Consider the following 72,089-nt stretch of genomic DNA (forward strand, 5'->3'; position numbering starts at 1 on the left):
CGGGTTTCTGGTGCGCACATGCCCCTGGCCAGCTCCTCCTCTTTGTTGCAGCCCAGACAAGCACTTGCTTGCATGTGAAGGACACGCACGCGCAAAGTGGTGCCGAAAATGTTCCAGGCTTTGAAACATTATTGCAGATTTTACACTTGCCTTTTTTCCTCCGGCTTATGAGAAAAGAATCAAGATTTTCCTCTTCAATCAGCCTTTTGAGCTGGCTGGAGATTATTTGTATAAACATATTTTATGTGAATAAATTGTTGGGGTTTTTATTTATTTATTTATTTAGCCTACCAATCAGCTTCAAAATACCAGGATAGAAAATCAGCATGTACAAACAAAGAAATATTAGGTTATAAATACATCACTTTTTTCTGATGGAAGACTTCTATAATATGTTGTGTTCCTGAGAAGTTCACTTTATTATAAAACAAAATATTTTCAGCTAAACACCAACCCAGTTGCAAAGGCAACTTTGTCGTTTTTTTATATGAAATTTTTAAGTAGATCCCTTTAAGACAGCATTTCTTACACAGTGAATTATGTAAGTTTTGAGAAACTGAAATAAGTCAGTTTAATATTCCTGCTACTCTGTATTGGGATAAAGTATTGTACACATAACAGCAACTTTAAAAATTATTCAATAATTGGCCTTTATATTATTAATTCAAGGTTTCATTATGTAAATACACTTAGCAGTAGATCCTACTGAAATTGAGACAGCATATTTACGTGCATTCTACCTTAAGTCTTAATTCAAATATGTCCTCCACAACAATCGTGTACATTTTGAAAAATAAAATACATACAAAATACTTTTCAGTTTGCAAATAACATTTTACAATTGAATAATAATATATAATACATGTTATTTTAACAAGTCTAGATTGTCAGTTTCAATGTAACAAATTAAATATATTTAGCATTTGGAAAAGCATAGTTTTAAGAGTGACTTCTGTTAGCTAAAGCAAGAGTTCTTATATATTGAAGAAATCACTAAAAATATGAACTTGAAATATCACATACATTTTAGGCCATCATGTATTTTATGACATTCAAAATATGACTGTAGGCCAGATAATGCTATCAATGCTATGCTACAGAATTAGGTTTGAAGAATAAATTCTGGCAGTTATTACCAGATTTTAAGCAATTCCTTTAGGAATTAAAAGAGAATTCTGGAGTTATTCAGCTCTGGTTACCAAGTGAAGGCACTACAGTTAAGTTGACTAATTCTGTGATCAAATTCAAATAAAAAAATTAAGGGAAAAAGCAAAGCTACAAAGTTACTCAGACCTCCTGGAAATTATTTCTGAAATACCGCCAGAATGCTTTTTTAGAGAGTTACAAGTAATAATTATTTAAATGCTTATTTTCTGTTACATAATGCTATCTGGCATTCTTCTCAGGGGAGAATCCTTCCTGAATATCATTCACTCATTTCCCAGTTGCAAGGCCAAAATTTGCATGTAAATTCCTAGAAAACTTTCACCTCAAGTAAATGGCTCCACAGATGCATTAAGTTTCTATTTTCCAAACACTTCTGCAAATAAGTTCCCTCTTTTCAGAATCAACAGTAACAGTTGATATATGTATATAACTATATCTATGCAATACATGATAACCTGTAAGCTCTTGGAATCAGGACCAATGCATAGCACAGATGAATATCTTTCTTTCCCACCTAGAAGTTACATAGTCATAAGCAGAGACAAGATCAAAGAAAAATGGTTTAACACCTTCAGTTGTACATTCATATGAATCATACACAGAGTAATCCTAGTCCTGCAAAATCTAAAATAAAACTGAACCTTAGGTTCAGTACACCACTTTTCTACAAAGTAATAGTTGGTTGTGACTATGACTTCATTCTCTGCAATCAAAAGAAATAAAGGTATAAGTCAACCAATTAAGATACAAGTCAACCCAAATCAAAGATAAATTAGTTCAGCTTTAGTTTCTCTGATTACAGTTGTCCAATGCAGTGGAAAATTCATCATCTACTATTTTTTTTTATTGCTTAACTCAATGTTATAGAAGTACCACATCTTAAAAGCCACTTTTTATAATTTATTGCCCTATTTAAATTAGCCATGATTGTCCAATGGCTAATACCTTTATTTTTAACAGTTTTTCAGGAGATACGATCAAAGGGACTGCAAACCAATTTCTGTTCATTTCAGTAAGAGTATACAAATTTTTAGTTTTGGCAAGGTAACTTTATAGAGAGAATACTTCGTAATGTAAGCAAAACAAAAAAATCCTGCCTCAGAGGCACTACTTTTGAAGAATATGTTCTAAATAAATGTATTTATTTTCTATATTTTCCCCTTAAGAGATAATAAACTACAGGCTCTCGTGTGTTTCCAGAATTGTTATTCTATTAGTAGAATATGCTGTGTCCTGGAGGCAAAGAAATAAAGGATATAAATAGTCACGGTATGCATATGCGAGGCAGGAAAGTACTTCTACCGATGCCCTCCGTACTTGGCTACCCAGTCAGTTCTTCCATGCACAGGTTGCGCTGGTGGTGGGTGAGTTAAAATGTTCATGCCTTTTGTGGCGGGGCTGTAAGTAGGTCCTGGCAATTGGGCACGAGAAGCTTTGGTTTTCCAAGCATATTCTGAAAACAAAATTTATTATTTATTTATTAATTAATTAATAGAATTTATATGCCGCCCAATCCCGAAGGACTCCGGGCGGCTTACAAAAAGAAGAGAAAGAAAGAAATTATAAAAAAGACAGATTTAAAAGCACAACACATGCATTCATTCTAATCGGGGCTGGACCTCAACAGTGAGGTCAACAGCCCCAGGCCTGCCAGAATAGCCAGGTCTTAACAGCTTTCCTGAAGGCCATGAGAGTGGGTAAGGTCCGGATCTCTGGGGGTAGCTCATTCCAAAGAGTTGGAGCAGCCACAGAGAAGGCTCTCCTCCGGGGAGCCGCCAGCCGACATTGTCTGGCTGACGGCATCTGAAGGAGGCCCAATCTGTGGGATCTCACCGGCCGCTGGGAGGTATGTGGCAGTAGGCGGTCTCGCAGGTACGCTGGCCCTAAGCTATGTAGGGCTTTAAAGGTAATAAACAACACCTTGAATTGCATCCAGAGACCAATTGGTAGCCAGTGCAGCTCGCGGAGGATAGGTGTAATGTGGGTGTACCTCGGTACACCCAATATCGCTCGCGCAGCCACATTCTGGACTAGCTGCAGTCCCCGAACGCTTTTCAAGGGTAGCCCCACGTAGAGCGCGTTGCAATAATCTAGCCTTGAGGCTAGATTACAAAACCAATGCAAGCAAATCCACTGACTGTACATCCTGCTAATACTTATTTCCCTCTTAAACAGAATCGAGCTAAAATTGATAGTATACACTTCCAAGTAAGGAACTCTATACAATAGATAAAACTATGCTATGTTCCAAAAGGGTTAGAACATACTGATAAGAAAGGAAAAGAAATGTGTTTATTGTTGAAGAATGTTATTGTTTTTACAGTCACAGTAATCCTTTGTTACTATAGCTGTAACAGATTATGGAGCTCAGAAAGACAGCCAAACAGAAACAAGGGATAAAGATTCTATATACTGATTCTATATACTGACCAGCGGCAGAAACTTCAGAAATAGCAGCATGATCAGGAATTAAATATATAATATGCTTTCAAACACAGATGTGTGACAGAAAAAGTGGTAAAAGTCATCTGTTAATGACGCAGATGTCCAGAGAAAAACTTATATGTATGAACAAAGAGTTTGAATTGTATTCTGATTGCATTTCGGAAAATCAGTCTTAAGAATTCATTTTGTATTTCAAAATGATGATCATTAGTACACCATGGAGATTATTGAAGTGCTGAGCCACTAATGGGTTTATTTTATAAATTCAACAGTACAGAAATGGGTGTTCTTTACATAAAACGTCAGTTGACTACTTCACTTGGAATGGGGGAATTAAGTTCTATTAAGTTTCCTTCAATATGCATAGTAAACTTAATGTGTTTTTTCCGATTTACCAAAGCAATAGCAATAGCAGTTCGACTTATATACCGCTTCATAGGGCTTTCAGCCCTCTCTAAGCGGTTTACAGAGTCAGCATATCGCCCCCAACAATCCGGGTCCTCATTTTACCCACCTCGGAAGGATGGAAGGCTGAGTCAACCCTGAGCCGGTGAGATTTGAACAGCCGAACTGCAGAATTGCAGAACTGCAGTCAGCTGAAGTAGCCTGCAGTGCTGCATTTAACCACTGCGCCACCTCGGCTCCGAGGTGAGTAAAAAAGGTCAGGTCTTGTTATCTCACATTGCTGTTCCAAGGTTCCCTACCTCAAGACTGCTCTGCCTACACCCTTGGTCCATGTTCTCTTGCTAAAAATCCACTTCCACAGCCCTTATATCCAGGTGGAGGTAACGAGCCACCTGCAACAGCGAGTCAGTAAAAGACAGATTTTTTCTAACAAAATTGTCACTTTCTAAAACATAGGGGTTTCGGCTTGGGTTTTGACCTGCACCTTATTCCTTTGATATTTAAGGTGTTTTTTTTTCCCCCAAGATAGAAAAAAAAAATCCAATTAAATTCATACTATCCAGAACAGAAGAACATAAAATAGTTTAGGGATGAAATGGTGCAGGCACTACAGCAAATAGGCAAGACTATAGTGAGAATTCCAGCCTTGTTCGTTGACTCTAACTGAACTGCTATGTCTGCCCATCTATCTTCTGTCTCGTTAGTTTTAATAGAAGGAATTTTTAGAAAACGGAGCTAAAGTTTAAATATACCTATAGTTGTAGATTCTCCGGTATTTGCTCTGCCTGCTTTTTGCTCAGAAGTAAATCAAACATTGTGCAGGGACGGTCGTGAGCCTTGGTTTCTGCTATAAAGCAGAATGAGTCCCGGGCGCGGAGTGTGCTGAGCTGCAGGGTGGCTCACACCTTCCACACCCCAGAATTATCTCCTGGGGGGGGGGGTGTTACTGGAGCTCTTCCCAAGCTCAGCAGCTCTCCCACTTCCTCTTCACCCGAGGAAAGGGTTATCAATCTGTCAGACGGCTGATATATGCTGTCCAGACAGTGTAACGCGATCTCGGGGCTGGAGCTTCTCAAAAGAGCCGCTCTTCAGGCTGCACGGAGCCACCGGAAGTCCTATGTCTGCCCATCTAATAAGGGTCAATTAATTGTCATGCAACTCTAAACCAAATATTGTATTATTCATGAATCACAGAGTAACAAATTTACTAAAACACAACTTAATACAATGTAATGTACAATGCAATGTATGTCTGCCATATTAACATTTGGGATATATTTAAGAGGGAGCATTGGAAGTATTTTGGAATTTGCCAGTAGCAAAATAAATGATTGCTATATTTATCCGAAAAGAAAGATGAGCCCTCCCAATGAAGAGCAGTCAGGAAAAAAATATTACAATACAGACAAAGGTTGTAGCAATAGCAATAGCAGTTAGACTTATATACCGCTTCATAGGGCTTTCAGCCCTCTCTAAGCGGTTTACCGAGTCAGCATATTGCCCCCAACAACAATCCGGGTCCTCATTTTACCCACCTCGGAAGGATGGAAGGCTGAGTCAACCTTGAACCGGTGAGATTTGAACAGCCGAACTGCAGAACTGCAGTCAGCTGAAGTAGCCTGCAGTGCTGCATTTAACCACTGCGCCACCTCAGCTCATTGTACAATATCCACTTTCCCCCAGCTAGTTAATCCTAGCTAAAATATCCCCCTTTCTGAATAAATGCATGCATGTAATGCACTATGGTGTGTGTGTATTGCTAAATGTATGCATTTATATTTCCTAAGGGGCCACATTTAATAAAGGAAATAAAACTGAGCTCCAAATTTAACAAAATAGGCCTGTTTGTGATGCTCATTTTTTCATACAATGGTTCCCAGTCAGCAGAAGTTCGTTCACAGATGTATTTTAACTGGATGCTAAAGACAGGTCAAAATGAAAGCGGGTTTTTTTCTATGGATTTGGAAAGAAACAAATCTTGTTCTGGAAAGGGAAGGTTAATTAAATTTTGGATGATGATGATGATGGCTGATAGGAGTCTCCAATTAAACCTTGTTTAACATAAATTTAATTTAATATATTATATCCCGAGTATAACTCAGCAAATCTACCTACCTAGACACCAACCCAAATCCTTTCCAAAGAGCATAACAGATGAAGAAATTAAAGCTATGTAACTTCGTTTATTTCAACACAATGTAAGTAAGATCATTTTGTACCTGCAACTGATGGACCAAGAGGTGCCAATTGTATCCTCTGACCTGCTGAACCAACCTCTTTTTTGTGAAATGAAGGGATATATCCTCCAGGAGCATTGTAAGCAGCACCAATAAAGCCAGTATTTCCTACAGATTGATGAACAAAATTAAAATTCACGAGGGAGCTAGATAGCAAAACCATCCTTACAAATATCTTGAGTGAACAAGTAAATAAATAAATAAATATTATAGTGCTATTCATAAAGAGGACTCTCTATGGTACTCTTTACTCATATATAATTAATTGGGTAATATATACACATTATGTAGTATGTAATTTTCTCAAGAAAGCTTTACAACAAGAAGACATGTGCAGATTGTCCTTTTTTGCATGGAGATGGTCCTCCGGTTTCTAAACTGGTGCCTTAACCAAAAGACCAAATTGGTCCTCAAAACCTTAAGTTATCATAAGATGGAATATTAATCAATCAATGAAATAAGGAAAAGTCCCTGACATAAAACATAAGGTTCAAAATTCTTCACCCTGAGTTAAGTTTTCCTCCTACCATAGGTGGAGCATAGAAAGCCAATTATAGCATAGTTTTAAAAAATTCTATCTCCATTCTTCCAGTGTTGGCTCCCATTATTATGTCTTACCAAACATCGTTAGCATATGAAGATAAGCTTTTGGCAGATTCCTGCAAACAGGATTTTTGTTGTGCTAATCCAATCAAACTGATTTAATCAGATAATCCTTGACTTACACCATTTGTTTAGTGACAGTTTGAAATTATGACAGAGCTGAAAAAACCCAGTCCTCACATTTATGATGGTCTTCAGACTTACGACTTTTGTACCACCCCAATCTAGATGGCGATACTAAAAAGCAGAGACATCACCCTGCCAACAAAAATGTGTGTAGTCAAGGCTATGGTTTCCCCAGTTGCAATGTATGGCTGTGAAAGTTGGACGATAGGAAAGATTGAGCGCTAAAGAATTGAGGCCTTTGAACTATGGTGCTGGAGAAGACTCCTGCGAGTCCCTTGGACTGCAAGGTGATCAAACCAGTCAGTCCTAGAGGAGATCAACCCTGACAGCTCTTTAGAAGGCCAGATCCTGAAAATGACATTTAAATACTTCGATCACCTAATCAGAAGGAAGGACCCACTGGAGAAGAGCCTAATGCTGGGAAAGATGGAGGGCAAAAGAAGAAGGGGACGACAGAGAATGAGGTGGCTGGATGGAGTCACCAAAGCAGTAGGCATGAGCTTAAATGGACTCCAGAGGATGGTAGAGGACAAGAAGGCCTAGAGGAATGTTGTCCCTGGGGTAGCGATGGGTCAGACACGACTTCGCAATTAACAATAACCACCCCTATGGTCACATGATCACAATTCAGATGCTTGACAACCAGCTTGCATTTACAACCCATTATAGTGCCTTGCTGTTCTGTAATCACAATTTTCAACCTTCCCAGCTGGTTTCCAACAAGTAAACTCAATGGGGAAAGCAAAATTTGCTTAATGATGGTGTGATAGACTTAAAAATCATGGTGATTTGTTTAATAAAAAATCGTAAATTACATTTTTCAGTGCCCTTGTAACTTTGAACGGTCATTAAATGAACTGGTGCCGTCGGCCCTACCTAGATCGGGGGGCCCTCACAACAGTCACTCGAGCCCTTGTGATCTCCAGACTGGAATACTGCAATGGGCTCTACATGGGGCTGCCCCTGAAGTGCATCCGGCGACTACAGCTAGTCCAAAATGCAGCCGCGCGAGTGATAGTGGGCGCACCTCGGTTCGCCCACGTTACACCTGTCCTCCGTGAGCTGCACTGGCTACCTGTTGGTCTCCGGGTGCGCTTCAGGATACTAATGACCACCTTTAAAGCACTCCATGGTAGTGGATCTGGGTACTTGAGAGACCGCCTTCTGCCGATTACCTCCCTAAACCGACCAATTAGATCGCACAGACTAGGCCTCCTCCGAATTCCATCAGCCGGTCAATGCCGACTGGCGTCCACACGGAGGAGAGCCTTCTCTGCTGCTGCCCCGACCCTATGGAACGAGCTCCCCATGGAGATCCGCACCCTCACCACGATCCAGACCTTCCGCGCAGCCCTCAAGATCTGGCTCTCCCAGCAGGCCTGGGAATAGGTTTCCAATCACCCGCCCGAGTGTTTGATTGCTGAATGAAAGTTGTGTTTTATCATTTTTCTTTTGTTCACTAATTGTTTGTTTTGACCTTGCACTTCCCCTCCCCTGTGGTTGTAAGCCGCCCTGAGTCCCCTCAGGGAAAAGGGCGGCATATAAATCCCAATAAACCTCTAAACCTCTAAACTGTTGTAAGTCGAGGATTACCTGCATCTTTTTTTCTGCATAGCACATGACAGCAAACCAGCAAGAAATAAATGTCTTCATTAAAAGCTTACAAGTCTTTCTTTACAATTAAATCCAAATGTCCTGTACATTACTCATAACAATATGATCCTCTGCACCATTCACAAGTTTGATGCAATTCATCTTTCAAAGTCATAAACCTTACTGGAATGTAGCAGCCCAAGTGGAAGCAGAAATGATACTCCATTCCAAGAACTAAAATTCTCCATAATTAAAATATATTGCAGGAATGGACACCAATAATAAAACTACCTGATGTATTGTACTTAATGCAAAACAGTATGATTAAAATATCATAATGCTTATGTAAAAGAAACCTTTTTTCACAAGGAAGATTTTCTATGTACATAAAACTGCTAAACTGAAGGAATGTTAAAGTATTATAGATTTTGTAACCTGAGAAGTTAATTGTCATTATGCTTTGTTAAAAACAGAACAGATCTGAAAGGAAATAAATCATGTTATAGGTAAATGCCATTCGTTACCTTTGGGATCCTCTAATTTTTCATTCACTCTTTCTTTGCATGAGAGTTTTTCAATTGGTTTAATTAATTTTTCTTCTTCAGAGAAGGCAATAAAACAGATGAAAGACAAGGATGAAAATAAATGGTTTAGAAAAACAGAACTGGATGAAATGAATGGAAGAATAAGAATGAGAAGTAATAAAAAGGAACAAATCTGAAAATGAAGTGTAAACAAGCTTTGCAGATTAGTAATTTCCTACCTACAGACCAGATCTATTTTAAAAACAGCAACGCTAGACCCATATTTTATTATAATTCCAAATAAGATACATGCATTTTAGATTAGTAGAAATAGAAATAACTATTATGAGAAGGTATTACTTTTAATAATCCAGAAAAAAGACTATTATAGAATTTTGAAATGGGTTTGTGATTCAAAAAGAGTGCTTCAAGATTTTGGAGGAATGTGAACACGGAACCCGTCCACATCTTATTAAAGAAACATTATCAAAGTCTAGAACCATGCAATGGCTGCTGAGGAGCTTCTGATGCAGTTGTGTGATCCCAGGATACCTGCGAGACCCCCTACTGACACCGGTAGCCTCCCATCATCCAGTGCGATCCCACAGAGTTGGCCTCCTCAAGGTGCCGTCGGCCAGACAGTGTCGGCTAGCGACCCCCAGGGGGAGAGCTTCTCTGTGGGAGCCCCTTCCCTCTGGAATGAGCTGCCCCCGGAGCTTCGTATAATCCCCGACCTCCGGTCCTTCCGACGCGCCCTACAAAGTTGGCTTTTTCAGCAAGCCAGCCTGGCCTGAACAAAATAAAATAAATGATTGATTATTGTTAATTTTAATCAAAAAATTTTTAAATGTTATTGTTAATCTTAATTGGGTTTGTTTTTTGGATATTCTATCTAATTTTTTTAAAACTTCTGTAATATGTGTTCTTTTTTTTAATGTTGCTAGCCGCCCTGAGTCCTTGGGAGAAGGGCGGCATATAAATCCAATAAACCAACCAACCAACCCGAAATGACTTGCTTAAATGCCAAAGGGGCAGGTGCTCTGTTCACATTATTTGCTGCTCTGAAGAACCTTTCCTAAGTCAGATCAAGAATTGAGATGGGCAACTGTTTAAATAAATAACCCTATCAGAATATATAATTTACCCCAAGAGTGACGAATTCTGTCCGACTCCCAAATTCTTTGCAATGTTATGCAAAGACTATGAATTCAGTTTTTGTACTGTACAATTTTTGAACGCAGAAATCTTCCAGCCGTAGCCTTTTATTTTAAGTCATCCAGAAATTGATGGCCTCTCCTTAGCCCCCCCATGAGCATTCATTAAAAAATATAACAATATTAGGTGGTACTATCCAATACTTCATTGTGAAGCATTCCCGGCTTTTGTGGAATGAAGGGAAAGAAAGAAAGAACAGTAAAGTAGGAATTGAGATGGTGTATCAAGAAGACAGAAAGGAATGGAAGGAAAGTTAGGTGGGAATATTGTTTTGAGCTCTTTACACCTGCTGTTGTTCTGTGGGAGTGATGATATATAGCAATGATGGCGAACCTATGGCACGTGTGCCACAGGTGGCATGCAGAGCCATTTGTCAGGGCACACGAGGCGCTGCCCTGTCAGCTGGCCAGTGCGTTCACCCTTTTTAAAAGCCATTTTTCGCCCTCCCCAGGCTCCAGAGGCTTTATAGGAGGCTGGGGAGGGCGAAAAGAGCCTCCCCACACCCCCCCCCCGGAGGCTTCATGAGCGTCCCTGAAGCCTCCGGAGTACAAAAAAACGGCCCTACGGGCAAACCGGAACTTCAGGAACGGGCTTCCTGTTTGCTCAGAGAGTCATTTTGATTGCTCCAGAGGCTTCAGGGAAGGCTTCTGAAGGTCCCTGAAGCCTCAAAACGACCCTCTGAGAAAACCGGAAGTGACTTCCACTTTGCTCGGAGAGTTGTTTTAACTGCTCTGGAGGCTTCAGCGAAGCCTCCGGAGGGCTTCCGGGGGGGGCGGGGGCGGGGGAGGCTGTTGTTGCCCTCCCCAGGCTCCTATAAAGCCTCTGGAGCCTGGGGAGGGCGAAAAAAGCATGCAAAAATTGGGGAGCTCCTGTAGTGCGCGCATGCGCACTGGGGTGTGTGTCACACATTGCATTATGGGTGCAGCACGCCCGCACACGATCCCCCCCTGCACTCCCCCCACTTATGGCACGCGAGCCAAAAAAGGTTCGCCATCGCTGATATATAGATTTGGTTTAATGAGATATTGATAGTCTCTGGTCCATTTTAGGCAGCAGCTAGAGGGTTTTAATCAACTAATTAAGGTCATAAAGTTGAGCTTCTTAAAACTTGCCCTTAGCACCTTTTAGGTAAGTATTATGCTGGGGAGAAGGAAGAGATGGCCTGTTTAAGCAATCTCTCTGCCTTGCCAGGGAGACAAACATGTGTCAGGCACACGGAACCCACATTAACTGCTGAATGCAACAGCAGGAACCAGTGAACTTCACAGCATCTCCCTCTTTCTGTCACATGGCTTGCTTAAAGACTATGTCACTTAGTGTACATGTCACCCGAACCAATTGCAATCAGTCACTAAACGAGGACTGCCTATATGAATGTAGTGCGTTTTAATTTGGAAACGTCTACATTCTTCTCTAACCTGGTTTCAAACCAATGAAAGAAGTATGGAAATAAATTTGTTACATGAACATGGTATATCAGCAATTTTCATTGGCTAGAAAAGAAAAATCCTTCCAGGCTGTGCTCAACATTACATGTAATATACACTCTTCTTGACTACAGTAAAATGAAATTGGTAATGTGGGGGTGGGAGTGGGGGGAATAACAGTGTCACAACTATGACTTAAATCCAGTTAATCTATTTATGCCATCTAGCAAGAGTTACACAGCCTAATTATCTAAACACATAAGTGGTGGGTTCCGGCTCCCATCACAACTGGTATGCTGCAACGGGGCCGGGCATCCACCTTGGGCACACGCACTGCACATGCATGCGCACCCACCGCCCTGTGATGCCCCAGTTGCTCGATGGAGGTCGCACAGGCACCGTACACTGTGCGTGCGTGCAGAAATGGCCCGGTTGCCTTAAAAGCAGGTAAGGAATGAGGGCGGGCAGGTGGGCCCACCAAACACCATTCCAGTACGGTGGCCGCTGCTCCCAGCTCCAACCGGTACACCCGTACCGGGCTGTACCGCCCGGAACCTACCACTGATTCTCTCTCTTACTTATACCCATTTGGACACATCACACCTTCATGTGGGAGAAATAATATCTTGTGAACCTCAATATCTATTTTTTTTTACTACTGAAAAGCTGAAATGTCATCAAATATAGAAACAACCTCTGGTTGCATATATGTTGTGATCATCTTTATGTGAAATCAAACACCTATTCAAAACTGGGAAAGGACATTATGCATGAAAATAATTATGGAAATAACAATAAATTTTATAAAATATATTAAAAACAATATAGGATGTGTAATACTACAATACTTTAATTACCTGCATTAACCTGATTGAAAGAGAGCCCTCCAATTGGTGCTATTGATTTTGAAAACAAAGGATTGTTGCAAGTACCATGGATTCTTTCTTTAGTGGCCGCTCCTGAGGAAACATTCTTAGGATTTACACCTTTAAAAAAATCATCATGCTAAAGGTTAATATCTATCAATCGCTCAGGAAGTCGCAATATAATAGCTTCATCAATACTTTTTTTCCAGTTCTGAATCTAAAATTAGTTTCAATAGGAAATTGAAACTGATTTTAGATTCAGAATTGAAAAAAGGTAATCCTTAAAGAAAGTCATAAATAATTTAAGTTACAGGTAGTCCTTGCTTAATGACTCTAATTGAGGCTAGAATTTCTGCCACTAAGTGAAGCAGTCATTAGGCAAAACATATGACCACATTGCTTAGCAACAGCAATTCTGGTAGTTTCAGCTGTGATCATTAGGCAATCGTTAGATGAAATCCTCATGCTTCTCTTATACTGTACGAACTGCCAGCTTCATCTTGCTGCCTTCTTCCCAGCCATTACTATAGCATACAAACAAACTTCCAAAACAACTTAGGTAAATCAAAAAATCTGGTAGCCCAAGAAGAAAAAACAGGAGTCATCTATAACAGCAGCTCCTAACAATTTGGGCATCAGGGATCGGTTCCATGGAGAGGTTTTTCTGCAGACTGAAGTGGATGTGGTTTGTGTGCTGCCTGCATCTCGTAGATGAGGCTTTGCTTGTTTGCACAGCCCAGTTTCTGGCATGCCACGGCCCAGTGCCGGTCCACCGACTGGGGGTTGCAGACCCTTGATCTATAATATACAGTTTAACTACTGTTAGCAGTCACTATGTAAGACAGGCAGGCAGAAGACTAGTAGAGCATGAACTCCAATTAGTAGTCAGAAAACACAATGAGGACTCCTTAATAGCACAACACGTTGACAGCCTCAATTTCAACTAGGAAACTGAGCAAAAATACCTGGCACTCATAGACAATCAGCCACCAATAGATACCTAGAGATAAATTGTATTTGAAAGAGACAATAACAAAAGCTGAGAAGACGACAAAAAGACCAAAACATATCCTCTCCAGGAGCCTACACCCAGAGAAGCAAGGATAACATCAGACAAACCACCAAGCAGAAAGCAATTCCCTAATCAGGGAACTTCCAAGTAGAAAACCACATTCTCCCTGGCAAGGCAAGTTACTGTATATAAACAGGGAGCAAACACCACCAACAAACATCAAAAGAAACCACCAAGCTCAGAGAGCACCTAGCACTCCACTTCGAACTGGAATGCGATGCATATGATTGGGGTATGGAGGCTTGGAACTCTGCCGATTCTTATGAAAAGTCTTCAAACTTTTCAATGAAACTTAAAAAGAAAATGGAAAACAAACCGTGACCCGACAAATCTGCGCCGATGAAACCGCACCGCGACGAAAAAAGCAACATAGTGGGGACGCGAAAACAAGGTTAGGGGTTAGGGTTATAACGTTGTTTTCGCAGCGCGGAATGTTGTTTGTTTCGTCGTGGCACGGTTTCGTCGGCGCGCATTTGTCGAGCGCGCATTTGTCGGTGAACCAAACAAACCACCTCCTGAAGGGACTGATCTCAATTACTGTTAGTTCAGGGGCTAGCTGCTTCCTCAGCCCCCATAAACACAAACATACCAGAACATGTTCACACAGTTCAGATTTTAATCCGAAAAAGACAAGAGAAGATAACTTCACAGACCCTAGATTGCAGATGAAATTATGAAAATCTAGGCCAGTTACTTGTTGTGGCCCAGCAGGAGCCGTTGGAGCTGCCGCCAGACTCTGACAGCGAGGGGTCTTATGAGTTGGCCTTGGAGGAGGTGGAGGACCCTGGACAGGGCGTTGACTCTGAGCAGGGCGCGGAGAGACTGGTTGGCCAACAGGTGGCGGCAGAGCATTGGATCAAAGGGAATGTTCATGAAAACATTTGGGAGTTGTATCAGGATGCATGCAGACGCAGGTCTTCTCAGCGTAAAGGACAACGGAGTAACTACAGGAGGTGATTACGAACAGCTGATGCTGACCAAAATCCCCTCCTGCTGATAAAAGAGACTGCTGGTGCCACGCCCTGGTTGCAGAAGTCAACGTTCCGTTCTCGTGATTGTTCTCGTCCGCGTTCACAAACTGGGAGAAGCCAACGTGAATAAGTGGTTTGAGATAAGAGAAGCCGGGTTTGCATTTTGGTGTGAGTTATAGGACTTTCTGCCAAACTTATCTTTGTTTATTTGGGCTTGCAGCCAACAAAAGCTTGGACTGATTAAAAGAAACCTTTTTAGTTACGTGGCTTTTGGCTTTCATTTCCGGACGGAGAAGGGGGATCAGAACAGTTACTACTGGCTTAAGTCTTGTCCTTACCCTGCTTCACCCAGCTCTGAAAGAGAAAATGAAAACAGCAAAGGCAAAAGTCCTACCTGAGAGAAAAAAAACTACTCTCCTGATGGGCTCCGTGACACCTGATTTTCTTGGGCTTTGTTATTTTTGACCGTTAATCATCTGGCCAGATCAGCTAACTGTTCGTTTATTATTTCAGTGTTCAGACATTTTAAAGTGGATTTTTTTTCATATTCGCTTTAGCAGTATATTGCATGGAATGAGATTACTGAATGAAACAACACTTAAGTAAAAAAAAGCAGCAAAAATGAAATAAACAAGCATATATGCACATCCACACACACACACACATTTCATTAACTCTGATAATGGGTTAAATAATTGCCTCTTACCAGGAACGTATCTTGATTGTTTCAAATAGTACTGTTTTGCCGAAGTAGTTGATATTCCAGAGTCGTTTCTCTTCAGAACTTTATTTTCTCCTGACCTGCCAGAGGTAGGAGACTTAGACTCGGGAACGCTGGAAATAAAGATAACGGAACATCACAAATGAATTCCTAGCCTAGAAAAACAAAGATTTCTTATGATCTTAGGACCCCTGTATTTTAATTCAGCAAAGAGTTGAATAGTACTTAGCCAGAAATGACATGTGGGGATAGGAAAATATATGAAAGCAAATCTTTTTCCAAACAAACTCATCATGATTTAAAAACACAGCGTTTTTACTGTGCCATACAGTAACAAACACGGATCCGTTCTAACCCTGTGGAGAATTATTGTGATGTATGTGAATATCACTATAGATAGCTATTGTGGCCCAGCAGGAGCCGTTAGAGCTGCCACCGACAGCGAGGGGCCCTATGAGTCAGCTCTGGAGGATGTGGAGGACTCTGGACAGGGTTCCGACTCCGAGCAGGGCGCAGAGAGGCTGGTTGGCCATCAGGAGGCGCCTGAGCAGGGAGGAGACAAGGGAGTGTGATCCTGATGTCATGCATTGGAGCAGTGGGGAAGAGCCAAGGGAGTTGTTCCTGAATGCCCGGCAACGAAGAGCTAATAGGCGTAAGGAACAGTTGTGCAGTTACAGGAGATAATTGCACTCAGCTGGTGGTCATTAGGCTCCTCTCAAGACTATAAAAGGAATGATTGTGCACACGTCCTTTTGCAGGAGTCAACGTATTCACTTGAGCTGGAGAACTCTTGGGGCTAGCTTGGCAGGCTGGACTGCTGCCAAGGTTAGTCTCTGCTGGATTGCTGCCAAGGCTTGGACTGTGCTGGATTGCTGCCAACGTCTTGTCTGTGCTGGCTTGCTGCCAAGGCTTGGACTGTGCTGGCTTGCTGCCAAGGTCCTGTCTGTGTATTAATAAATCCTTGTCTTTGTCTCGGCGTGCTTGGGTGTAGGATTAAGGGGGGGGGGGTCAGAACAGATAGCCCTTCACTTATATTCACAATTGGTCTTGGAATCTCAGTTGCTGAACAAAGCGATCATTAAGCCAGATGCCACATGACTGCTTCATCCAACAACTATAATCCAAGCTCTCCCTCTTGCAGTCATTAAACAGAGTGCCAGCCAAGGAAAAGGCTTGGGCCTCTCAGTCATAGTGGAACAAGAAGAGGATGTGGGTTTCCCAATATACCTGGGAGTCCAGGCCCTTTCTCCACGCCACCAGGGAGAAAGATCACGAGAACAACGGCATTTGCTAGTGTTTTTGCCTGGTTTGAGGCCTGTTCCTCCAGCGCATTTCCTCTTATTTTAAGTCTGTCATAAACAGTTGTCAAACAACTGGTTATAAATCGAGGACTACCTATATTTATATGCCCTTGGACTTTCCTGCTTTTGTTTAAGGTGCTGTCTTAATAAAAAGAGTAATCACTAATCCAGTGCCAATTCACCTGTCCCAGAGTTTAGCAGGGATTGCCAGCCACAACCATGCAGTTATGTCTTTAACAATGCTTATTTGTACTAAAAATTACGGGTCATTACACTGGTTCACACAATTGGTTACCTGAAAATATATTATGCATGAGTTGGTTTGCAACTGCACTGCCCCAGGAAAAAGCTGTTGGATATGTTTGTAATTAAACTATAGCTGACAATAGTTTTCTTAAAGCCACCATTATAAATATTTAGTCTTCAAAATGTCATAATATCTTTTTCAGTTTCCTCTGGAAACACAAAGCATTAATTACTGAAGGTCTACTTACAAATCTGTCCAGTTATCTTTGGATATGCCTAAATAATACCATTACTTCAGTGCAGTGTACTTTTCCAGATATAGTTATATATACACCATATTTTTCGGAGTATAAGACACACCGGAATATAAGACGCATCAAGGTTTTCAAGAGGGAAATTTTAAAAAAAGTAGGTAGGTAGATAAAAGGATAGAGAGGGAGAGAAATACAGTAGGCAGGCAGGGAGAGAGTGAGTAGGTAGGTAGGAAGGTAGATAGAGGGATGGAGAGAGAGAGAGAAATACAGTAGATAGGTAGGGAGAGAGAGGAGGGAGGGAGGTTAGTCCAAGAAAAACAAATTACCGAAGTGTAAATTATTATTGCAAGTCAGTTGCAAACCAGATCATCAATTATAGTTACATTTGAGGTGATAATTAATTATTTGCCCAAGTACCTTTGTAAAAATAAAAAAAGATGAAAGCAAATGTCTATAATTATTTTCATATTCTGGTTAAGTCTGTTTCTTAGCCTAACTACAGCCACTTTAAGAGGCTGGCATCATGTTTGCATTCCAGAAGGATTTCACAATCAATCCTACATGTTGGGAAAATATAAGCTACATAGAAAATAGCGTAAGATACAAATATTTAGCATTTATCAGGGCCTGATGGAGAGACTATATATATATTAATCACAAATAACCCCCCCCCACACACACACACAAAAAGTAATATCTTACCTAAAAAGTGATTCTTTTGTTTTCTTTTCATTTAACACCACAATGCTAGGCTTCTTAAAATAAGAAATTCCAAATTCTGTATCATCAAAATCATCCCAACTATCCAATGTCTTTAACATAGTTTGACCCCACCGGCGTCGATAATTTTTCATACCCATTGCACCATTTGAGGGTCCTATGGCTATGTGTTTCTGTTTTGATTACAAAAAAAAGAAGTTATTTCTGATATATTTTAGAAGTTTACATTACTATGTTGAACTGGAAAACCTGCAATATGTCTTGGGTGTGTGTTGGATGTGTGTGTGTGTGTGTGTGTGTGTGTGTGTTCGAAGGAGCTCTGAGTACAGAAATAAAATAAATTCTGTTTTCTTCTCATAGTAAAAAAATATAAAATACAATACTTTGCAAATACTAGAAGAGAGAATTATAATAAATGATTATAATCATACATGCCTGTGAAAGAATACAAATGCCAGGAACATTTGCTCCGGCCTAATTAACCTAGGATTGGATATGGAATGTATAGAAAAAAAAGAGCATAGCTACAAAAAGAGCATTAACAATAGGAAAAAAAGTATGTAAGAGAGATAAAGAGACGTAGTTAGAGGAAAAAAGAACAGGGAAAACATGTGGTATGCAGAAACAGCATAAACTACAGACGGAGAAGATTTTTTTTTAAAAAAAATGAGAAAAAGCAAGGAAAAAATTATAATAGTTCATGGAAGATAATGGAGGGGGAGTGCAGAAAACTGATTTATGAAGACAGGGTTAAAGAAATAATAAATAGTAACCCAAAATGTGCTTGAACATTAACATGTGATGAAATACTTTTGAATTCAGAGAATATATATGTAAAACTACCTCTCAAAGTGGTTTGAACCGAGCACTTCTGGAGCAATTATAGAACTTGGTCATAAGTTGTTTCTGAGTGCAACTTACTGATATTGAGTTTTTACTGATGGCTGGAAAGAATGTCTGAGGCTGTTGCTGTACTGACGGTTGCTGATTCACTGCATTCTGAGGCAGCTGGATTGACTGGAGGGGATGTTGGTTATTCTTGGGCAGACACTGTAGCTTATCAGTTACATCTAGCGAAGACTGAGATTCTGGCCCAGATACAGCTTCTAATTTTGGTATATGTTCAAGTTTGGGCAGAGATGGTTTCCGTTCTGTTAACTTGGGATATGGCTGTTTCTGATTGATGAATTGTGGAGGTGGTCCTAAAACCTGGCCCACTTGAAAGTAAGGAAACTTCAATGCCTAAGGAAAAAAAACAACACTAATAAGTATAAGGCAGCTAAAAGTATGCAACTAAAGGTCTCGCCAAATAGACGCTTGAAAAAATATATATAGAAGGTTGTTGTGGCCCGGCAGGGTTCCTATTTTTCTACTTGCATTTTTACATACTTTTGAGCTGCTAGGTTGGCAGAAGCTGGGACAAGTAACGGGAGCTTACTCCGTTATGCGGCGCTAGGGATTTGAAATGCCAAACTGCTGACCTTCTGATCGACAAACTCAGCATCTTAAGTCACTGAGCCACCGCATCTCTTTCTACTTCCATATAACTTGTTAAATATAATTCTTTTCCAGTTCATCATTCCTGCCCCCATTTGGCTGAATAATCAATAAGGAAAGACACAGACATAATTTTTTGAAAAGTATCAATTCATAGTCATTTCAACACCAAGAATGACAGATTCCTTGTCTGATTTGATTAACTTCCTGATTTGTCTAAAGCAGGATAGAAAACATGTAGCCTTCCATGTTGTTATATTTAATCAAACTTCAAATTGCAATATGTTTTATAGTTTATCTTATGAAATGATAGGTTTTCCTTCCTTTTTAAGATACTTGGTTAAAGAACATTGCAAAAGTATTCTGTGCAAGTGCTTCTAACAAAACCATTTTTGATTTTGATGAAGTGCTTGTAAATGACTCATGAGTTTATGAGGTTCGTTTTCTTTTGCAATAGCTTTTATTAATTGTATAAGCAAAATTGCCATATTGTTAATACCACAGCCCTGCATACCTGACTCGCTGTAGGTCGTTTCTTTGGATCCCAGTTTAACATTTCATTCATGAGAAACAATGCCTCACTGCTGGCATTTGGAATGAGAGTCTTTAGATTTATTGAAACACACTGAGGGAATCGAAAATTCATTGCAGCAGCAAGCTGGTAACCTTCTGGCCAATCACTCTGTAAAGTAGGATAATAAGAGTAGCCTTTAAAACTACAATAAGTCATTTTTATTATTGATTGTCGAATGCCTGCAACGATTATTTTTTGTTAATTTGTTTAACTAAAATCCAGACCGGTTCACAGGCAGTTCTCAAGTACAGATTGCAATTGCAACTGGCAACTCTTGTCACTTAAGTGACATGATCACAAAATGTAATGATATACGAGAATGACCTTGAGGGACAAGGGGAAAATATGTTGCTTAGGAAACTGTTGTGGCCCAGCAGGAGCCGTTGGAGCTGCCACCAGACTCCGACAGTGAGGGGCTCTCTTGAGTCGGCTCTGGAAGATGTGGAGGACCCTGGACAGGGTTCCGACTCCGAGCAGGGCGCAGAGAGGCTGGTTGGCCACCAGGAGGCGCCTGAGCCTTGGACCAGTGGGGAGGAGACAAGGGAGAGTGAGCTGGACGCCAGTAGTGAGTTGTTCCTGGATGCATGCCATCGAAGAGCTAATACGCGTCAGGAACATTTACGCAATTACAGGAGGTAATTGCACTCAGCTGGTGGTCATTAGGTTCCTCTCCAGACTATAAAAAGGCTACTTGTGCACATGCCTCTCTTTGCAGAAGTCAACACAGAATCGAATGTCGGAGAACTTTGTATGAGCTTGGCAGGCTGGATTGCTGCCTTATCTGTGTTTATTGCTGCCCAAGCTTGTCTGTTCCGGCTTGCTGCCAAGGACCTGTTTGTCTGTTAATTAAATGCTGTAATTTATCTCTGGCTCGGAGTGTGCTTTGGTGTGGAACGAGGGGGGGGGTCAGAACAGGAAACTATCAGGCAAAACATGGGCAAGCCCCAAGTGGCTTAACAGTTAGAGGAAGAAACTTAGGAAGGATCTGCCCTAATTGATCTGGTGGTTAAAAGTGATGGCAGGAGATCTGTACCTTCAGACTTCAAAAGTTATGTTAATGTAGCCTAACAATAAAATAGAATGAGTTAATTTAGTTGTGTTTCCTTTCTGGTTTACTTGAAAAGTCTGACATCAATCTTCCAAGTCTCAAGGTACACTTTTCCCACTTGTGGCTTCCTTCTGGCTTCCCCAATGACTCTGCTTGTTGGAAACTGGCGGCGTAGGTCACAAATGGTGATCCCAAGATCGTGGGATACTGCAACTGTCATATATGCCTTCTGATTGCCAAGTGCAACCACTTAACTGCCGGAATACTATGATACCAACTTCAAGGACCAGTTGTAAATCTTTTCCAGTGATGTCATTAACCCTGAATAGTCTCTGACTATTACCTTGTGTTATATACTGGAAAGTTAATTATAAAGAGTGATGATGTCAATCCCCACAATGAAAGAACGGCTGGACAAGTTACAGAGCTAGCACAGATGACAAAATTGATTGTTTTAATTAGAAAAAAGCATGTCTCCAGCTTTGTTTCTCCCTAGAAATTGCTTCTGAACCTGACTTGGAGTGGCTTCTCCTGGTGTGAGGGTGTTCAAAGGTGTACGACTGGCAGAAGAGCATGGCATGAGCTCACAGGGACATGGGGTGGTTGCTGTAAGGTGAGAGAGAGTATGTGAGTGGCGGGGGAGGTATGGCATGAGCAAAGTGTGGCTTGTGGTGGGTATGCATGGAGATGGAAGACTTACCTGAATAACTTAAAACAACTTTCCCTGCTGGTTTCCCCATTGACTTGCTTGTGCGAGCAGCAGAGAACATTGCAATTTGCAAACATACGACCATGGGGTGCTGAAACTACTATAAGTAAAAGCCAGGCCCCCAAGTGCTGAGATCATGATCACATGACCAGGGCTGCTGGGGCAGCCGAAACCTTAATAATCGATCTTAACCACCACTCCTTAAGCACCATAATTTCAAATGGTTGGTAAATGAGTGGTCATTAACCAAGAGCTACCTGTCATTTTAATTTTATTTGTACCAATTGTAATAATACGCATTTTCAAGATACTTTACCTTCTTTGGTGTTCCTAACACCTGGCAAATTTTGAAAATTTCATCAACTTCACTTGTTCCTGGAAAAAGTGGTCTGAGTGTATATAATTCAGCCATTATGCTACCAACAGCCCAAAGGTCAATAGGGGAACTATAAATAGAAGATCTCAATAAAACTTCAGGTGCGCGATACCTGAAAAAGATGAAAAGAAATAACTGATAACTAGTTAAGAGGCTTATAAGTGAAATCCCCATTAAAATTCACACTTACCATCTGGTAGAAACATAATCTGTGTATGGAGGCTGAGATCTTAGTTCTCTAGCCAATCCAAAATCAGCAATTTTAACAAGTTCTGGACCCATACAAAGAAGGTTTTCAGGTTTCATATCTCGATGAAAAAATCCTGTAAACATGAATGTAGAATAAATAGATAACAATGGAGTGGATTTCAAATTCTACTAATAATAGGATTCTTTATTTTAAACTACACGGATTGCCGTACAAATCTGCTTTTAAATTTTATTTTCAAACTGCACTAAATACAAACTTCAAAAATTTATCAATCAGGTATAACTGGGAGCTAACCTATTTCACTGATCTGGTACTAACAGGATCAAACTACATTTAAGTCACTGGGTCAACTGCATTTGATCCGGTTATCAAAACTTTAAAAGAGATGTTTGTTGATTTATAGAATGAAATTAAAAATAGTATATGTTTAATGAACTAAACAAATAACTACATCAGATTTTTTCATGATTAAAATACATTTAGCCTAAGCATTATTCAGCCTACATTTAATGTAAACTTCTTCATGCCCCTTTAAATATTGCCAAAATTGTTTCTTTTAAAAACATATCCTTCCCAGGCAACAATAATCTTTGAAATTTGTTCTCCCCTTTACAGTCTCAATTAAATCTTTCAATAATATCACAACTGGTATTAGAAATCAGGAATCTGATTCTTTGAAATAGATTACAGCAAGACCAATATAGGAGTAGCATAGATCTGATGACAAAAGGATCATAAAATATTATAATATAAAGAATAAAACTGAGAGAAAAATGTCAGGTAGCTAACATTTTAAGTTCTAACAAATCAAAAGTTTCTCATAATAAATTTATACTATTCCAAATCTATACACTCTGCTACTAAAGGAGTATCTTCTATAGATTTCTACAATACTGCACCTAGCTCTCTATCATTTCTCTTGGTGCAGAACAGTGTAAAATGTACTGCCAGCATTCTAATAAAACAAATGGACAGGAAAATTTGTACCCTCTAATAAAATTTAGGCAGCCAAACATTATGATATATACAAAGGCATAGAATACGTACTTTATTCAACTTAATACCATCTCTTGGACACTACACAGTACACACTATGAAATATGACAGCCCATTAAATGTCAATAATCGCAAATGTGAACAAAGTGAATTAGGATTAGTGTGGTTTTAGAATAAGCACTGGCCATCAAAAACCTGATTAACACTTACAAAAAAATGTCCTAGGTCATACTTCCATTTGAAGTGACTTTTTGTGCCCAAGTAAAGCACTATTCTGGATGGAATCCTATGCAAAGAAATTGTAACATTTACAACCCACAATTGATTAATATAGTTACTGGGATTTAGGTTCCGGAACATTTGATTCTCAAAGTAATTTCATTTTTTTCTGAAGTAATTTATTTAGCAATTATTTTAAACTTTTTATCACTGGAATATTGGTACTATATATCACATGTCTATTATGTCTACTGTTTATAAAGTGTACATTAGTCTATTCACCCCAAATCTACACAGTAGCAGCAATATAGACTACTCACCATGTTTATGGATAAAAGCTAACCCTTGTAATATTTGATACATAATGTTCCTGATGACAGACTCGGGAAAGAGTTTATTTCTGTAATATAACAGATGAACAAGGTGAAGATAAACAGGATTCTTTTCAAATACAAACAAATATGCTTTACTATTTCGTTTATTTATCCAATGACTTAACCACTTTTTAAAAAATAAAAATCATTGTAACAGATAAGTGACCTTAAAGAATTCAAGATTCAATTTTTTTAAAAAAAAACTTTATATTTAATACAAAATGCTAAGAACCAGGAGTAGTTCTTAGTTGGAAAAAGGAGACAAGTGCATTATTTCCTCTTTCAAAATCCTTCATAAATTCAGCACATTAGAAAAATGTTTCAATCCTTGGATTTTATTATTCTTACGGCTTATGATGAAATAGCAATCAAGTATGTGGCTTATTTGGGGAGAAATCATAAAGAGGTTTAAGGGTAAAAATTTGACATTTTTAAAGAAAAAAATACCATTCAAAAGGCAATATTTTGCTATCAAATACCAACAATATAATCTGAGAACAGCATAGGTTCCAGGGGGTTTTCACTTTTGGCTTACTGTATAATATGAATTATGGTTTAGCAGGTTCCACCACAAAACCGCGGAGGACAAAATCGCGCTCGACGAAAGTGCGCATTTGACGTCATCACAGCGCGACGAAAACATCGCGCTGTGATCGAAAAATGTAAAAATAAAGCGAAAACCTTACCCTAACCCCCCCAAACCTAACCCTAAACCTAACCCTTAACCTAACCCTAAACCTAACGCTAACCCTTAACCTAAAGCTAAACGTAACCCTAACGCTCTAAACCTAACCCTAACCCTTAACCTAACCCTAACCCTAACCCTTACCTTTATGTGAATCGGCTTGCTTTAATTTTAATTTTATTTCAATTTTTAATTTTTTTCGTCGCGCTGTGATGACGTCAAATGCGCGCTTTCGTCGAGCGCGATTTTGTCCTCCGCGGTTTTGACGGGTCACGGGTTTAGCAACCATTATAACTAACTTGGAGAGTCAGTTTGATATAGTAATTAAGGTGCTGGTCTAGAAACCTGGCAAATAGACCCACCTTAAGAATGAAAGGTCAGATAACTTTGGGCCAATCAATATTTCTCCGGACAATTCATTCATAGGGTTGTTGTTGTGAGGCAAATATGTAAGAAAGGAATATTATCTATGTCCGCTATCTTATTAATTAAAAAATACAGGTGTTTTTTTTTAAAAAAATCTAATAAATAAACATCAAAAATTATACTTTATTAAACTATTGTGTATGTTTTGTGATGCATAAAGAATTATTAAAGAATGTGAAAACAGCAAATTGGTTCTAAACATACCTGTCTTTCATTAGCTGATACAGATTTTCTTTCATATATTCAAACACAAAATACAGATGGTCATTTTCTCGAATAACTTCTTTCAGCTTTATTACATTGGCATGATTAAGTTTTTTCAGAGACTACAATTCAAGACAACAAATAGTTTTAATGGGGGAGGTTAATTCAAACTTGAATAGAAGCATTTACCACTTATAAAGACATACAGATTTTATTTCCATTATGATTTAGGATGCAAACTAAACCTAATGTGTAGATCTTTAACATTTACAAAGTATATTGCATAAAAACTATATATTAGTTAAATTTCTCTGGATGCCTTTCCTTCTTCTTTTACCTAGTCTATAGAAGAGCCTAATGCTGGGAATGATTGAGGGCAAAGAAGAAGAGGATGACAGAGAATGAGGTGGCTGGATGGAGTCACTGAAGCAGTCAGCGTAAGCTTAAATGGACTCCAGGGGATGGTAGAGGACAGGAAGGCCTGGAAGAATGCTGTCCATGGGGTCGTGATAGGTCGGACACAACTTCGCAACTAACAACAACATACAATCCAGATAAAAGTATTGCTCACAAAAACCTACACTTGAGAAGGCTGAAAGGGGGCAAGGAGATTCCATTTTAGCACACACAAATCAAATTGCATAAACTATTCTCCATTTTTTATAAAGCAAACCAAACAGAACAAAAGCCAAATTATTAGCCTTTATTCAGCAAATAACTTTCTTCAAAGGTACTTTAAGAAGTCTTCAATCTGTAAATGACTTTTATCAATACCAATTAGCCAAGTTCTTAACAATTCATTTTCTTTCTTTCTACATATTAGAGAAGAATATTAATTAGAATAACAAATCTGGAGTATTTGCACTGAACATAACATATCAGGTCTAAATATGTTATTAAAATTATCATACTACCCTAATTACCTTAACTTCCCTCAGATTCATACATTCATCCCAAGAATAGAACTTCCTTTTCATTCTGAAATAAAAGTTAAAAGAAAACTTTAAAATAAGAGACTCATACCCCCTAAAATTTTATAAAACTTGTTAAAATATAATGAGTTTTAAAAGATTATTACACAGGGTCTTACTTTAAAAAAAATCCAGCAGGAGAAACACCCCTCTGTTTTTGAGAGGTTCCTTTTTTTAAAAGTCCAGAATTGAATAAAAAGCTTCACCCAGGACCATTTTCACAGTTACTGTTTGCAATATCTAAAATCTCTCTTAATTCATCAACATTTGCTATACAAATTTGTGTAGCATCTCAACAAATTCAACAGCTAGTGAAGATTTATTATCTTCTATCAGTGTCACAAGGAGGGAATTCAATTTTTTTTTCAAATGGAGGGGGAGGGAATGGGGACAGAATAACAACCACTATTTCTTCCTTATTTCCATTCTGCTAGCCGAAACCTGGCAGAACAATAAATAACCTGAAATATCAAAATGTTTTAAGGTAACAGGTTGAAGTATCCTCTGAGTTAGGCTTATCTCTTGCTGACCTTATGAAGAAATGCTGCCATAAAGTAAGATGACTAGTTTAGCTAACCAGCGTATGTAAGAGAGTGTAATTGTCAGTTTTACAAGCCATATTAACACGGGATTTGGGGTTTTCTGGAACACTCACAGTAATTCAGAAAAGAAAGGCATAGGCAACAAAATGGGGGAAAAGATATGACAGCACATCCCTATAATTTGATCACACGGAGATCTCAGAAGTTGATATGTATAGGACTGTGCCGTTAAGTGTTAGATGAACATGAGGATATAATGACACATACCTTTTGATGGCCACCAGCTCCCCTGATTCATTGCTCTTCCCCATCAGAACGCTGCCATAGGTTCCGTCCCCAAGTTGCTTCAGAGTTGTATAACGATTCATTTTGCAAAAAGTAAGGTAGCCAAATGCTTAAAAATTCCTGAGTGTTTCTTTATTCAGAATGGTGCTGTTATATGAGTAAGTGAACTGTCATAGTAGTTGCTTAAGTCATCAGTCTTCTTTCAATATTATAACCACTCTATCCAGAAATAATATAGTAGCAAATGGAGAAAAGCTGCCATCCTTACATGGATCCTTCATAACAAAACATATCATATAGGAAATGTTAAACATAACAAGGCAGTATAAGTTATACAACACAGGCAGTATAAGTTAAACAATATGAACATTTAAATGAAAAAAGCTAAACCAAACGGTTCCACCACAAAACAGTGGTAGACTAAAGCGCGTGTGACTAAAGCGCGGTGACAAAACCGCACCGTCAAAACCGCGCGACAACAGCGCACCGACAGAAGCGCGCTGTAACATAACCCTAAAAATAACCCTAAACCTAACCCTAAACCTAACGCTAAACCTACCCTAAACCTAACCCTAAACCTTACCTTAAGTTAAATCGCGCTTCTGTCGGCGCGCTGTTGTGGGCGCGCTTTTGACATCGCGGTTTTAGCGCCGCGGTGTTGCCGGCGCGCTTTTGACGTTCGCGGTTATGTCGTGCCACGAACCAAACTTCTTAGGACTGGTATATTAATGATTTGCCTGCACTACTGTTTTTGAGTGCATCATCCTATTATTTCTGTGCATGTATTATAGCAGCATCCATAGATTAAATTACAATTGAAAGACCAGCTTGGGAAACTTGACCAGCTGCGCTGGTATCACATAAAATACTAAATTAACATTCTTAATGTAAAATTGTCATTCAATGAAGATTGGACTAAAAACAACAGAACTTTCTTGCAAATGTAAATACAGGTAGTCCCCAACTTACAACAGTTCACTTAGTGACCAAAGTTACAACGGCACTGAAAAAAAGTAACTTACGATCATTTTTTCAGGTACAACCTTTGCAGCCTCTCCATGAGCATGTCATCAACATTCAGATGCTGGGCAGCTGGTTTATACTTATGACCGTTGTTGTGTCTCAAGTTCATGTGATCACCTTTTGCAGCTTTCTACTAGCAGTGAATCGGGAAGCCAGATTCACTTAACCGCGAGGTTACTAACTTATCAACTGCAGTGATTCACTCAACAATTGTGGCAAGAAAGGTTATAAAATGAGGCAAAACTCCCTTAACAAATGTCTCACTTAACAACAGAAATTTTGGCCACAATTGTTGTCATAAGTCAAGGACTACCTGTATCCTTCTTTACCTCTACAGTTGCACAGGACTCTTGTCTGTATTCCGAATCTATTAATATTGGTTAAGGCACCAGGCTAGAAATTATGAGATTGTGAGTTCTAGTCCTGCCTTACCCATGAAAGTCAGCTGGCTGACCTTGGACCAGTCATTTTCTCAGCCCGACCCACCCCATAGGGTTGTTATTGTGGGGAAAATAGAAGGATGGAAGCGTGTTGGATATGCCTACCATTTTGAATTGTTTATAATAATAATAAAGGCAGGAGATATATATATATATATATATATATATATATATATATAAGCAAGCAAGAAGACTATACTTTGTGTATGAAATATACCCAACATAATGATTATACACGTTAGAATTATACATCTACACATGGAGAAGTAGCAAGGCAACATATGCTTTTTATCAATGTTTGATTAATTTTAAAGAGGGAGAAATGTAATAAAGCGGTTTAATCACATTTCTTTGATGTATTTTATTCATAATCATATTTTTATGCAAAGCTTTGTTTTATATATTATAATAAAATGAAAGGAAATACTGATAAAATGAAATATTGACGTTGTCATTATTCTATACCAGAATCCACAAAGGAAACTCATACGCAATAAGATTCAACTGGGTAGATAAGGTGTGAGCAAAAGTGAAACAAATATTGGAATATATACAGGGTTTCCTTTTAGAGATTAGAAGTGGAAATTTAATTTAAATGCATTTTACTGCAGATAATGTTATTGTATCTGTTTAGTGACATAATAGAGGTAGAATAGAAGAGGGTATGTAGGGTATGTAGCCTGAAAAAGGAGCAAGGAGCAAAACATAACTATCCATTTATTATTTAATTCTATACCTGATTCTCCCTATTTGAATAATTTTAAATACTCTGCAAGTATTTCTTATTATTATTCTATCAGGTAACCACTTTGGGACCACAGAATATTCTATACAGACCCACAGAGTATTCTATACAATCTCATCTGACTCATATGCAGAACTGGCATATTCCCAAGGCAACATCTTGGAGAAAGAGGAAAAGAACCTACTGTAAACAACAGATTGTTCCTTATTGTTGAGGACGTGCGACTAATAATCTACTCACGTAGCATTAAGAAAGGATTACTGGAGAGGACAGACAGAGGACATATTAGCACAACTCAGAAATTCCTAGCAGTATGAGAAAATTCAGGAACAAAAAATAATGAATTAGAACAATGAGTTTTAATGAGTCAGCTGATATTAGTAATTATTTCAATTGATAATAATTGTAAAACCATTATTTTAAGACACAATTCTGTACTTATAAAAGAACTTAATAATTGAAATTCCACATGCAAGAACACTGTATTTTTAAAAAATGACATATTTAATGATACAAACTACAGGTAGTCCTCAACTTACAACAGTTCATTTAGTGACTGTTCAAAGTTATGGCACTGAAAAATGTTGACTTATGACCATTTTTCATGCAGGCTACTTCAGCTGACTGGTAGATCAGCAGTTCAGCTGTTCAAATCTCACCGGCTCAGGGTTGACTCAGCCTTCCATCCTTCCGAGGTGGGTAAAATGAGGACCCGGATTGTTGTTGGGGGCAATATGCTGACTCTGTAAGCCGCTTAGAGAGGGCTGAAAGCCCTATGAAGCGGTATATAAGTCTACTGCTATTGCTTTAATAATATAGTTATGGCCTTTGCAGCATCCCCATGATCATGCGATCAAAATTCTGATGCCTGGCAACTATTTATGACCGTTACTGTGTCCCAGGATCATGTGATCACATTTGTGACCTTCTGACAAATAAAGTCAATGGGGAAGCCAGATTCACTTAACAGCCAGGTTACTAACTTATCAACTGAGGTGATTCACTTAATAACTGTGGCAACAAAGGTTGGGAAACTGGGCAAAAACATAGGTGGGCTTCACTTAATTTAACAACCGCTTTGCCTAGTGCAGAACCAAAAATGTGTGCATGTGCGCTTTGCTCGTGCGCGGCGCTTCCGCACTTGCACTCAGCTTCAAACACAAGGCGATTCATGCGCGTGGTTTCCAGCACACCTTCTTGGGCAGCTATGGTGAGCAGAGCGGGCGAGGCGTGAAAATCAGCTGTGCTGTGTGGAAGAGGCGAGTGAGCCAGAGAGTGAGATATATAGGATGGGATAGCACCAGGGGTGGAGGTGCGCTCAGCCAGTGGTTGGAACTACCGGTACAGGCGAACCGGTCCAAACCAGAAGCAGCCCACTTCTGGGCAAAACTCACTTAACAAATGTTTCATTTAACAGAAATTTTGGGCTCAACTGTGGTTGTTATATCGAGGACTATCTGTATAAAAATTCATTTTCAGTTGGCAAGGCTGGGTACAAAATAATACCATTCCAAACTGAACCCAGATCTGTGCAATATTTTCGAACTGAAGGCCAATTCTGTAAATGTTAACATTCTGACTAGGTGGCACTCAAACAACAATGTGCCCTGCCTTCCCACTCGCCTTCCAACAGATCAGATCAACCAATCAGCCTGCAGAATGTGCATTTCTACCCAACGCATAATTGAGAATTGGGAAGTGTGTGTGCCGGCCCATCTACAACCATCTGCAACCTACGCTTCCCCATCAACCCTTTAGCAGTGTAGGTATGTGTTGGCACCTAAACATAGTTGCAGACAAGTTTAGATCGAGCTTAAATAGGCAAGTCTGCGCAGTTTTCTTAACAACGTTCTCAAAAATGGTTTGCCATTGTCTTTCTTCTAGGGTTGAGAGTAAGTGATTGGCCCAAAATAATCCCATGAAGTTCCATGCCTATGGAAGGACTAGAATGTAGGCTCTTGGTGCAATACTTTAATCTCTAAATAAAACTATTAAACAGAAACAGCAAAAAGTGATAAACTCATTTATTTCTACCTTATCCTAACGAAAACTTTACATGCAACATTCCATAGCAATTTTGAACTGGAAGAAATCCAAGGAAAATAATTGCATAACGTATTATTGTCAAAGACAGGGAAAGATAAATTAAATATCGGAAAACCGGATTGTATCACTATGTGAAGAACTATGTGTTTGCTCAGCACAGGTTCCACTAAAACAGATTATTCCCAGATTCTGGCTTTCTGTTGGTATAATGCAAAGGCTGATTAATATTCTCTAATATTTAATGATATTTTTTTTTAAAAAATGGGCTGAATGACTGTTTCTATGTATAAAATATATTTCCTTATTTCTGTTTGAATTTGGCTGTGATTTTTAATATTAAAATAATAACTAAAAAACAGCATGTAAACAAGTACAGTTACCATAGTCTATGGAGATCATGCTTATAAGACGCTTTAAGATATATAAAGCTTTTCACATACATCTCATGCTGGACTCCTAATGCTTAATCCTATAAATAGCCGGACCAGCAAATCAGTGGACTGTGCTATTAACTCTGAAATATGCTAGGTTAATACTTGATGGGCCGTACAGAAACTTTATTTTTTATAAGATATATCCTATGGATGCTCAATTTTACTTTTTATTATACTTTTTATTTTTATGTTTTCTCATTGAAACAGTAAAACAAAATAATTATGTTTTAACAGAAGTTTTAATTCTCACAAACAGAAATCAAAGGCAGCCTTCATACATATTATGCAAGTAAAAGCCCAGCTATTCTCATATTGCAAAAACATTTGCCTCTGACTTCAAGAGTCCTCATAATAGCTACACAATATTCATTATTATTTTGTTCTTAATCTGGAAATAATTTTAAATTTTTGTTCAAATGCTAGGACTGATGGAAGGTGGCCACAAATGTATATTCATAAAATATACTTTTTTTAAATATGAGACCAGAAAAATCTGTTCTTTCATATATAAATATACAATAAAATGCTATGAAAAGACAGCTAAATGCTACAATCTCAAAACTCTGCTATTAACAATTATAAATTGAAGGTGGTTTGATTTATGAAAAAAAGAAATGTATCTGAAATGAGCAATTTCCTTCTGTCTTCTTCCTTGTTTACTTTTGCAGGATAAACTGTTGTTGTTGCTAAACACTGACAAGGTGTTACCAAGGTAGTAAAACAGATATTGCTCATTTACACAGTCCTGTGAAAGCTAAAGTCTTCTTTAGACTTATGACTAAATGACATGAATTAAACTTTTTTTGGTGTCTGTACATCTGTCATCATTTTTATATTTTCCTAAAAGATTAAGAAGTTTTTAAAAGCTTTCCATTCCACAATATTTTCTTCACTTATTTAAAACTATTTTCTAATTTCAATGGAAGGTGCACTTCAGTCCTCTGAAGAATTGAGTATACCTCTCAAATACTATGTAGAGTTATGCCTACTTGTGCAAAATGAAGCTAAAATACTGGATTTAATCCTTTTCAGTAATAAAAATACATAAAGCTTACAGAACTTTTGAACAAAATTCATTAACTGATTTACCAGATTACTTCATTAAATTCCTCACCAAATTGCAGGAAGAAATATTTAGGTAAGTTCACAGTAATAAATCTGAACAGTGCAGTCTCAGAACAAGTAGATGTTTAATATTTTGTTACACATAAAAGATTAGCGCCATGTAACCGACTGTGCTTCATTCTGATCAAATTATATAAATGTACAAAGGAAAGAAATATCTCTCCTATTGTAGAATCAGTGTTTCATCTATGCACAATAATGCTAAGATCAAAATTCTCCAACTCCACACTACATAGTGTGATTACGAATAATTATTTTGCAACAATGTTAACAGTTCAAATGTGCTAATTAGGCCAATTACCTCCACTAGACCGATCCGATCGCATCGATTAGGCCTCCTCCAAATTCCATCTTCCAGCCAGTGCAGACTGGCAACTACCCGGAGGAGAGCCTTCTCGGTGGCTGCTCCGACCCTCTGGAACGAACTCCCCGTGGAGATTCGGACCCTCGCCACCCTCCAATCCTTCCGCGCCGCTTTAAAGATCTGGCTGTCCCGGCTGGCCTGGGGTTAAGAATTTAACCCCACCCGAATTGTGTGACTGTTGTGCTTTCTTTTAATATGTTGTATTGTCTCCATGTTTGGAATACTGTTTGTCTTGCCCCCCCACCCTTCTGAATTGTGAGCCGCCCTGAGTCCCCCCAGGGAAAAGGGCAGCATACAAATAAAGGAAAAATAAATAAAAATAAAAATAAAATATAGTTCATCTATGAAAATGTTTTTTTCCTTGTAAAAAGCAAAGGCAAAATCTATTCTAGCTATTTCATATAGAGTCACGCACACCTACTTTATACTTACAAAATAAAATCTACTGAGTGCAGATGACTCTAAAGGACTAGAGACATCTCTTATAGAACAATCATATTGTCAGCAGAAGTGTGTCATTAGATTATTAAGTAAATCCCAGGGCACCCATTATTCCAATTGTCATTCCAAGACAGGATAGTCCTCTGTGATTATCACAGATATTTTCCTAGCTCAAGAAGTTGTTGGGGAAATAAAATATGTTAAAAAAAAAATCACTGCCTTGGGCTTTTTGAAGCATAATCAGTAATGAATAAAGTTTGAGTTTGTGCTCTACATGGGGCTGCCCTTGAAGAGCATTCGGCGACTTCAGCTAGTCCAGAATGCGGCCGCGCAAGCGACTGTGGGTGCACCTCGCTTCACCCATGTTACACCTATCCTCCGCGAGCTGCACTGGCTGCCTGTCGATCTCCGGGTGCGCTTCAAGGTGCTACTTATCACCTATAAAGCCCTTCATGGTAGTGGGCCTGGGTATTTGAGAGACCGCCTACTGCCAATTACCTCCACTAGACCGATAGGATCACATCGATTAGGCCTCCTCCAAATACCATCTACTAGCCAGTGCAAACTGGCAACTACCCGGAGGAGAGCCTTCTCGGTGGCTGCTCCGACCCTCTGGAACGAACTCCCCGTGGAGATTCGGACCCTCACCACCCTCCAATCCTTCCGTGCTGCTTTGAAGATCTGGCTGTCCCGGCTGGCCTGGGGTTAAGATTCCAACCCCACCCGAATTGTGTGACTGTTGTGCTCTCTTTTAATATGTTGTATTGTTTCCATATTGGAATACTGTTTGTCTTTCCCCCCCCTCCCTTTCTGAATTGTGAGCCGCCCTGAGTCCCCCCAGGGAAAAGGGCGGCATACAAATAAAGGAAAAATAAATAAAAATAAAATATAGTTCATCTATGAAAATGTTTTTTTCCTTGTAAAAAGCAAAGGCAAAATCTATTCTAGCTATTTCATAGAGAGTCACGCACACCTACTTTATACTTACAAAATAAAATCTACTGAGTGCAGATGACTCTAAAGGGACTAGAGACATCTCTTATAGAACAATCATATTGTCAGCAGAAGTGTGTCATTAGATTATTAAGTAAATCCCATATTCCAATTGTCAATCCAAGACAGGATAGTCCTCTGTGATTATCACAGATATTTTCCTAGTTCAAGAACTTGTTGGGGAAATAAAATATGTTTAAAAAAAAATCACTGCCTTGGGCTTTTTGAAGCATAATCAGTAATGAATAAAGTATCATCAGCAATGAATAAATAAAATCGGGACGTTATTGCCTCTATTTAACTGCTGCCCATTGAAACGTAAAGTTTTAGAAAGTTTAGTTTTCGACACTCAACCCAAGCAATTCCATATCCCTCTCATGCATAGGCTTATTCTCAACTTAATAACGGCTCGAGGGGCAAAACTGAAAATAAAGCGGCCGAGTCCTTCTTTTGATCAGAGGTGCACAACATCAAATTGTAATGCAATAGTACTTACACCTAAGAGAGGGGGGGATGAATAAATCGACCTGAAGATGACTAAGTAAGTTTATTCTTGTAGTACAGCGAAAAGACAACTGGTTAGTCTCTACAGATGCTTTTGGACTTCAATTCCCATCAGCCGCAGTCCCCCCCCATTGTGGAAACCGAAGCCCAAAATATTTGGTGAATCCGAACTCGAGTCACGCGGGAAAACCCAGCCCTGTTTCGACGCGCCGCGACCGCCCAGCCTCTCTCCCTTCCCCGCCATTCTCTTCGCCCCGTCACTATTACTCCGCGCACTCACTGCTGAATTCTTGGCCGCCCAGGGAGGGTCCAGGGCCGCCGCCGCCTCCTCCTCCACCGGAGCCTCCTTTCCTTAGCTGCCTCATCCCACCTCCGAACCGTCGGCAGCTCCCTCGACACTAGCCAGGCCGGGCTCCGGCACCGACTCGTCGCCTTGGCAACAGCCTTCTTAGCGAATCCCCAAGCGAACGTGCCGCCGACGCCAGCGAGCCGCGAACGGAGTGGGCGGGGTTTAAAGAGAAGGAGGAGGAGGCAAAGCCGGGCGTGGAGCGAGCCACGGACGGAGTGGGCGGGGCTTAAAGAGAAGGAGGAGGAGGAGGAGAAGGCAAAGCCGGGCGTGGAGCGAGCCACGAACGGAGTGGGCGGGGCTTAAAGAGGAGGAGGAGAAGGCAAAGCCGGGCGTGGAGCGAGCCACGAACGGAGTGGGCGGAGCTTAAAGAGAAGGAGGAGGAGGAGAAGGCAAAGCCGGGCGTGGAGCGAGCCACGAACGGAGTGGGAGGAGCTTAAAGAGAAGGAGGAGGAGGAGGAGGAGGAGGCAAAGCCGGGCGTGGAGCGAGCCACGAACGGAGTGGGCGGGGCTTAAAGAGAAGGAGGAGACGAAGAAGAAGGCAAAGCCGGGCGTGGAGCGGAGAGGGGAAAAAAAAAAAAAAAACACGTCGCGTTCGCTTCGAGTTTCTGATTGGCTGATTCGGAGACGATTCCTGACCAGCCCCCCCCGCCGGGTGACGCCTGCGCAGATGACGCGGTTTAAATCCTCGCTTCGCGCTGAGGGGCGGTTTGGGAAGGAAGCTTGGAAAAGCCGCAGGAATCTTTTTGGCTGGCGATTATCACGAATTCTTTTTTTTTTTTTGGAGTTTGTTTTTATTTTTAAACATAAAAAAACAACATAAAAAAATTCTCATCCATTACATACAGCCTGTCGTTTGGTTACAAGTGGTTTTGCATCCATATTCTCAATTACATTTACAATCACAGATTTTCCATCTAATATAACTAAATACCTCACTTTCATGGTACAACGTATATTCAATTACAATTAATTTTTTTTCCAATAAACCTAATTCCCTTACATTCTTGATTGTCTGTTTAATAACAATATACCTTTATATAATCACATATCCCGATATGAAAACTTTTACCAACCATTTATATTTGTATATAACTGTTTTCAATTATGTATAATCCCACCAATCATCTATCGAGTATACTTATGTTCATTATTGTCCTTGTACATCATACATTCAAACAAAGATGTTATTCCTTCATTTTTCAACAAGGTATTCTAAATAGTCACTTCATATATATATACCAATTACTTCCTTATTAAAATTATTTATCAACAACAAGATATCTTTATAATATATACTTAAAGGTTATACATTATATCACCAATCCTCTATCAAGTATACATAAATTCATCGTTATCCTTATCCATTTTAAAACAAAAGTTCTAAAGTATTCAATTCATATATGTATCAGTCTTTCATTGTATCATTGTTGGTCTATTTCCCAGCATAATTATATTATCACTTAACTCCTTCAGTTAAAACATAAGTAAAACATTTTTCATTTCCAGGTTTTTTCCCCCCCCAGCCACTGATAAAACAAGTCCCATATCTTATAAAATTGCTCGTCTTCTTGTTCTCTAATTTCAAAATCACGAATTCTTTATTTGCTCAAATGTAATAGAATTAACTTTTACGTACAACTTTCTAGATTCATTGTTTCTCAACTTGGTAACTTCCCCAGCATGTTGGCTTAGGGGATTCTAAGAGCTGAAGTCTAGATCAGTGTTTCTCAAGCTTGGCAACTTGAAGATGTCCGGACTTCAACTCCCAGAATTCCCCAGCCAGCGAATGCTGGCTGGGGGATTCTGGGAGTTGAAGTCCGGACTCTTCAAGTGGCCAAGGTTGAGAAACACTGGTCTGGACAACTCAAAAGTTGCCAAGGTTAAGTCTCGTTAAAGACAGTAATTGGGTTCTCCCAACACACTGGCCTAGGAACTATCTACCACCAGTACATACTGGGGGCTCATCGCTGGTGGTTTTTAAGAAGAGATTCGACAACCCTTTCTCTGAAATGGTATAGGCTCTCCTGCTTCAGCAGGGGTTGGACTAGAAGACCTCCAAGGTCCCTTCCAACTTTGTTGTTCTGTTACTGTAATCCATTTTAATTGGGCACGTTGTGCAAAAGTACACCAAAAAGTAGATTAAATACATCAGCTATGGTTATTCGTGGATAACCAAATCATAAGCGTGGCTATTGAGACTTCTAAACTTAACAGTAACCAATTACAGGAGTTTAGCCACTTTGGGCTTTGTATTGCCTGAATAAAGGACTACCAGTAGCCTATCCTGGGAAATCGGAACGCACTCTTGAATAATGATGAAAGAAATGTCCTTCTGGGTTCGGCTCCAAGTGGGGAAAAAGACACTGGAGACATGGAGGCTGCTTGGAAAGATGGTTTATTGTTGGACAGGGTCACATGGCTTGAGCCCTGAACAGAAAAGGTGATCACATGCTTCAATGTTGGTGGAGAAGAAGAGAAGGGCCGAGGGAGGGGCTTGCTAGGCTTTTTATAACCTCTTCAGTCCCACCTCTCTGTTTCCTGTTCCTATGTAAGAAATGTATTCTGATTGGTTGTCAGACTCCCATGGGGCCATGCAGGGGCGACGCCCTGGGCTGCGTTTTGAATCCAGGTTTGGTTGAGTTCTCAGATGCCATGTGGTCAATTGAGTAAAGGGCCAATATTATCATGCTTTCCTGTAGCTGCTGGTGAAGTCTTTATTATGTAAAGTGGACTAGCTTGGCCGTCTTAATGGCCCACTAACAGTGGGGATGGGCAGGAAGCTGCAGGCAGCTATTCTGTCTTTTAAAACATGTTTCTTTCTTTTTCACATCCAGAGAAATATTCTGCCTTTTCAATATTTCCTAGGATATTTCATTTTCCTGGGAGAGGGCTGGATGATAACTTCCCACAATAAGGCAGTGGCAAAGCATTTCTGTGCTACTGTAAAAACAAAGAGGAGCAAAAGCACAACTGTATGAAGTCACCAGCAGCTCAGTTCAACTCAAAACTTTTCCTTTTCAAAAATGCATATGGAATGGCAATGTCAATCATGTCCCATGGAGTCCAGGACCCTTTTGAGAGAGCCTGGCGTAGCACCATCTGTTGCCAGCCTGAAGCACCACTGTTATGCGAGAATGCTGAAAGGCTGCAGAGATGCACTTTTTCCTCTCACATAGCAGATATACTTGCAGAATAATAGAGAAAAATTTGCATTTGACAGATTGGAAACCTATATCTAAGAGAATACAGAATGTTCCTTTATATATGGAAGAACATAGAAACTGGATTAGAATAACATACTAGCCAAAGTAAGGACATGAATAATTTATGGTTCTTTAGCAAGAGTGTAGCCATTATATAGGCTTATTGTATGAACTAGCCCATCAAATAAACTATCACAACATGGCTTATTAGTTTAGGCATAGCATCCTACCTAAACCTAAACTTTTCTTGACAGGGCTGTTATAAAGTGCCTGCAGAGTTGCTTATCTTCCTTACCACAGATTTCAACCTGTGTTGACAGATAAATTGATTCCACCACAAGTCAACTGTGTAAAAAAAACAGATAACAGACTCCATTCTCTAAAGTCTAAAGGATAACTGCTGAAAACATCACACCTTCTCAGGTTAAAGAAAGTTCAAAAGAACCTTTATAACTGATGCTGTAAGTTAAATTAAGTGTGGAACATTCTGCTATTGTTTACAGAATATGCTTCTAGATTTAAGTGAATGAAGTTAATGAAGTTAAGATTTAAGTTAATGAAGAAGGAAAAACAGACTATTTGCATTTAAATAATAAAGAAGAAATGCATTGCCAGTTATGACATATCAGATAAGCTACTTGTAAGGGCAGTCATGTTGCAAAATAGGTATATGAAAAACTTTCTTCAGGGAATTTCGTAAGGTTCAATTTCCCATCCAGTCACTTGAACCTCATATGGACTGGGGCCTTTTGTGGCAGTTCTGTAAATTCTGTAAATTGGAATTTCCATATTCAAAATTGAAAATGGTTCGAAGTATTCCAGACTCCAAACAGAACTGTTTCATTTGGCATGCCATGTCTAAGGTCTCTTGAATTACCTCCAGTTGAAAGGATTTAGTTTTTGGAAAGGATTTACTTTTTGAAACCAGAGGACTCCCCCCTCAATGGCATGGTCCAGAGTGAAAAATACAACAGTCTAGAGATCTCCCCAAAAAAATTGTTTTATTTGTTCAATTTATGTGGTTATCCATATCAGTCAATAATTCTGGGCAGCTTACAATTCAGGAAATATATTTTACACCTGCACAGATATTCCCCCCACTCATTGCCTCCTATATAACACATATACAATGCCTTCCGAACCAAGAAGCAGATTTGGAAGTCAACATTTATTGCCATATAGAAGGAAGGAAGGAAGGAAGGAAGGAAGGAAGGAAGGAAGGAAGGAAGGAAGGAAGGAAGGAAGGAAGGAAGGAAGGAAGGAAGGATATCCTAAATAAAAGAGCTTTGTGATTCAGATCCCTGGTGATGCCTTGGTTAGAGTGCAGTACTGCAGGCCACTTCTTCTGACTACCAGCTGCCTGCAATTTGGTAGTTCAAATCCCACCAGGCTCAAAGTTGACTCAATCTTCCATCCTTCCCAGGTGGGTAAAATGAAGACCCAGATTGTTGGGAACAGTATGCTGATTCTGTAAAAATCACTTAGAGAGGGCTGTAAAGCACTATAAAGCACTATATACTGTAAATCGAAGTGTTATTGCTATTTCTATCCTTTTATAACTCCCATCTGGGTACTTGAGAGACCGCTTGCTGCCAATTACCTCCCACAGACCAATTAGATCTCACAGGGTTGGCCTCCTCCGGGTGCCATCTGCCAGCCAATGTCACCTGGCTATTACCCGGGGGAGGGCCTTCTCTGTGGCAGCTCCGGCCCTCTGGAATGAACTCCCCGCAGGGATTTGGACCCTCACCTCTCTCCAGGCCTTCCGAAAAGCCGTCAAAACCTGGCTTTGCCGGCAGGCCTGAGGGTGATGAGTTCCCTCCCCTCTCGACATGTATGGTTGTGCGACTGTTGTTTACTTTTATTATTTGTATTTTGTCTTTTTTATGTTCCCCTTTTTCCCCCTTGAATTGTTCGCTGCCCTGAGTCCTCCCGGAGAAGGGCGGCATACAAATAATAAAATTCTATTCTATTCTATTTTTGTTGTTTTGCTTTATCTTGGATTATAACAGAAGGAGGTATAGTGAAAGAACCATATAGATGTTGGACATAATATTGCAGTCAGATCTACCCCTTTTTCTGCAGGCTAGCAACATGCTGACGCTTATAGTGCACTGCAGATGCTAAATCAGGACAGCATCATTCAATAGTGACTTGGATCAGATGCATCAGAGCAGTGGTGGGTTTCAATTTATTTTACTACTGGTTCACTCGTGCCCGGGTGACACTTCTGTGCATGCGCAGAAGCGTGTGGGTGGGCGGAGCTTCCCGCTGCCGCCACTACCAGTTCACCCGATCCAGGGCAAACAGGGAGAAACCCACCTCTGCAGCAGAGGCAGGGTGAGCATCAGGGGTGGGTTTCAACCGGTTTGCGGCGGTCCCTGCGATCCGGTTGGTCGCCGAACCCGGAAGTAAGTAACTTCCGGGAACGGCGAAGGCACGCACCCGCGCTCACTCCTTACCCGGTTTTGATGAATTCTGCGCTTCCACGCATGCGCAGGACGCATACAGCGCCTGCGCGATCCTCCATGAGCAGCTGGAGCATCGCACAGACGCTAGTACGCATGCGTGCGCCACGCGTGTGTGCGAGGACGCCGCCGGCCTCGTTCCAACCGAACCGGTTGGAACGGGGCGAGAAACCCACCCCTGGTGAGCATGATGCTTTAATAAACATGCTGTGGCAATATAAAACCATATATCAATAATATATTGCCATAGCAATACTCAATGGAATTATTAGCCAATAGTACAGATGGTCTTTCACCTAAAATAGTTTTATAGATGTTGCTTAAAGCATTACCAAATTGGATGGTTTTAAGGTGCCACAATCTTTGTCTTGCTTCCTGTTAAGTTTCACCATCTGCAGCTGGTGAGGCTATAGCAATAGCAGTAGCAGTTAGACTTATATACCGCTTCATAGGGCTTTCAGCCCTCTCTAAGCGGTTTACAGAGTCAGCATATCGCCCCCACAGCCTGGGTCCTCATTTCACCCACCTTGGAAGGATGGAAGGCTGAGTCAACCTTGAGCCGGTGTGATTAGAACCGCTGAACTGCAGATAACAGTCAGCTGAAGTGGTCTGCAGTACTGCACCCTAACCACTGCGCCACCTCGGCTGTGGATTATGAGAGTTGTAGTCCAATATTCACGTTATAATTACTATTGTTTTGGAGATTTCGGAATGAGCATACCAATAAATATGACAGTATCCAGCGTGCTTTAGAATTGCAGACCAAAAAGAACGTATATTTGGGCAAGTGATCTCGTACAAATCTGCAAAAAAACCTGTTGGATTTAAGTGGATTTATTTTCAAGTAAATGTGTAAAGATTTGCTATCTCAGCCTAAACAAAGACTGATGTTTACTTCAGTTTAATATTCATAATTATTATTAATTGTGTTTTAATGATGTCTGACTCCCAAGAAGAATCTGGATGTCTTACTATATTTAAAATATGTAATTAAAAACAATATAAACAATGGCAGGGGTTCCATAAACACCTTAATTCCAGGCCTGGGAAAGAAGAACAAGTGTTAAGCAAGTTCTTCGAAGGTTTATCCATCAATATGATGCTGATAAATGTAACCTTATGTACCCATGTTTATTTAGATGTGTTTTCTTTATAGATGATCTGTTTGTCTCCTTTCCTTGCTATCAAGTTCCTTTTCATTTTTCCCCCTATTTGGTACCAGTTCTTAAGTTTCATAGATAACAGCCAGTTTGACCTTAGAAGGAACCTCTGGTTATTTGCTGGAAAAGTGCAGTGTTTCTCAAAGCAATGGGATGAACAACATGCCCTGATCAGTTAGCACATCTTTTACTTTTATAGCCATAACAGTAGCAGGGGACCTTGCTCTTGCTGTGAACCAGGAAATGAAATGAAAGATAATAGGCCAGAGCTAAAAGATCCATGAGCAGCAATGCAATTTGTTAAAAAAAGAAAATAACAAAACCCCCAAACCCTCCATATCATGACAACTCAATGCATTCCTTCAGTAATTTATCTGATACTTTGACACATCCACAGGTCAGCTGCAAGCTGATTCCAGTTTAAATATATTGTTTGCTCTAATGCAATGGCTTTCCGGTACAATTAACCCCATGCTGTTTAGTGGGATTTATTTCAAATTAAGGGTCTTGACATTGTCATTTTAGGCCCTCTTCATTTAATTTTTTTAAAACTGGCGTTATCATTTCCTTGACAACATCAATTTTCCTCGTTGGCCTTTGAATGTTACATCTCATCTTGTCCCCAGTTCATGAGTAAAACTGCTTTGTTATTAAATGGCATTTCCCCCCTCTTAAATGACATCTTACTGCAGCTCCAGGCTATATAAAATCTGTAATATTTTGCCATCTATTATTTTAGAGGTAAGGTCAGTTGACCAGGGATGATCAGTAGCGTGTAAAGGAAATCTTAGGAGTTCAGGCATTCACGCTATTGCTTGTGAGATGTGCTTCATTTTCCTTTCCTTTAACACTTTATTTCCTTAGTTCTTTTTATTACCTGTCACCAGTGGTGGGTTTCAAAATTTTTTAGAACCTCTTCTGTAGGTGTGGCCTGCTTTGTGGGAGTGGCTTGCCGGCCATGTGACTGGGTGGGAGTGGCTTGCCAGCCATGTGACTGAGTGGGCGTGGTCAACTTGTAAAATGTGGTGAAACTCACTTAACAATGCTCTTGCTTAGCAACCAAAATGTTGGCTCAGGAACTCTGGCATTGAAGTGTGCAAGTCTTAAAGCTGTCAAGTTACAAGACCCTTGCACCCCTAACCCTTTAGAAAAAAAAAACCCAGGGGTGTTCAAACTTGACAGCTTTAAGACTTGTGGACTTCAACTCCCAGAATTCCTCCTCTCGCTCTTCATCTTGATGATGTGCGGACAGGTGGGGGGGGGGAGCTGGAACCGGTTCTAAACAGCACTGTAGATTTGTGGAACCTCTTCTACAGAAGAGGTTAGAACTGGCAGGAACCCACCCCTGCCTGTCACTATTTTCTTTCCAGTCTTCCAACAAGTATAAATAAAGGAGCGTACATAAATATGCAAAAAAAGGCACCACGTTTCAAGCTAACCTTGTGGCAGACTTTATTTGTTTATTTATCTGTTTACATTTCACATTTCTGAACTTCTCTTCTCCAAAGAGGGAAGGTGGCTCTGTACAATAAAACATCAAAATAATCTGTACAATAAAACATCAAAATTTAAAATAGTATATAAAAAAATGAAATGTTAGAGTTAAATTTTTGAAAAATTATAAAAGGTTTTAAGGAGGTAAGAATAATTAACCCTGCTAAAAAAATAAAAATAGGTTGCACTAACTAACACCACCACTGCGTGTTCCTTTGGGTGCCCCATGCAAAGCCACAGAACAATGTTTTAACCCCTTTTCAGAAGGCCAGGAGTGTGGGGCCACCTCCTGTCCATGGAAAGCTTTACTCTCAGTGTTATGGGTAGGAAAGTGCAGCATCATAAATTATATAACTGATCTTTACTTTCAATCCATTTTGCATTAATATTGTTCTCTCCAGACATATAAATCTTTAGCACAAAACCAATAATGACATCGCTTCTTAATAAAGTATTCACCTAACAAAGCATATTAAAATACACTGTTCAATGTCTCTCTTTTACTTAAAAAATGGCATTTGAATTACTAACTAAAAAAATGCCCACTTTATTAAGATTGCACAACACACTTTTAAAAGCTTAATTTTGCTTTAGAATGCTGTTTGGACATCTGAGTCATTGAAGATTAATTTTCAAAGCATGAATTTATGCTGTCACACAAACAGAAAAAAATATTTTTGGAACAGGCTCTCAAAGTATGTTTATTTAACAAGAGCACAATGTTTTGCTGTACAAAAACTCATCAGAGAATGAATGCGCACTTTCATTCTCCATGCATTTCAATTAAACATGTGCAACTGATACCCTAATGGAAGTATGGAATTGTACGAAACAGTTTCAATCAGTTAAAACTCAACCTTTTTCAGTCTGTTGTACGTATTATATACTAGAATTGTTTCAATTCTTCTTTCCCAGTATTTTAATTTTATAATACCTTCATTGATTTATATGTTCTCTAGGCCACTTTTATCAGAAGACTTTGAACAGCTCGCAATCTGTTTATAGTAACTCAGAAAACCCCAAAGAAACTCGCAAGAACTATATTAGTTTCACCAAATCATAATAGATGTCCACATTCGGGGATAGTTCAACATTCCATCTCATCCCCAAATGTTCTCCAGAACAGCCCAGTTTTCAAAGGTCTTTCAGAGAAAAGGCACTTCTTATATTTAGGGGGAGGTTATTCCACAGGAGAGAAATCATAACTGAGAAAACTAAGGAATTTTCTCCAGAGTTTTCTGAAGGAGACTCAAAACTCAGCCTGTTTTGGAAGACAATTCCTCAGCTGGAAAGACTTAATGTGCCTTGTTCTCATTGGATGGTCAGATTCTATGATTGATGGGCAGATTTGAGATCCAAAACAGAGAAATCAATGACCTAAGTTATGAAGGGACCTCCAGGACCTTCAATTGTCCTTGGAAGAATTTAGTCAATGCATCTGCTGCAATAGAGGAATTATACCAGCATGTTTGGGTGTACCCATAATAATAATATCTTATGCTATGTCTCCTTATGCTAAACCAACTATAGCTTCTAAATAGTCTTCAAGAACAGCCCCATATATTCCAGATTGTAATAATCCAGATGCAGAATGACAAAGGCATAAGTAATTATCAACCATATCTAATTATGCAAAAGCCTGGTGACCTCAGCTTCTACTTGATGTTTTAGCAGCAATCATAAATCCAGGAGGATCAGAAGTTTTGAGCCAAATGTGCCTGAAAAAAACTACACCATCCAGAGCTGAAAATAGCAATAGCAATAGCAGTTAGACATATATACCGCTTCATAGGGCTTTCAGCCCTCTCTAAGCGGTTTACAGAGTCAGCATATTGCCCCCAACAACAATCCGGGACCTCATTTTACCCACCTCAGAAGGATGGGAGACTGAGTCAACCCTGAGCCGGTGAGATTTGAACAGCCGAACTGCAGAACTGCAGTCAGCTGAAGTAGCCTGCAGTGCTGTATTTAACCACTGCGCCCCCTAACTCTAACCCTAACCCTAACCCTAACCCTAGATAAACTATATCTGGAATTGATCAATTTCTGAACCTACGGGCACTCTGCCTCCTAAGTTTAAGCTTAAATCTTGACTGCTCTGTGACTTGTCAAATTATGACTTTATGTTTGATTTAGAACAGGGTGTCAAACTGGAGACCTGCGGGTCAGATGTGTCACGCACAGGCCACGCCCACCCCAACTCCGCAATTGGGAAAAACATCACAAAACGTCACGTGGCGGCAACGTTCACGCATGTTTGACACTTGTGATTTAGTAGAATAACTTAGCCAGCCCGGTCAATAAAGCCAAGTCAATACAAAGCCACCCAATTCAATACATTTAAAAAAAAATTGGATGACTCTTGGTAAAATGTTATGCTTTATATTTACCTTTAATGATACTGCATTTGGGCTTCAGTATTTTCAAATGAGAATGTTGGTCCTTCGTAGCCAATATAGTTTCTTTCAGTACCTGGATTATTCTCACAAGTATCCACTGCCACTACATGCCCTGCTTTATTAGGGCTCATCAAATGCTCACCAGTCAAAGTTGATTTGCTCATTGCCCAATCTTCATCTTGAATGCTGATTTCTGAGCAAAAATTCCCTGAAATGTCTGTTACTAGCGGACAACTAAGCATATCCTTTGCATCACAGAAACTGTCAGGATATTTCACAGCAGGAGATTTATAGGCTTCAAGGGACATCTTTGTAGTTGCGGTTATAACAGTTTGCATAGCTGGAACATTCAGAGAGGAGTGACTGCTGTATTTATACGCATATTCTTCACTATAATGAGGATAGTTAGCATTGGCTTGACAGAGACCATAGCTAATTTTTTCTCCATAATTATTTTCTCCTAAGGATTGTTTCATCCCCTGATGCTCATGGACGCTGAGTGAAGCTGCATGACACTGAAGTCCATTCAGCAAAAAGTGATCAGTGTCCATTGGAATATCCATTACCTCTTTGTGAAATGTAGGATATAAATTGGAACTGACATAACCAGGAAATGCACAGTCATAGCCACAACTTGATTTAGAGGTGTAGATTTGGGAGGTTGGAGAGTTCTGGAGTGGTGATGCTATATCCCCTTGAAAATTGGTTGCATCGTAAGTAATGTGGTACGCTTCTGAACTTGGAAATAAGTGAGACTGAGCAAGCAGTGGTAGGCTGGCATCTGTGAAAATGCTAAATTTTTCTGGTCCTTCTTCATATGATACAGGATGGATGTAGGGAAAGTGATTACCATTCTCACTGCATGCTGTTCCTGTCTAAAGAGAATATTAATGGAAACAGTTAATGGACACACACACACACATACCCTTTATTAAATACAATTGTTAACTATTGTTTAAATACTATTGTTTAAATTATTTTCTAGTATTTTTATCAGGATGTTTACCAGGGGTGGGTTTCTCGCCCCGTTCCAACCGGTTCGGTAGGAACGGGGCTGGCGGTGTCCTCGTGCACGCGCGCAGTGCACGCATGCGTACTAGCACCTGTGCGATGCTCCAGCTGCTCCTGGAGGCTTGCGCAGGCGCTGTATGCGTTCTGCGCATGTGTGGAAGCGCAGAACTCGTCAAAACCGGGTAAGAAACGCGGGCGGGCGGGTGGATCCTTCGGCATTCCCAGAAGTTATTTACTTCCAGGTTCGCCAACCAACTGGTTCGCGGGGACTGCGTCGAACCGCCTGAAACCCACCCCTGATGTTTACATTATATATCAGATTTCAAGTAAAATTGATGATATTCATATTCCTGGAACTTCCATAATACATGTGTTTTTTTTTTAATCACAAGAATAAAAGTTGTATAGTTTTTTATCTTTATTGAAAGGACAATATCTAATGATGCCTTCCATTTAAAGGACTCCAACCCAAGAGAGAAGGGTTAAATTTAGTTATGAGTAATTCACATTTACAAGCAGACTCAGCAAACATTTTGGTCACTTTATCTCTTCCATAACAATGAGATATATTTTATTTCTATTTGAACCATGGCAATTATTTTTAATTTTATATTGATATCAATTCCTTCCCTTCTGAGGGGCAAAATGTTATTCTCTTAGGTCCTGACTTCAAATTTACAACATGTATCTGTGGGTGAACTAGGAAGAAATCCACATTAGTCAGAACAGATACAGATATGAATAATTTTATCGTACAAGTGAGAACTCCATTAAGAAATGCATGTGTGACTATCAATATAGTTTTCACAATGATCTGATGATGATTTGATGATTCATCATCAAAAATAGTAACTGGCTATTCAATTTCAGGTATACTATAACAGCCTAAGTCTTAATAACATGACCTTACCATTTGCTCTGCCATAACATTTGATATGGTTTGTTATATATGATGTATTTAAGTCTGCCAATAATTGCAAAGTATTAATAAATGCCTGACCTAACTGGAAAGTGACATAATACAGGTGTGACATGGCTATTATGGATGCTGTTCAGTGGTGGGATTCAAATAATTTAACAACCGGTTCTCTGCCCTAATGACCATCTGGGTAGGTGGGGCTCAGTGGTCATGTGACTGGGTGGGCATGGCCAACTCAAGGTCACTCAGGTCGATGGGCGCTTCGCCTTAGCTGTTACAATGTAATAAGGGTTAACTGGAGAGGCAGTTTCTGTAAGCAGGACAATAAAGATTAGGCTAGAAACAACACCAGAATGTTTCCTTCCTGCCTTCCTTACAGGATTAGCCCTGTAAAGTGGGAAAAAACAAAAGGAGATTTCCTCCAACAATCGGTTCTCTGAACTACTTAGAAAGTTACCAACCGGTTCTCCCAAATAGCTGAATGGTGGCTGAATCCCACCACTGATGCTGTTGTATAATAAACAGTATAATAAAATATAGTCAATTAATCCCATACTATCCTCTCAACACAGGCATAAATACTTAGTTTACAGTCTACATTTTCAGTTCCATAAGCTATAGTAAATGTTAGGATACAATAAATATATTACTTATTTTTAGCGGAGCAAGAAAAAAGTATAAACTCAGATTGTTTTTGCTAAAGTGATTTTATATTTATATAACATTGTATGTTAGGGATTTCTGTTTTTTTTTAAATTTCTGGGACCCTGTCATATTTGGAGAGCTAAATTCTGAATTCATTAAGACTCAATGAATATAAATGATGTTCACATTAGTTAGAGCCGAGGTGGCACAGTGGTTAGGGTGGCAGTACTGCAGGCCACTTCAGCTGACTATTAATCTGCAGTTCAGTGGTTCTAATCTCACCGGCTCAAGGTTGACTCAGCCTTCCATCCTTCGGAGGTGGGTGAAATGAGGACCCAGACTGTGGGGCCGATATGCTGACTCTGTAAACCGCTTAGAGAGGGCTGAAAGCCCTATGAAGCGGTATATAAGTCTAACTGCTATTGCTATTGCTATTATGATATTTCACATCAACATTTCTGATGACACTGGAGACCCAGTTACCTGAAACTCAAGAAACCGTTTCTTCTGGGACAGGTGAGATGATGTTTGCTTTTTAAGAGCACTTCTTCTGATCTCCGTTTCTGATTTACTTTCTGGTCTAGGGTGGTCGTGGATTCCCTTAGCCTGAAATAATATTGACACAGAATAGAGCATTAAAAAGCCAATATACAACAAGATAGACATTAATTATCTCTATTAAAGCAGCTTTCCTGGGGTTACAGCAAGAATGGCTTCTAACTTCACCTGTAAATATTGGAGACTTGAATTGAACCTCTGGCTTCAGTGCACATGTGAACATTTTTCTTATGTAGAGAATATGAATAACATATGGAAGCATCCCGGAAATTTCATTCACTAGTGAAGTCAAAAGCTTGGGTATGAGTCTTAAAAAGTCCAATGTAAGAGATTTCAGGATCCAGTAACTTTTCAGATTTGCACAACATTCTGCACTGGACAATACCCCATTGCATCCTAGCCTAGCATACTGCAAGAGCCTGGTCCATATCTTTAGTCATTCTCTTCGTTACATGAACCTAGACATATAAGCACTAATGTTAAGTCTTTCATGTAAACCAGTGGTAGTCAACCTGGTCCCTACCGCCCACTAGTGGGCGTTCCAGCTTTCAAGGTGGGCGGTAGGGGTTTGCTGTAACTCTGCTTTATAAATTTTATAAAGTAAAGTTACTTCCCTACTTTATAAATCACTATTATTGTGGAACCGGTGGGCGGTTAGAAAATTTTACTACTAACAGAGATACAAAAGTGGACGGTAGGTATAAAAAGGTTGACTACCCCTGATGTAAACACATATATAGTCTTCTTTGGATTGCCCAGGAAGCAAGGCTTTTAAGTGTAACTCCTTAATTTAAAACTCTGTTGTTGTTGTTGTTGTTGTTGTTAAAAGAGGCACAAGTAGCACTCTCCTTCTTTGTTTTGAAACCTCAAAGCAATGGCTTAAAAATAAGTCTGATATGCAATATATTGAAGTGTCTCGGTCTGCAGGCTAAGAAAAGTTGTGGATATTATTGAGTGCAATACATTTATTTTATTCAGATAAGATTAACTATTATCAGATAAAGGAAATACATTTCTTTCCAGTTTCCATTAAGTTATACACCATAGGATTGGGGTTTTTTTTAATTAGAAGAAATCTACAGAGATAGCCTACTTGGCATTTGTATTTTACCTGGAAAAATATTGCTTTACCCTCATGTCTCCAGAAGTTTGTTACTGGATAGCCACTATGTCCTCGGCAAGCAATCAGTTCAAGAGTTGAGCCACAGTTGGGACAATGCTTTTCTGCAAGATAGACAACTACATTGGGAATATATAAGACCTCTATATAGTGAGATAGAAGTACTGCATAAAAATAATGTGCAATATATGTGCAAGTATATTTCGATTTTGCATAATTTGGGAATTATAAACTGACACATTTTCACAGATTTCCCTTTGGGGAAAACAACGTGGCTTCATGTGTACTTTTTCTACCTGCAGTAGAATCTTCAGTTACAGGAATGACATTGATAAATTATTCCAGGAATGTCAAGAACATTGCTTTGTAAAAGCCTTTTAGGTACCGTAAGGCTAATTTCTTGCAAGGAGTTTCACCTCTCCACAGTTGTAGGTGACATACAAATGCCTGTTATAAATAAATATCTGGCATATTTATGACATGCAAATGCCTGTTATAAATAAATATCTGTCATATATGCATATGTATAAATAAGTATCTGGTTAATGAATTACTTGGAGATTCCATTTTTAAGCAGTAAGAGCTGAGTAAAACTATACTAAATTTTGAAATCTGGGAAGGGAGGAACTGGTTTGTTGAACTTTTCACTAGAAGGGAAGGTTCCCCAACAGCTACAAGGATGGCTATTGCATGGCTCACTCACTCACTCACACACACACACACACACACACCCCTTCTCACTTTGTTGCTTTTGTCGAGCCTTATCACAAATAGCAGGCCGAAGCTGCAGCTTTGTCCCATCAGGCAGGGTGCAATTTCTGGCGCACACTACCACGCCAAGGCAGGATTTCTTGAGGATCTGGCAATTGTGGTTATTGGTGTTGCGCATGGCCCAACCACTAAGATGCCTTTGTGCATTTTTATCTTCAATTGTATAGATATATCGCAAATACCCATCAGGCCACTCCTGGAAAGAATCAAAGTGTTTGGGCTCCTGCATAAGAGACAAATACATGAGGGGAAGGAGAGAAAAAAGAATAGATGTGGAATCTATTTACTGTATATATTACTAATACTCTTGTTCCCATAATCTTTAACTGGACAGAACAGTGCATCATAAGGCAATAATTTTTAAACCAAGCACCTCAAATGAGCTAAAAAGCAAATGTGTCCCAAATCTGGGACTTATGATTCCTATGGAATTCAAACTTAGCAAATTTTATAAAAGAGTTTATGACATAATACAAATGTCATTAAACATTTCCTGTCATTTTACTGGGCTATACAGTTCAACCGTGACCCGTCAAAACTGCACTCGACTAAGTGGCGCCTGATTAAACCGCGTCGCTGACATCATCAACAGGGCGACAACAGTGAGCGCGGAGAAAGAAGGGCGCTTTAAATAGCGCTTTGAAAGCAAGCCGATTCAACTTAAGGTAAGGGTTAGGTTTAGGGTTAGGTTTAGGGTTAGGTTAAGGGTTAGGGTTAGGTTTAGAGTTAGGTTTAGGGTTAGGTTAAGGGTTAGGGTTAGGGTTAGGTTTAGGGTTAGGTTAAGGGTTAGGATTAGGTTTTAGAGTTAGGTTAAGGGTTAGGTTTAGGGTTAGGGTTAGGTTAGGTTTAGGGTTAGGTTTAGGATTAGGTTTAGGGGGGTTAGGTTAGGTTTAGGGGTTAATTTTAGGTTTAGGGTTTACAGCGTGCTTCTGTCTCCACGCTGTTGTCGCCCTGTTGATGATGTCAGCGACGTGGTTTAGTCGAGCACGGTTTTGTGGTGGAACCCAGTTTCAACATGGGCTATTTCCAAGACAGATGCATCTCTGAATGTATCCAAAGTTTTCCAGTGAAGGCAGCACATTACACATTCTATCATTGTTGAAGGCATTAAGGAATCTGATGAAGAAATGTCTCTGAGAGGCTGTCCCAACAGGACTAATGCATGAACAGGATTGAAAGTAGCCAATTCTCCCTTTAAAAAGGGGGAGGATGGGAATTATGGAAACTACCTTGTGTTTGTGCACATCAATACATGCAATATATTAATTTGCTACATATTCTGATTTCATTTGAACAAAATGCTAACACCTAACTCTCATTAATAAACACGACTCCTATATTTAATTGATAGCACGCTACCGAATGTCCAAAAAATTAAACCCTGCTATGAATCTGATAAGATTCAGGTATCAGTAACATTCTCACCCCAAGCATATTCAATCCTATTTTTGCTTAGCCTTATATATTGCAGAATCCTAGTCACAATGCATTCATAACAAATATAGTGGCTGGGTTCCATGCTTTAGTGTGGTGCTGACCGCATTCAAAGCCTCTTCTATGCCATTCCTCTTTAGAAACTCCTCTGATATTGAGTTGAGGCACTCGCCATCCCCCCCTTAAATGAGTGAAAACAATAAGATACAACAGGGAGATGCCGAGATTACATAACTTTGTCGTCCTTATTTCTAATCTTTGGTCTGCCTTTGTTGCGTCTGTCCAAAAACGCCACCAAATGTTAGGACCTGATTTGTGAGCCTGTCAATCAACATAGGCTCTGTCAGCTCCTCTGGCTTTGCGACTGTCTCTCTTCAGCAGATTAGATGTTTTCCTAATGAGGAGAACACTCTGCCTGGGCATCTCCTAGGTTAAAGAAATGCGGACTAAAGAAAATGTAGGAACAGCTCAGGGAATCAGCAAGAGTCCTAGGCTCACCAGCATACCTTCGTTGCCAAATTCTACCCTGCTTCTCCTGCCTCTGGAGAAAGTTTACTACAGTTGAGAGGCACGGGATATTTCACTGGGCAGAAAGGACTTTGTAAAATTAATTGACAAAGCCAATCTACCGACTCCATACCTTCTTTCCAAACCTCCCTCTGCCCTGTACCTGCGGTAGCTTGGGATCATTGATGTCCCAGGTTAACTTCATTCCAAAGGAACAGATGTAGTTAGATTCATCAAAAGGTCCCTTTGACATTTTCATCATGAATCTAGAAGAACCTACTCATTAAAAACAAAAACAAAAAAAAGATATTAGGTATTTCTCTTGTTCCATCATTTGGAGAAAAAGTTTTATTTCAGATGGTTAAAAAAAAACCCTTAGTAACATTCTTTCTGGTCAGGAGATTTCCCCCGAACCATATTGTTATGACTGTTTAAAAACAGGACAAGTTCTTTGCACTAATAACATACCGGTCATGATATAAATCTATAGAAATGAAAATGACCACATACAGTAGTTTTTTCCTCAAGGGTCCAAAGTACAAGTGCACATAGTTTAGTGTCGCACATTAGTTGGTGTTCACTCATACGTCCAGTTTACAGTGTAAATCATATAGAGTTGTATTATACGTGCGACAATAATTTATGTATATATTTTACTGCATATATACACTAGAAGTTATGGCCACGCACATGCGCGCACACATATATACACATGCACAATTACATGCATGGTCAAACTAGGTCAGGCATAATGTGTGAAACTTTCCTGTAAGTTGTAATATTAAACAGTCCATAAGAATGAATTCATGTGTCAAATACATGCACACGTTACATATTATCTGGAAAAAGTCTCAGGAGTGGTCTAGTGGCTGAAAAAACTAGTGGCTAATTTGCCTTGAATCCACAATTACATTATAATTCAACTCTATATTTATTGTATGTATGTATGTATGTATGTATGTATGTATGTATGTATGTATGTATGTATGTATGTATTAAGTGTTACAACCCCTGGTATGCCCAAATATAGGAGGAAGATCACTACTTCCATTCTCTGTTCTTTGGCTCATCACAAGAGACCATCCAGGCAGAAACCCAATATTTTTACTGTTGCCTTTTTGTTACATTTTGTTGTATTTGTGCTGATAAATAAATAAAGGGAGACTAGTATAGATCTATTTCAAGCTATTTATGTAATATAGCCCAGGTTCAAATCCCAGTAAGGGTATGGCTAGCTGATGAGAGCTAAATAGCTTGAAATAGATCTATACCAGTCTCCCTTTATTTATTTATCAGCACAAATACAAATACACACACATATACACACACACAACATTAATATAATATAATATAATATAATATAATATAATATATATATAATATAATATAATATAATATAATATAATATAATATAATATAATATAATAAATATATATTTCAACTTTATATACAAAATATATTGTTATAATTGAACAATTGTTCATTGTTTTAAACCTACCTGTAGCAAACTTAGGTCTTTTTCCCTCAGTGATAATTACCGGTCACCAAGGAAAGAATTGATGTCATCTGCATGTATAACTAAAGGTAAGGCACAGGTAATGAAATCTGAGAGAACAGTAGTTTTCCTAAGTATAGGCAGTGAATTCATGACTAATGTGAAATTTGAACTGGCTTCCATTTTTTTTTGTGCTACAGCACTTTCTCTGAATACAGATTAGCCTGAGGACACAGGATTCAGATGAATGAGACTCAGCTCTGTACTCAGTCACAACTTAGAACTTCTCAGCAAAATCTACGCCAGAACTACGAGGATAAGAGAGAGCGCGAGAGAGGGAGGAACAAGGAACAAAAATGAAGGCCTGTGGAGGCAAACCACCTTCAAAACTTTAAAAGGAAGAGAGGAAGAAAAACACGACTAGCCAATTTGGTCTGGTGGTTAAGGCCTCAGGCTAGAAACGGAACAATCTGAATTCTAGTCCTGCTTTAGGCGCAAAGGCAGCTGGGTGACTTTGGACAAGCCACTCTCTCTCAACCCCACTCCCCTCTTCTTCTTCTTCTTGTGGGGAACATAGGAGAACAAAGAGTAATAGATACGTCACCACCTTAAGTTCTTTATACAAAAAATAATGAAAGCAGGGAAAATAAAAATAAATAGGAGCATCTCAGTTTCTGCGTTACATGTAGAATAGCAATAGCAATAGCAGTTAGACTTATATACGCTTCATAGGGCTTTCAGCCCTCTCTAAGTGGTTTACAGAGTCAGCATATCATCCCCACAATCTGGGTCCTCATTTCACCCACCTCGGAAGGATGGAAGGCTGAGTCAACCTTGAGCCGGGTGAGATTAGAACCGCTGAACTGCAGATAACAGTCAGTTGAAGTGGCCTGCACCCTAACCACTTGCGCCACCTCGGCTCAGTGTTGGTATATTGTGAGAAAGGAACAATAAAGTATTTAGGGGAAAAAAAAACTTTTCCAAAAGGCCTCAGTTAGAATATATAATGCTTTTCTTGGCAATAACTGGCATAATAGAATAACTGGCATAAAAGCATGCGTAGATTTGTACAGTACAGTCCGGTGTAACTTTGCGAACTTGCCTTGAAAGTTCTGCCCCTTGTTGTCCTCTTACCCTTTTCGTGAACGCCTTGCCTCTGTCCGCTGCCAGCAGTGCTGAAATCAGCCGGAGGTCCCTTCCTGAACTTGGCTTCGAATCTGTTCATAACCAGCAAGGGCATCTTTTCTTGTTCTCAACTTTCACCCTCCCACATACCTTTCTCTGCTGTGTTGAAAGCACGTCAGTGGCAGCTCCTCCCTGATTTTTTTCCACAAGTTCTCAGGCACTATGGACTGCTGATCCACAAACCAGCCATCTAGAGCTGTGTCATCCGAGAGGAAAGCCATGATCTTGAGCCTGCTTTTCAGAAATACATTTCTTTTCATAGCTAATTCCTGTATTTAAGGTGTGAGGGCCCCTAAAGGAACATAAAGCATTTTCTTTTTTTATTTTCAAAGGTTTTATTCTTTTAAAACACACAAATATTTCATTTCATTTCATTTTCATTCATTTCATTTATTATATTTATATGCCGCCCTTTTCCCCCGAAGGGGACTCAGGGCGGCTAACAAATCAAATCAGGGAAGGGGGGGGGGGTACAGACAAAAAAATAAAAAATAAACGATACATAACAATACATAATTTAAAAACACACAACAGTCATACCATCGAGGCGGGGGGCAACAGCTCTTTAGCCCCAGGCCTGTCGGGAACAGCCAGGTTTTAATGGCTTTGCGGAAGGCCTGGAGGGTAGGGAGGGTTCGAATCTCCACGGGGAGTTCGTTCCAGAGGGTCGGAGCAGCCACAGAGAAGGCTCTCCTCCGGGTAGTCGCCAGTCGACACTGGCCAGCGGATGGAATTCGGAGGAGGCCTAATCTGTGGGATCTAATCCGTCTAGCGGATTTCATCATTCCTCAATCATTAAAACATCGAAGTACAATTTTTTGTATATAATGAATATAAAATGTTTGTAGGTACTCAAATACTACATCTGTATAGACACAGAATCAACTTAATGATACAGTAGAGAGGTCTTTAAAGAACAATATAATTCCTCCTAAACTTGTTTCTTCTCTCTCAAGCATACACACACCACAAATACACAGGCTGTATATAAATGAATATGTGGAGGGTTTATTTTTTTAATCAGAAGTATTTAAAAAGCTTCAGAAATATAAACAAAGGAAAGATCTGGATAACTTGATAAGGAGAGGTAGATTCTCTTCTTACTCTTTAATCATTACCAACTTTCCCAGGAGTGTCAAAACCCCTGGAAAGTGTAGGATGCAAAGGACTAACCTCTTAAGTAAACTTCATTGACTGTATTACATTGTTTGGTAAGTCTGGTAATTTTAGAATGGGATTAAGAGCATTGTAATCTTTAAATTTAAGGTAACCAGTAAATCAGCGGATACAAAATTGTGCCCTCAGGAAGAATAAATTGTCAGTTCTAAAAATAAGGGTGGAGGCTATATACATTAAATTATGTGATTCATTTAGGCAAATCTAACTAGAATTACCAGAGCCAGTTTGGTGGAGTGGTTAAAGGCATCAGGCTAGAAACCAGGAGACCTGTGAGTTTCTAGACCCGCCTAAGACATCAAGCCAGCAGGGTTTCTTTCAACTTGTCATTCTTTTATCAACCTTAGGAAAGAGACAATGGCAAACATTTTCTGAAAAAGTCCCCTTGAATGAAGATAAAGGCACGGGAAACAAATTCACTGCTAGTGTGGGTGTTAGGTGGCATATGTACCTGCTCCAGAGAAAAGGCCACACAATGTGAGTATAGCTTCATAATAGCCAGCCAATGAGCAGTAAAGCCATTAGTGCTTCTGATGAAAACTGCAGAGGTCCCGATTCAAATTACCACTATGTTGTAAGGCTTAATGAGGATGGGTTCCATCTGCCCCTTCTCCTAAACTATGGCAAAACAGCCATGACAAAGTAAGGCACCTGCACAGCTACAGCTTTCTTTGAAAGACACCAGAAGGTATTAAATCTCCTGGGATTCTTATTTATTATTTAAAATTATGATAAGTGTATTCAATTATTAGGTTCCACCACAAACCGCGGGTAGACTAAGCGCGCTCGACGAAAGTGCGTACGTGACGTCATCACAGGCGCTATGAAAACAGCACGCTGTGAGTTGGTAAACTTTAAATTACGCGTAAATCTAACCTAAACCCTCCCAAACCTAACCCTAAACCTAACCCTAACCCTTACCTAACCTAAACCTAACCCTAAACCTAACCCTTAACCTAACACTAAACCTAACGCTAACCTTAACCTAACCCTAAACCTAACCCTAACGCTTAACGTAACCCTAACCCTAACCCTAACCTTACCCTAACCTAACCCTAACCCTAACCTACCTTTATGTGATCGGCTTGCTTTAATGTTTATTTTAATTTTAATTATTTTTAATTTATTTGTCGTGCTGCTGATGACGTCAGGTACGCGCTTTAATCGGGCGCGCTTAGTGGACCGCGGTTTTGACGGTCACCGCAATTATTATACTGTACCATTCCAGAGATTAGACTGGGAGACAATGCATACCATTCTTGTATGCAAAAGCTGTCCCCAAAAAATGGAAGTGTGGCAATATTATTTTTCATTTAATTTGCAATAAAATAAAACTCCTTTAACTCTTGCCATGAATTATTCCGTACCGGCAAAATTGCATTTTAACTGAGGGTAACTTTACTGAATTATTGAATTGCGTTTATTACAGCTATGCCTACATTGTGCTGTAAATAAGTTAAGCAATTATTGTTGCTTAGTACAATAAACCGGAAAAAAATGAACATCAGCTGTGGCCACATGGCTTGAAGCCTGGATGTTTTTTAAAAGTAAGTTTCTGATGATCTTTGGTTATTACCTGGGACTTCTAAGCAATTTTTTAGGTTCCTGACATCAAGTTCACCAAATATACCACGTTAAAATATTGGTGACTTTGCATTCACGGTATCTATTAACCTTTCCAATGAACCATTTTGCTCTAACACAATGTACTAATCCATCCTAACTTTATTATGTGTTAATCACCAGGGACCAGTGCTGTGTCAAAAAATAAATATGTTGCATGCAATTTAATTTTTATAGGTGCATTTCTACAGATGGCACTTGAGTAATCTTGAAGTAGTCGTACAGATTGCGAAGTCCCTGGCTGCAAAAACCATTTGTCTAAACGTTTTCCACCGATGCAGCCGCCATACCAGGATTGTTTGTTGAAACCTTTTGGGGTGGTGATTTAAGACGCGGCATTATTTATTCCATCCCTCGGAAACGGATTAATAAAAAAGGCCATTCAATGTTAGCAGATGGATGCAAAGCAAGTTGGAATTCCTTCCACGGCTCAGGTCCTAACCGGCATGCCCACCCTTCCCATAACGTAAAGTACCGCCATCCTAAACATTTGGGCATTTAAAAAGGTCGATCCTTGGACTTTAAAACTTCACTGAAGCGCCAGCAAGGAAGGAAGCGCGCAAAGCAGAGTCAGCTTTAAAACTGCGCGAGCGTTCCTCGCAAAGGGGCCTTGCTTAGGATCCCGAGGCACTGAGCATGCGTACCCACCGGGCCCTAGTTAACTTCCAGGCTAAGAAATTTGGACCCCGCGAACGGAGGTAGCCGGTCGCGGAGGCTGCCCTTGGGGAGGCGAAAACGCACGTGGCAGCGGCAGTAGAGGGCGAATCGCTTTTGGGGAAGAGTAACCAATGTTGCAGGTCAGTTGTCCATTACGGGAAACAGACCAGTTCTTACGTTGACATATATATACTTATATAACACACAATAGTGGCTGGGGTAAGCCATGATTAAGCATGGATAAGTAGCTTAATGCAACCAGTTTGAATCTATTTATTTTATTTTATTTTCCTCTATGATTTTTTAACAGGTACAAGTATAGGCATCATTCTGAATACATGAAATTGAATACGAATACAAGGGAATATTAGGACAGGGAGGGTAGGCACGCAGGTGTAAAGACCTCTTAGAAATGGGGTGAGGACGACAGTAAACAGTCTTAAGGTTAAAGTTTTGGGGGTTTGGGGAAGAAACCAACAGTGTCAAGTAGTGCATTCCAAGCGTTGTCAACTCTGGTTACTTAAGTCGTATTTTTCTGCAACAAGTTGGACTGAGGTTGGTAAATTCAGGAAGGATTCTCCTCCCATCTATTCCTAAATTAATTAAGCATTGGCTGCTGTTGCTAATTTTCATATGCCTGGAAGTAAAACTTTCCCTCCTACTTTTTTAATCTAAAGGAAGAAGATATCGGAGAGAAAGAAGAAATGCCAGATAAACCTGAATATTATGTAAATATAATTGCTTTTCATGAAATTGTTAAATCATTTGAAAGATAAAAATATAACATATATATATATGTATGTATGTATGTATGTATGTATGTATGTATGTATGTATGTTTGTATGTTTGTATGTATGTATGTATGTATGTATGTATGTGTGTATCTATATTTAGGATAACTATTTTAATATGGTCAGACTTATATTGACCACAGATTTAATAATTCAAAAGAATTTGATTCCATTGAGCTAACATAATCTATCACAAGACAGAATCTCTCTGCTGTTCAGTGAAAAAGTTTTACACATTTCTTTTCCTGGGAAAAGAATGATAAAAATATGATGGTAGCAATAGCAATAGCAGTTAGACTTATATACCGCTTCAGTGGCTTTCTGCCCTCTCTAAGCGGTTTACAGTGTCAGCATATCGCCCCCACAGTCTGGTCCTCATTTCACCCACCTCGGAAGGACGGAAGGCTGAGTCAACCCTGAGCCGGTGAGATTAGAACCGCCGAACTGCAGATAGCAGTCAGCTGAAGTGGCCTGCAGTACTGCACTCTAGCCACTGCGCCACCTTGCTCTGCACACCTTGGTAAAAACACAAGGGTTGCAAATAATAATAATAATCACTTTCTAAAATTCCATCTTAAAGTTTCAAAGAATTCTGAGTTTTTTCTGTAATTTTATATTTGTGTTCATATTACTCTGAATAGACCACTTTAATTCTTGAATCTTAGCGGAAGATTGTTGCTAATATTTTTACATGTTATCAGGATTGTCCATGTACATTTTTCTCTTGGCTTTCTTGTTTTGACTCTAGAATCTTATACTTGAAAGAGTTCCTCCAAATTAATTTAATCCTACTTCTTGAGTCAGTTACTTTATCCTAGAAATTATGATCACCCAGTCTGGATTGATAAACCTTCTACTGAAAGTGAGGCATTCCTCTCATTAAGTCATATGTCCTCTGTATTCTGTTCTGGCAGAATGATCTTGAGATGATCTGGGAACTGGCAAATGAGGCTTTAAGGCTGTGGGATTTCCACCACTTGTATTAAATGTTGGTTTCCAGCTTTGAATTAAGATACTTTGTGCATGAGTTTCTCCTATCTATCTATTTATGTATATTATGCTAGTCTTGTGATTAAGTTGTTGGGCCAAGCTTGGGGAAATCCCAGTTCTAATCCACCATTAGCCATGGAAAGTTACTGGATGACTTGTGGTCCATTGTCCCTTTTCAGCCCAGCCTATGGTACAGATTTCCTATAGTGATAAATGAAACAGAGTTTCCAAAACAGTCACATACTTTTCATAGATTTTCTAAGTAACATTATAACTGCCAGAGTCACTCTACAGTAGAACCTCTGGCACGACCATAATTCATTTCATAACGTTGGTCGTAACCTGATTTGGTTGTGACCCGAACCTAATTTGGAAATTTGGTGTTTTTAAAAAAATGGTGTGGAAGGGAAAATCAGCTGCGAAAAAGTGGTCAGAAGCATTGATGACCAGAGGTTCTACTGTATATTGAGATGGCTGGCATAAAATTTAATAAATAAATAAAAGTGATATTGGTATGTGTAGTGGATGTCTACAGCAGAAACAACTTTTAAAGTAAAACCTACAGTAACTGTTTTTAAAGGTTACATAGGAATGCACTCATACAATTTTGTTTTTTATGAGAGGTTTAACTCCAAGGGGCTATTGAAGTAGATCAGATACCTGCAAATTAAATAATTAAAACTGAGTTTTTTGGGCCTTACCCAATGTTTCTCAACCTTGGCAACTTTAAGCTGTGTGGACCAATTCCATCATGCTGGCTGGGGAATTCTGGAAGTTTAAAGTTTATAAGACTGAGAAACACTGTCCTAGCCTAACCATGTCGAAGGCTTTTTCCAGATGTGTGAAACAACCATTCTCATTAGCCTCAATATTACCAGACTTATAGTACAACCCAATTAGAAGGGATTACTTAGTTTAGAGACATTTGGTGCACCTGAATTGGTAAGAGACATTTTGGAATGAAAGTCAATAAAACTTGCATGCTTTGAACCAGGCAGGTTCAAGGCCTAGAGCAGTGATGATAAACCTTTTCGGCATCGAGTGCCCAAACTGGAATGCACGTGCTTCGCGCATGTGCTGGAGCACTGCAAACCCAAAGACCAGCACATGCGCACACTGGTCAGCTGGTCTTTGGGTTTCGGCATGCATATACATGCTGGCCAGCTGGTCTTCATGCGCTGGGGCACCAGAAATCTGAAGAGCAGCTGGCCGTTGCACGCATGCCTGTTTTTTGGCCATTTTTCAGCCGGTTTTCTGGACCATTCTTCAGCCCGTTTTCTGGCTATTTTTGGGCCTGAAAACAGCCTGGAAAATGGCCAGAAGAACAGCCTGAAAACGGCCCAGAAAATAGCCTATTTTGGGGGCATTTTGGCCCCCATTTTCAGGCCGTTTTTGCAGCGCTCCTGTGCCCGTGAAGACCAGCTGGCTGGAAACCAGAAGAGCTGTTGTTGTGATGAAGAAAAACGCACAGGCAGGAAGAAGGTAATGGGAAGGCACCCCGAACAGCTCTTGGGAGCTCCCTTTTATTGTCATACACAGTCTCTGTGGCAGAAGCTGATTCGTTGATCAGTACTGATGGCTAGACAAAGCTCATGCTATCAGCTCATGGACAGCTCATGGTTTCCTGCTGCAAGCGATGTGATGTTCCTACGTGCCAAATCTCATGTTTCACACTTATCAAGGAAGGATCAGGTTAATGATCATTGTGCTGACGTTGCATTCCTCAGCGTGGTTTGCCAGCCACTGAGAAAGCAACTATCCCCACAAGAGCAGCTGGTGATGGCACGCATTTCCACAGAGAGGACTCTGCGTGCCACCTCTGGCATGCGTGCCATAGGTTTGCCATCATGGGCCTAGAGGCTAAGAGTCTTCACATTATTCTTTCAGGTATAGTAGGAAAATTAAAAGCAAATTTACATATCCTAGAGCAAAGATTATCAGTCAATAATTAAAGGCCCATATTGAAGTTTTGCTTTTGTCTGTTTTGTTCTAGCTAGAATCATTGTTAAGCGGTGCCTTCAAAGGGAAAGGATTTCAGAAAATAAATTTAATGATACAAGAAAAAGACAAATATGTCCCTCAGAAGTGTAAGAAACAATTGTTAAATCAACTTGACAAAGCTCTAAAAAAGGTATGTAAGAAATTCTTAATTGCTGAACGTTAAATCTATTCAACTGTTTAGGTAGTCACTCATGTGAAATTATCTGCTTTAGGAATTGGACAAAAATGAATTTTCCAATGTTTCCCTACTGTTGAAATGCGTTCAGTTGTACTGTAGAAGTGATTCTCCGGAAAGTATAAATCTGCTTCTTCAGCAAGGATTGATACCAAAGATAAGTAATCTAATACATTAATATCTTTGTTACTAATCAGTAATATTATTATATTCTAAAGCATACTTGCCTATCTGAAAGGTAAACGTATTTTTCAATATTTCTTGTTGCAGCTAAAACATTATTCTCAATTACTTTTTTATTGTTTTAAGAGTCCAGCTCTTGTTCAGTGTGAAAATCCAAATTAAGTACATCCTACAAATCCAATTTGTCCTTGAAGGCATTGAGCAAAAGGGGGAGCCTTTCCTTTCTTATATAATTTCCTTCCTCCTAGTACGCACTTCAACAGAGAACTCCAACAGTACCAATATACGTTCTGCTAGAGAACATTGTCATTTCACTATTGTTGAGCAAGCACACAGTAATGTTCACTGGTTCCAGTAAATATAATTCCTGTATACTTGTATATTAAAATTTGATGTGAACTTGGCTTTAGATGCTCATTTGATTTTTGCTTGCCTGTCTCTCCCTTTTTACATGGTTACTTGGTTTGAAAGGACAAGAGAATTTCTGAGCCTGATAGAACCCAAAGACAAAAAAGATTTGGTAAATCTGGTTGAGGACTTCTTTAATACAACCTTGGTAAGCACATAGAAAGAACAACAAAGCGATTATCTGGTGGTCTTTCCCTAATAATACTTATCATTATGAAGTGACTTGATTTACAGATCTTCATTTTTTCTGACAGCCAATAAGTGGGGTTCAAAAGACTTTGGGGTCTTTTGATTTCTTATGTGGTTCATTTAGGGAATTTGGCACAAATTCATCTTCCAGTGTTATCAGACCTAGCATGCGCTGCATTCATTACCTGCTATATATAGGGTTTAGGTTTATTGGATTTATATGCTGCCCTTCCCCCAAGGACTCAGGGTGGCATACAACATAAAAGAAAACACATATTACAAAATTAAAAGGGACATTAAATAAAGTATCCAAAAAAACCCAATTGATATTTACAATAAAAATTTAAAAATTAAATTAAAATTAACAACCAAATTAATCCTATATTTATTCCATATATATATTATATATCCCATCTTTCTATTATGGCAAGTACTCTGGGAGTACTCACTAGAACAGAGGTGTCAAACTCAAAGCCCGGGGACCAGATCCGACCCGTGGGGTGCTTAAATCTGGCTTGTGGGGCTGCCCTGGAAGAGTGAAGGATCAGCCCATTAGAATTAGAATTAGAATTTTATTATTTGTATGCCGCCCTTCTCCGGGAGGACTCAGGGCGGTGAACAATTCAAGGGGGAAAGAGGGGGAACATAAAAAACAAAATACAAATAATAAAAGTAAACAACAGTCGCACAACCATACATGTCGAGAGGGGAGGGAACTCATCACCCCCAGGCCTGTCGGCAGAGCCAGGTCTTGACGGCTTTTCGGAAGGCCTGGAGAGAGGTGAGGGTCCGAATCCCTGCGGGGAGTTCATTCCAGAGGGCCGGAGCTGCACAGAGAAGGCCCTCCCCCGGGTAATAGCCAGGTGGCATTGGCTGGTAGATGGCACCCGGAGGAGGCCAACCCTGTGAGATCTAATGGGTCTGTGGGAGGTAATTGGCAGCAGGCGGTCTCTCAAGTACCCAGATGTTGCCTCTGCAAGAGAAAACGGGCTCCCAATCTCTGTTTTCGACTGGGATGGCTTCTTGCAATCCTAACCCAGCCGAAAATGAGCTCGGGAGCCCGTTTTCGCTAGCAGAGCACTTGGGCCACCACAGGCGCCCCTGACGCGAGTGACGTCAAACTGGCCATGTTCACCTTGGCCACACCCACCCCAGCCCCCCCAAAATCAAACACAATCCCTGATGCGGCCCTAATATAATCATGTTTGACACCCCTGCACTCGAACATTGGGAGCAGTTGTCAAAGATAAATATATTGTTGTAATGATGTAAGAACTGACTCTTGAGTTATGCAATGAAGCCACACTTTCACAGACTAATGAGAAAAGGAGTATCAGTTGTTGCCCCAAACTATTGTATTGAAGAGTTCATTATTGTAGCAACACAAATTGAATTATTTACATGATTATATACTGATAATATTAGTATATAGCTTGCATAAAGTAACACAAGTGTTTGAAACTTCTATATTCTTCCTAAATACCATATACTGACTTTTAATATCTCCATTCTATTTCCTGTTTCTTTCTTTCTCCTCCACATCTTGCTTTAGATTATTAGCAAAGCAGCACTGAAGGTCAGTTACTAAATAGTGTTATAGTCAAAATGACATAGTCTATGTGTAGTCTAGGCATATTGAGTTAAGTAGAATCTGCATTTGAGTAAACGGATGAGTTTTTGTTGATTTTATTGCTGGGTCTGCCTAAAAAGGTATTACGAGTCATTTTGAGGGGTGGGAAACCATAAATAAGGCTGCTTTATTTAGCTTAATCGTTAAAATGCTGATGCTAATTGATTCCAGTGGCACTGCCAATCAGTTAGTTTATAAGGAGTTATGGGGGCAATTTGTTGTTCCATATTATATTATATTAAACAAAAAAGTATCTTCAAAAATACAACCATAGATTTTTATTCTTATAGCTTGACTTGTTTCAATATCTCAAAAGCTAGACTTTTGAATTAAACAGCGATACGCAGTTATGAATTAAAAGGAGACAATTGGCTCGAATTTGACATTTCATCATAGCTTATGATGGAAATACTATTTAAAATAAGGGACTAAAAAGTAAACTTCATAAAACTTAGAAATATTAAAAATCAATTAGAGAGATGGTGGGTGATTGTTAATACTGTCAATCTTGTCTCCTTTTCTTCCTCAACCTGTATAGGAAGAAAGCAGTTGCTTGACTCATTCATACAACACCTGGGACATTTAGCCATGGAATCTAATGTGGAATGTGCCCTTCGACAGGAGGTTAGTTTAAAATCCATGTAGCAAACTTCAAGGCATGAAATCATTGTCAATTTTTATCAGCTTGCAAACTTCTACCGTGTTTCCATGAAAATAAGACCGGGTCTTATATTATTTTTTGCTCCAAAAGATGCATTGGGGTTTATTTTCTGGTTAGGTCTTATTTTGGGGGAAATACAGTACTAATTGCATCCATCTGGCTGACAATCTAAACTGAGGCTTATTTTTGGGGTAGGCCTTATCTTGTCGGCTAGCGACCCCCAGGGGGAGAGCCTTCTCTATGGGAGGGCCTTCCTTCTGGAATGAGCTGCCCCCGGAGCTTCGTATAATCCCCGACCTCCGGTCCTTCCGATGCGCCCTAAAAAGTTGGCTTTTCCTGCAAGCCAGCCTGGCCTGAACAAAATAAAATAAATGATGGATTATTGTTAATTTCAATCGAATTTTAAATGTTGTTGTTAATCTTAATTGGGCTTGTTTTTTGGATACTATTTAATTTTAAAAAACTTTCGTAATATGTGTTTTTTTTAATGTTGTACGCCGCCCTGAGTCCTTGGGAGAAAGGCGGCATATAAATCCAATAAACAAACAAACAAACATACATAAACAAGCATCCTGAAAAATCATACTAGGATTTATTTTCCAGTTGGGTCTTATTTTTGGGGAGACAGTATTACGTAGGAGAGCACGTTTGATCAGATTGGGATAGCTGAGCTTTATTTCCTGTCTTTGTTCTTTAACCAAGGCTCTGAGAACGTTAAATACACTTTTGGCTAATATCACCCGTGAGGAGAAGAAGGTCTTTGCTGACTCTGAAGAGATGTGCTTGCTTATGTAAGTCAACTTTTCATGTCAGGATTATATGTTTTATTTTTCACATTCCTTTAGCACCTATCTCCCTCAAAGATATTTGAAGGATATCCCTTTTATCTTTGACTTCCTTTCCTGCAATAGTGTTCAAGAGACAGTATTTCTTAACCACTGCCATGAGTTATTTGTAAAATTAATAACAGCAGGGTATACAAATAAAAATCTTATTTTCTGTCTTGGTTGTATTTACCAGTTTATCGGGGTTTTTTTCTGAACTGAAAAAGAAGGATGCAAATCAGGGTCTTTAATTATGATTAAGTTTGGAACTGGCTATTTTGTCTTGCTTTTCTGCTTATATTATTAGATAAAGCAGTTGAATATTTAATATAGACTCAATTGATCTTGGGGTTCCTCCCCCCCGCCCCCAATATGAGCAATTTAGCAATAGATCCTTTGCAGTCCATTGGGTTACATTAGTTTGTCTTAAATTTTGACAGGTTTACATTTTACTTCTAATTTTTTTTTAAATCTCAAATTACTGCTTTACTCTTCCAAGACATCAATGTTACTAATGGGCTATGTTGTTTCAGGAAGGAATTTGTGAAAACTATTCAGGATGTTGGTGGTAAGAAATGTTTGATATCTTGATCAGAGCTGGGGAAATTCTGAATTGAAAAGAAAGAGCTAGAATTTAAGTTTGTGAACAGAAAAGGAGAGAATTGCATGAGAGTCCTTCACCATGCCTTGCCTAAGAATTGGAAATAAAAATTTTACCTTTAATTTTACCTTTATTCTCCTTGGTGCACTAGCTTAGTACATTTAGTAGATTGACATTGACCCAAAAGGTAATAAAGACAGCAATGGGAGTTGGTATTGAGCAATGGTGAAGATGCTGGGCTAGAAACCCAAGAGGCTAAATATTATGCTCACTACCTTGAGCTGGGCTGAGAAAGCACCAGGATAAAAAACTGGGAGATTGTGAGTTCTAGTTCCATCTTGGACCCAAAACCAGATATGTGATCTTGGGCCAATCATTTTCTCTCAGTCCTAGGAAGGAGCCAAGGTGGCGCAGTGGTTAGGGTGCAGTACTGCAGGCCACTTCAGCTGACTGTTATCTGGAGTTCAGTGGTTCTAATCTCACCGGCTCAAGGTTGACTCAGCCTTCCATCCTTCCGAGGGGGGTGAAATGAGGATCCAGACTGTGGGGGTGATATGCTGACTCTGTAAACCGCTTAGAGAGGGCTGAAAGCCCTATGAAGCGGTATATGTCTAACTGCTATTGCTAAGGAGACAAATCCTAGAAAAAACTGGCCAAAAAAACGGCAGGGACTTGTCCAGGCAATTTCTGAGAAGTGGATTTGACTGGATGGAATAAAAAAAAAGTATGTGGGCAAAAAAGTTTTCAGTTCAAACTTGTGATGCTATGAATAGAACTGAGTTTCTTCCTGCTTTGAAAAGATGATTTGCGGGCTGGGGTGGAGGGGTAGCAGCTAAGCTTGCTATTTTGGAAAAAAAAAAACTTCCTATTTTTTCCCTGCAGATTATGATATCCAGGTTGCTTTTGTTGAAGCCCTGTTAGGATGATGTTGAAAAAGTACCGAGATGAAATGGTGCACAGTTGGTTTGAAGATCAATATATCAGTAAGATTTTAGAGAAATCAAGGATGAAGACTTTGAGACAGTAAGGGTTTTTGTTATTCATATCAGAAATATGGAGAAGGGAGAAAGAAAATAAAATAATGGGGAAGGGGAGAAAGGAATCAGACAGCAGTGGTGGTTTTTAATGGTACATCACTACTGATCGTTAATTGGTTTCCAGGAGGCACAATCAGTACTTAAAACAATGAATTCCAAACATTTTTTCCCCATAAGAAATAATGTAGTGAATTACAAGATAGCCAACAATGACAACTATTAGCTTGTGTGTTGAGTATCAAAACAAACACTGAGTACCGGGACAAATGTTTCATGGCAACATGTGTTCAGTACCAAATTTGATGCGTTTCAAAGGAGTTGAGTACCAAAGGACCTCTGTATAACAATCCAGATTTGAATTTCAGCTTTGGGTATTCCTGACTTTTAAACTGGGTTTATAATGGTTCAGCAGAGTTTCACATCCCTGCAAAAGGCTATTTCATAATTCACTTTTGGGATAATTTGTGCTAGTGAGCCTAAGCCAACTAATAGTCCATTATAATTATGACACAAATATTTTGCACATTGTGTTGAATACACTGGAAAAAACATGTACTTTTCTGTACAAGGTTGACTCAGTCTTCCATCTTTCCAAGGTGGGTAAAAATGAGGACCGAAATTGTTGGGGGCATTAGGCTGATGCTGTAAACCACTTAGAGAGGGCTGTAAAGCACTTTAAAGCAGTATATAAGTCTAAGTGCTATTGCTATTGCTACTGCTACAGTATTCCCTCTTCCTCAACTTAGCAGGAGAGCACTTTTAAAAAAACAAATGTAATATTCTGTTTTCTGTCTTCACTTCAAGGATAGCAGAAAGTTTCTTAACAACCTAAATGAAAGACTTGGTGATAAAAGAAAGTAAGTGTTTGCTATGAACCTTCTCCAAATGGGTACAATGGTACACAGCTTAGCCTGCCAATAGGAATGTATTAAAGACAGAGGCATGCTAGCTAACAATTTGGTATTAACTATTATTTCAAACTAATTGATAACCTGGTGTTGCCCAAGTATTTATTTATAGGGGGAAAATGTCTGGACCAAACATAACTTCTAATGTTGGATTTTCCCCCTTACCAGAAGGAGCTTCCTTGCGGAGTATTGTGAAGCCATTACCATGGCAACTCCACTGTGCTGTAGAGTAGAAGCCATATTACGGAAGTACAGTAGAAGTCATTTTAAGGCACAACAGGCTGTAGCTTAACAGAACATGCACCCCGAGGGGTTTTGGGGGTGTTTTACCTCCATAGTATTTGTTTCCATAAAGTAAGTCATCTGTGTACCAAGTTTGATTGAAATTGCTCAAGGCGTTCCAGAGTTATGCTGGAACATACATACGCACAGCCATTTTTATATAGATGATGATGATTATTATTGGAAATAATTTTAGCATTGACTATTTGAGATAGTAAGGTTAAGTAATGCAAGATGTTAAATACAGCCTGTATTTTTATACAGAATAGTGTAATTAATGTTCTTGAAACAAACGATTTCTGTAGTTCTATAATATTTAAGACCATAGATACAATACAAATTATGCTTTAATGCCATTAATATCCTCTTGAACTTTTTAAAAAAAATCTTGAAAACACAATTTTTTGAAAAGGTGAGGGCTGGCTTATTTATGCAGGATCCGGATACATGTTCCTTTTAAAAAAATGTGTGGATATCGAATTTTGATATATTCATATCTATGCTGATGTTATCAGGTGGTATGAGATGCAGTAATGTCAGAAGTTGATTGTCAGGTAGATTTGTCCATTTTCCATGCCAGTTTCATTGCCCCCCCTGCCACATCAGTGCAGAAAACAACCTTATTGGCAAGCTATCTTGCTTAATTTGGAGCTCTGATATTACCTTAAGCAGTGCGGAAAGGGAAGTACCTGTCTTAATGAAGTGTGAATTGCTGATGAAGCATGGAATTAGATGTGGGCTTGCTTTATTTTCCACGACATGTTGACATAAGATAATGCTGACCTTCCCTAAAAAATCTCCAAACAGGTTTGTAAGCCCAGGATGAATCACTCTTTCTCGTGTTGTATCTTGCTAAGTTAAATATTTTGCTAAGCAACACTTCACATAGATTTGCTTCTTGGGCCATGAGAAAACTTCATGGATAATATGATGTTTTGTTTGTTAGTAATGCCTTTCTTCATTTGTATGCTTGAATCATACCTGCCAGCACTGTTCCTATGAGTTGTTTAGGAATTTTTGGATGTATTTAGGCCATATTCCGTGCAATAGGGCAAAAGATAAATGTTCTCAACTTCACTTGTAAAACCACCTAGTTGCAGGCTGCTTTGAAGCACCTTATTGTCCTAGTAAATACTGTGATTAATATAATTTCAAAAACTCCACATCCAGTGTTACTTTGTGATGAGTATAGATTTGTTGCATTTTTGAAGGTTAAAGATGAAGTAGGCCTTAACGGTTCACCGACAAAAGGGCGAATGACAAAACCGCGCCCGACTAAACCGCGGTGACAAAACCGCATGTTCTAAAGCGCTCCGACGAATGAGCGCTGAATCGTGCCGACAACAGCGCGGCGACAGAAGGCTATAAAACTAAACCTAACCCTAAACCTAACCCTAAATGTAACGCTAAGCCTAAACCTAACCCTAACCCTAACGCTAAACGTAACCCTAACCCTAACCCTAAATGTAACGCTAAACCTAACCCTAAACCTAACCCTAAACCTAACCTTAAACGTAACGCTAAACCTAACGCTAAACCTAACGCTAAACCTAACCCTAAACCCAACGCTAAACCTAACCCTAAACCTAACACTTACCTTAACTTAAATCGCCCCTCTGTCGACTGAAATCGCCCTTCTGTCTCCGTGCGTTGTCGCCGCGTTGTCGCCGCGTTGATGACGTCGCGGTTTTAGCGACGCGGTTTAGTCGGCACGGTTTTGTCGTTCGCCCTTTTGTCGGGTCACGTATCTTAACTGGGGGGCAGAAGTTGTATTCAGCCAGTTCTCTCTGGTTCGGGCAAATCGGTAGCGGCCGCTGCATGAGGCTCTGCCCACCCACCCCGATGTAACGTGTGAGCACTGTGCATGCGCACTGTGCACGAGTAAAATGCGCACATAGGTCGTAGGGAGGTAATTGGCAGAAGGCGGTCTCTCAAGTATCCAGATCCACTGCCATGTAGGGCTTTATGGGTGATCAATAGCACCTTGAAGCGCATCCGGAGATCGACAGGTAGCCAGCGCAGCTCGCGGAGGATAGGTGTAATGCGGGTGAATCGGGGTGCACCCGCGATCACTCGCGCGGCTGCGTTCTGCACTAGCTGAAGTCGCCG

General features: G+C 39.6%; 2 protein-coding genes across 2 annotated transcripts; both read right to left on the reverse strand.

Annotated features, from left to right (window-relative positions):
- Positions 1–665: 665 nt before the first annotated feature.
- MAK (male germ cell associated kinase) lies at positions 666–35,626 on the reverse strand. The gene is made up of 14 exons (XM_032223274.1): positions 35,406–35,626; positions 26,993–27,285; positions 26,136–26,190; positions 25,213–25,334; positions 23,844–23,923; positions 22,288–22,420; positions 22,038–22,209; positions 19,905–20,072; positions 18,815–19,135; positions 17,876–18,066; positions 15,358–15,485; positions 12,600–12,728; positions 6,237–6,362; positions 666–2,620 (listed from the first exon to the last, which is right to left on the reverse strand). Exons 2-14 carry the CDS (start codon positions 27,091–27,093, stop codon positions 2,466–2,468), a joined length of 1,881 nt encoding a protein of 626 aa, XP_032079165.1. The 5' UTR covers positions 27,094–27,285; positions 35,406–35,626; the 3' UTR covers positions 666–2,465.
- A 10,565-nt stretch (positions 35,627–46,191) lies between these two features.
- GCM2 (glial cells missing transcription factor 2) lies at positions 46,192–53,416 on the reverse strand. The gene is made up of 5 exons (XM_032222855.1): positions 53,327–53,416; positions 51,193–51,445; positions 50,443–50,555; positions 49,257–49,379; positions 46,192–47,073 (listed from the first exon to the last, which is right to left on the reverse strand). Exons 1-5 carry the CDS (start codon positions 53,414–53,416, stop codon positions 46,192–46,194), a joined length of 1,461 nt encoding a protein of 486 aa, XP_032078746.1.
- Between the last annotated feature and the right edge of the window lie 18,673 nt (positions 53,417–72,089).

This window comes from Thamnophis elegans, chromosome 8 (assembly GCF_009769535.1).
Source record: "Thamnophis elegans isolate rThaEle1 chromosome 8, rThaEle1.pri, whole genome shotgun sequence".
Classification (NCBI taxonomy): domain Eukaryota; kingdom Metazoa; phylum Chordata; class Lepidosauria; order Squamata; family Colubridae; genus Thamnophis; species Thamnophis elegans.

Excerpts from the sequence above, each read along its gene's own strand:
- MAK (XM_032223274.1), bottom strand. The coding sequence starts at position 27,093 with ATGAATCGTTATACAACTCTGAAGCAACTTGGGGACGGAACCTATGGC. Across the intron at positions 23,924-25,212 it reads TATCAGCTAATGAAAGACAG|AAATAAACTCTTTCCCGAGT; the intron begins GTATGTTTAGAA and ends GTTATATTACAG. Across the intron at positions 15,486-17,875 it reads ACAAAAGAATCACTTTTTAG|CGTTCCCGAGTCTAAGTCTC; the intron begins GTAAGATATTAC and ends CTTTATTTCCAG.
- GCM2 (XM_032222855.1), bottom strand. The coding sequence starts at position 53,416 with ATGTCAAAGGGACCTTTTGATGAATCTAACTACATCTGTTCCTTTGGA. Across the intron at positions 49,380-50,442 it reads GTAAAGCAATATTTTTCCAG|GCTAAGGGAATCCACGACCA; the intron begins GTAAAATACAAA and ends ATATTATTTCAG. Across the intron at positions 47,074-49,256 it reads AACGGTTTCTTGAGTTTCAG|ACAGGAACAGCATGCAGTGA; the intron begins GTAACTGGGTCT and ends TATTCTCTTTAG.